Source organism: Procambarus clarkii, chromosome 73, assembly GCF_040958095.1.
Source record: "Procambarus clarkii isolate CNS0578487 chromosome 73, FALCON_Pclarkii_2.0, whole genome shotgun sequence".
In the NCBI taxonomy this organism is placed as follows: domain Eukaryota; kingdom Metazoa; phylum Arthropoda; class Malacostraca; order Decapoda; family Cambaridae; genus Procambarus; species Procambarus clarkii.
Window position 1 is genome coordinate 7,982,890 of NC_091222.1, and position 72,089 is coordinate 8,054,978.

At 40.8% G+C, this 72,089-nt stretch overlaps 1 protein-coding gene across 1 annotated transcript; it reads right to left on the reverse strand.

Annotated features, from left to right (window-relative positions):
• Positions 1-9,027: 9,027 nt before the first annotated feature.
• Positions 9,028-57,040, reverse strand: LOC138356555 (ionotropic receptor 93a-like). Its single transcript, XM_069312754.1, has 6 exons — positions 56,746-57,040; positions 47,610-47,827; positions 27,734-27,914; positions 23,379-23,478; positions 17,281-17,415; positions 9,028-9,568 (listed from the first exon to the last, which is right to left on the reverse strand). The coding sequence occupies exons 1-6, from the start codon at positions 57,014-57,016 to the stop codon at positions 9,028-9,030; spliced, it is 1,446 nt and encodes a 481-aa protein (XP_069168855.1). The 5' UTR covers positions 57,017-57,040.
• Between the last annotated feature and the right edge of the window lie 15,049 nt (positions 57,041-72,089).

Consider the following 72,089-nt stretch of genomic DNA (forward strand, 5'->3'; position numbering starts at 1 on the left):
GATTTGGAGTTAAAAGTTTCTTATGGTAGAAATTGAAAATAATTTCAGAGTTCATAGAAGTTTGTTAAGAAAATCTTATAAAAAGTCAGGGGCAAAGTCTGTTCCTTTTTTACTGAGAATAAACTCTACAGTCATTTTTTTTTAAATCACTCATTTGGAGTTAAAGAGTTCTTATGGAAGAAACTCAGACCAATAATCACTCATACGTTCTTAAAAGGAGTTCTTATGGGAAAAATTAAAAAAAAATTCAGAGTTCAGTTTTATTAAAACATTTCAGAGTTCATATTATCATAGAAGGGAATTTGCGAGTTTATGACCGAAATTTGTAAAAAAGACCATTATCAGAGAATATTGTCTAAGACATTTTGTTAAGAAAAACAGACATCTTAGCCGTGACTTTTAGTTTTTATATCAATTTAGAGCTATTTCACCTGTAAAAGACCGAAAATTATTCAGAGACCATTTACAGACTGATTTTCGTCAGAGTCCATTTAAGACCAAACATATGACAGAGCCCATTTGAAGACCGAAATTTACTGAAATGTGAGAGAGATTATTTTAGACCCAAATATGACTGAGGTCATTTGAGACCAAATAATTTCAAAGACCATATAATACCGAAATGAGACCATTTTAGAGACCAGTAAAAGACCAAAATTATTTAGAGTCCATTAGAAATCCGAAATTAGTCAGAGACCATTTAAAAGACCAAAATTAGTCAGAGACCAGTTTATGCCAAAAATTAGTCGGGGTCCACTTTGATATCAAAATATGACAGAATCCACTAAAAGACCAAAAATTTAACAGAGTCCACTTATAAAGCAAAATTCGTCAGAGTCCAGTTTGAGGCCAAAATTAGTCAGAGTCCAATTAAGGGCCAAAATTAGTCAGAGACCACTTCATATCTTCGTTAATACCTAAGCAATCCCCATGAAATTTTAAGTAGTCATATTTCAAACGTAGTAAATCAAATCAAGTCAGTATGCAAGTTCTAGCTCCTGTTCCCGCCTTACTATATCCTCTATCTTCTATACTAACAGTCCAATCCCCCTGAAATTTTCAACAGTTATATTTCAGACGTAATAAATCAAATCAGGGCAGCTACCAAACTCTTGCTCCTGTCCCCACCTTAACCCCTCTTTTGTATCTTCGTTAATATTTAAACAATTTCCCTAAAATTTTAAACAGTCATATTTCAAACATAATAAAATAGATCTGAACAATTACCTACCTCCAGCTCCTGTTCCTCACCTTAGTTCCGTCTCGTATCTTCTTTAGTATCTAATCAAATCCCTTAAAATTTAAAACATAGCTATTGCAGATGTAGTAAATAAGGCCAGTGCAGTTACCGAGTTTCAGCTCTCTTCCCTGCTTAGCACATTTTTACATGTTCTTTATTATATGACCAAATCCCCTGAGATTTAAGCTCACTATATTTCTAACATAGTAAAATAAATTAGGACATTAATCGAGCTTTAACTCCCATCCTCTATCTTTGATCATCAAACATAAATATTTCAGATCATGGCCCTCTCCAGCCTAGACCTAACTCTTATGAAGAGTTAGTCTCTTAGACCTAAGAGCCTAACTCTTTATCAGAGTAAAACACGGGAATCTAACCGCGCATGTGTAATTATCCTTATCTCCCCTTCAGGCCTGCCTCCTTATCTTTCCCTCAGGCCTTCCTCCTTACCTTCCCCCCCCTAACCCCTATGCCCTGCATCTCACCTCCTTTCCCATCTCATCCAAGCCTCAAGAAATTTAAATATAGATATTATTTTGTGTTCTCTCCCCATTCATAGCATATTCTCTGTAAGTTCAGATCAGTACTTAGACTTAGATATTCTCTAGTTCTTTCCATTTTACATATGACTTAAACAACTATTACCGTGTATCCTATCATATTTTAGCATGACTCATATGTAAATATACACAACTCCTCCTTCCTACCATACATTGCAATTCCCCGCATGCTCGCTGCGCATTTCACTACCTGTTCTTGTAGTGTTTTACAAGTCCTGGCATATGTTCCTCGCATCTTAGTACGAACGCTTACAATCTCTCTCTCAATCATTTACATGTTCCCCACATGTACTCCGCCTAACTCGCTACCTTTTCTTACAATTTTTCTCAGTCCATCCCTCAGCTACATGTTCTTACCCGTTCACTACATTCCCTTACACGTTCTCCTACCTTGAGGTTACCTTGAGGTGCTTCCGGGGCTTAGCGTCCCCGCGGCCCGGTCGTCGACCAGGCCTCCTGGTTGCCGGACTGATCAACCAGGCTGTTGGACGCGGCTGCTCGCAGCCTGACGTACGAGTCACAGCCTGGTTGATCAGGTATCCTTTGGAGGTGCTTATCCAGTTCTCTCTTGAACACTGTGAGGGGTCGGCCAGTTATGCCCCTTATGTGTAGTGGAAGCGTGTTGAACAGTCTCGGACCTCTGATGTTGATAGAGTTCTCTCTCAGAGTACCAGTTGCACCTCTGTTTTTCAACGGGGGTATTCTGCACATCCTGCCATGTCTTCTGGTCTCATGTGATGTTATTTCTGTGTGCAGGTTTGGGACCAGCCCCTCTAATATTTTCCACGTGTAAATTATTATGTACCTCTCCCGCCTGCGCTCAAGGGAGTACAGTTTTAGGCTCTTTAGTCGGTCCCAATAGTTTAGATGCTTTACTGAGTGGATTCTAGCAGTAAAGGATCTCTGCACGCTCTCCAGGTCAGTAATTTCTCCAGCTTTGAAAGGTGCTGTCATTGTGCAGCAGTACTCCACTCTAGAGAGCACAAGCGTTTTGAAAAGTATCATCATCGGTATAGCATCTCTAGTGTGAAAAGTTCTTGTTATCCAACCTGTCATTTTTCTTGCAGTTGTGACGGCTACTTTATTGTGTTCTTTAAAGGTAAGGTCTTCCGACATGAGTACACCCAGATCCTTTACATTGTCCTTTTCGTTCTATGTTATGATTTGCCTGAGTTTTGTACGTGGTTTCCGTTTTTATATTTTCATTTTTTCCATAGCGCATGAGCTGGAACTTATCTTCGTTAAACACCATATTATTTTCTGTAGCCCATAGAAAGACCTGATCTACATCTGACTGGAGGTTCGCCGTGTCCTCTATGTTGCCTACTCTCAGGAAGATCCTAGTGTCATCTGCAAAGGATGATACAGTGCTATATGTTGTGTTCTTGTCTATGTCCGAAATGAGGATGAGAAAAAGTACTGGAGCAAGCACAGTACCCTGGGGGACTGAGCTCTTCACGGTTGATGGGCTGGATTTTATTTTGTTGACTATTACACATTGGGTTCTGTTGGTCAGGAAATTGTAGATCCATCTGCCTATTTTTCCGGTAATTCCTTTTGAACGCATTTTATGTGCAATAACACCATGGTCACATTTATCAAAAGCTTTTGCGAAATCTGTGTAAATTACATCCGCGTTATGTTTGTCTTCCATAGCATCTAATGCCATATCATAGTGGTCCAGCAACTGCGACAGGCAAGAGCGCCCTGTTCTGAAACCATGTTGTCCGGGGTTATGGAGTTGCTGTGATTCCATGTATTTTGTGATTTTACTTCTTAGCACTCTCTCAAAATTTTTTATGATGTGCGATGTTAGCGCTATCGGTCTGTAATTTTTTGCCTCTGCCTTATTTCCTCCTTTATGAAGTGGTGCTATCTCTGCTGTTTTTAGTATATCAGGAATAACGCCAGTATCTAGGCTTTGTCTCCACAGAATGTGGAGGGCTTGCGATAGTGGTTTTTTACAGTTCTTTATGAATATGGAGTTCCAAGAATCTGGGCCTGGTGCAGAGTGCATAGGCATACTGTTTATGGCTTCTTCAAAATCCAGTGGGGATAGGGTGACGTCTGATATATGATTTGATGTTGGTATCGTATCCATGAAAAATTCATTTGGGTTATCAATCTTTAGTGTGTTTAATGGCTCGCTGAAAACAGAGTCGTACTGCATCCTCAGTAGCTCGCTCATTTCTTTGTTGTCATCGGTGAAAGTTCCATCTCCCTTTCGCAGGGGCCCGATACTAGATGTGGTTTTTGATCTTGATTTTGCATAGGAGAAAAAATATTTCGGATTTCTTTCTATTTCACTGATGGCCTTTTGCTCTCTTTGCCTCTCCTGGGTTCTGTATGATTCTTGTAGCTTCCGTTCAATTGTTTCTATTTCTCTACCTAACCTTCTTCGCCGTTCTTGAGATAGGGTGCGACTCTCAAGTTGTTCCGCGATTCGTTTTCTTCGCCTATATAGGGAACGACGTTCCCGTTCCAATCTGCATCTCTTCCTCTTTTTTCTTAGAGGTATGCGGTTTGAACATATTTCTAGTGCTACTGAGCTTATTTTTTCCAGGCACTGGTTCAGGTTTGCATTTCCTAGCTGTTCTTCCCAGTTTATTTCTGTGAAGTCCTGGTTTATTCGCTCCCAGGTTATCTGTTTAATATTGAAGTTGAATTTGCTGAAATCTCCTCCACCGGGAATCTGGACTGGTTTTGAAGGTCTACTCCCCATGGTTGTCATAACTTCAATTAAGTTGTGATCTGAGTAACAGGTATTTGTAATCATTATTTTCCTGATCAATTCATCATTATTAGTGAAAATGAGGTCCAGCATGTTCTCCTTCCTAGTTGGTTCTACTATTTGCTGGTTTAAGGCAAACCTGTCGCACATCCGTAGCAGGTCATTTGCATGTGCCTGTTCATTTAGGCTACTTCCTGGTATTCTTTCTGATATTACTGTATTAGCCAGGTGCTTCCATTTCAGGTGCCGTAGGTTGAAGTCCCCAAGCAGGATGATGTTCGGAGCTGGATTTGTGAGGTTTTCCAAGCAGTGTTCTATTTTCATTAGTTGGTCTTTAAACTGCTGAGGGTTTGCCTCCGGTGACTTATATACAAGGACAATAACTACATTTAGAATCTCTATTTTGATTATCAGCACTTCCACCATATCATTTGAGGTGTTTAGCCGCTCAGTACAGATGAGTGTGTCTTTGATGTAGAGGCTGACCCCACCCTGAAGCCGGTGTTTCCTATCACATCTGAAAAGATTGTACTCTGAGATCCATATTTCACCATCATGGTAGTCCTTTGTGTGGGTTTCTGTTAGGGCTGCAAACACTGCATTTGCCTCATGAAGGAGACCATCTATAAATTTAACTTTGTTGGTTTTGCGTGTTTTTATACCCTGGATGTTGGCAAATATAAATGATGTTATCGTGTTAGTGAAAGTGCTGGAAGCCTTACTTGGTGTTAATATCTGAGGCTCTGATAAGGAGGCCACTGTGTTTGCGTCCAGGGTGTGTTGTTTTGGAAGTGATTCGTCCAGTTTTGGTAGTAGGACGGGTGTTGTCTGGTGTAGCACCTGTGTGCTTGTTGATAATTTGAATCCCAGTCTTGTGGGTATCTCCGTTCCCCTCTGTAATCCTGTAGTGGTTCCATCTGACTGTTCCTCTCTCTTATATTTACTACTCTGTTTCTGCCTTCCTCTAAAAAATTTCCAGTAGTGTCATATTGATCTTCCCGTCTATAACGCTCTGTACCTCTCACATGGTTTCACATTCATCTTTTTCACTAATTCTTAAACCAATTGTTTCTGTCATTTAGTAAGTAGGTCATCCTTATTTATTTATTAACAACAGTAACATTACTATTTCTCAACGACTTACTACAAAGTATTTATTTAGTAGCTATTCTTCATCTTTATTTTCAAAACTACGTCTATATAATTCATTCCAAGACATCTTCGTGCAATTAAAGATACATTCCAGTGCTCTAAGTCATTACTTACAGCATCTTAAGGCACTCTTTTCATAACTCAACTTAATTAAAATGATATACATCTTCAGTAGTCAAAGGTAACTTTTCAAGTCATATTTTAATCAATATTTCTCTTAAACTTATTAAGACTTTTCATTATTCAGTGGCAATTAACTTTTTTTAAGTAATCATATTTGTTTATTGTCCCCCAATGTAATAAACAATTTATTCTGTTAAGGATAAAGAAATCTTATTTATAAAAGACATCAAGTTTATTACAACATTAAACATATACAGTTATTCATAATGCTTATGCAATTATTCAAGAACTCGTAAACATATTCTTACTGCAGTCTTATATAGAAGTAAACATTAGAATTTAGAAAATAATTAAGAGTTTAACATGTATTTGATTTCACACAATGAAACTCTTTAGCCAGAAAGTTAAAAAAAATCACAAGCACAGTATCCCCCCCTCCCCTTCTCCGAAATAGATTAGTTTTTGTCCCTTAAATTCTTTTAAAACATAGAATGCATCACTATAAACATCATCATCGCAAATCAATTCAGGCCAGGACATTAGAAGTACTTGTTTGTCATTGCAATAAGTCCTAACTGCTTCTACTACATCCATTTGTTCAACAGGCATCTACTTATTCTCACCCATATTTGAGTAATTATCTGTAGCTCTTACGTTATTATTACTTCTTATCCTAATAAGGTTTTCAATAAAGGCCACAGCAGAGAAAACACCGAGTACAAGATCCTGTCCTATAAATCTCATCACTGCCTCTATTTCAATCTTTTTCGGGGTGTGATATCCTATTTCTGGTCTCATGTTTATTAAATTTAAAGGAAATGAAGGAAAGTTCTCCTCCATATGACCAATTAAACTCCAAAGTTCATCTTATTCAGTTTTAGGGTGAATAATACTGAGCTCTTTCTCAGTCTTACTATTTACCTGCTGTTGCTAGTTCATCCTGGCTTATTATAGTATACATGTCTCGTTCTTCAGAATTCAGCGTATTAATAAACCAGTTCGCTGCGTTTGGAGATCCAATTTCATCCACAAAATTTTCTTATAAAAAAATTATCCTTTAAGTTACAACCTATAGGCGCTTCTTCAAATTCTGGAAATATGTATTTAAAAGTTGGTCTAGGTCTAAAAGTACAAATTATTTTATTGGCTTTAGATAATGAAGAAATTTTCCTTATCTCAGCCTTACTAGGAATTTTGTCAGCAACTACACATGATAATTCTCGTGCTTCTTCAGTACATTTGTAATACTATCTTTCAAACTAAATAAGACTATTTATTATGTGTTCATTTATCAGTATGGGATAAATACTATCACCTCAGAGATAGTTACGCTCCGCCCCCCTCTTAGTGGTACAGTTACCAAATTAACTATATGTATTATTTTTAGATCTACTAGTTTAACTGCGACGTTCTCTTCCTTTTATTAGATCTGCCGTTTACTTGTTTCTTCTCTCGCCCAGACCCAGTAACATCTTCTCCAGGAGGTATACGAACCATTAATAATTCTTTTTTATTTTTATTCAAAACATAAGCTAAATGGGCTAGTCCCGGAAAATAGTGTGTCTCCTATTCTTTTTCTATTTTTTTTACTCCATCCTATTCTGTCATTAAACTCAATACCATATGGGATAATTATACACTGGATTAAATTATTATTTCTAGCTTGACGACAAATTTTTCTTATTGCCGATTTAAAACTCCAACCTTTAATAATGTCTTTTCATATTCCTGAATCTTCATTAGAGTTACTGTACTGAAGTCTTATAATATGAGGCATTATTTCTGGTTCTGGAGATAAACCAAGTATTATACCACCTGGTGTTATATTATTATTATACCACCTTACACTGAGAAACTTTACTGTAGGGATATTTTTCCCATAACAGTTGTGCAAATCCACCAGATAAATTATGAGGATCGTAGACAAGACAGTGTCCAGGTTTTAGAATTTCATCACTATTAAAGTGTTCATCTATAATACACTTATTTAAATGCTTAAGCTTTGTTAGCATGTACTTAGAACAATCCATCATGAAGTAGGCAAAAAAGTTTCATACCTCATCCTATATACCCAGAAATGTAGAGTTGATATTTAGACATTTAAAGAGGGAGAAAATAAACACAAGTTTATATTTTGTTATTTAATTTGTAAAATTGTACAACATGTATAAGCTATTCTACAGACTTTATTATTATTCCCAATCCATTTACTCTTCTAAATTTGTAAAACTACAAACAAGCATTACAAGATTAGTATTAAAAGGCATAGTAACATTAACAGGTGTTGACTTATCTGCATCAGCTGACTTAGTGTTGATAAAAGGTGATGTAGCATCAGTGGTAGCAGGCGTAGCATCATCAGCAGGAGTCGTAGCAGCATTAGTTGTGGACCCATTTTGAAGAACAACAATGTATATGATCATATTTTCAAAGATTCCGTGGGTCGAAGACTGAGGAGAAGCAAAGATTTTTGGACATATTATTAGAGTAAAATTCATCGTTTTCGTAGTTTTTGTCCTATTTTCTCAAGTATAAGCAAATATTTACTTTCCCATACTGTGCAGTTGTCCAAATAACTTGACAAGCCAAAACCATATGGAATAATATTTCTCTTAACACGTCTTTTAAGAATGTAAACAAGGGCCTCCTTCAGAGCTTTTTCAAACCAGCGCCATATCTGATATTCTGTCTTTTTCTAGTCCCTCGTAAAAATGTTCATCAAATCTTCGTACTTCTCATGGAGGATTTTCGTATGTTGGTAAAGTTGTTGGTCTACTAGCAAACTGAGTCACTAATCCAATAATAAGGGGTAAATGGGGATCTTTATCCATCCTGCTGTTGAATTCAGGCGGTTCTCCAATATGTATACTGCCGGGGTTACTGCGATAAGATACAACAGCACGATTTTTGTAAGGAAAGTTTTCACGATGTAAACATGCATAAGGGTAATGATCCGACAATCCATGCACTATTTTACACATTTGTACATTTGTCACATCAAGATCATACAATAAACAGTCTTGATTATTGTAGACAGGTAAAGAGGCAAAGTCTCCAACAATAGTCTTGATCTCCATAGTGTCGATTGTCAGAGCTTGAAGAAGATTATGTTATCCAAGAAGAGGAGGAAGCCGTCAGAGGACAACTCCGGGGCAGCATATATATACATCTTTTAGGATGCGCAAGGGAATACTGCGCACACATAGGGTTGCAGAGTGTTATTTGCTCTTCTTCTGCATAATTTCCTCGTTAAACAGTAATTTAATTTCCACTCCATAGGGTTTTAAATGTTTATACATATCTTGAATAACAGGAAGATAAGTGTTTTCCCGAACTTCATCTCTTTGAACACAGGTACGCTCAATTCCTGTTGGTATTATAACTCTCATAATTTGAGGAGAGTCCTTGTTAAAGTTAAATAAATCTTTCATACCATTATTGAAGTAGACAAGCCGATTAATGGATGTATCTTCTTTAATTCCAACGAGCATGTTTCTGTCTTTTGATTTTTCTATAATTCCCTGAGCAATGTTATTACTTTCTATAGGTAATCCAATACCATATTGAGTGGCTATAGCAACAATATATGGAAGATTTTCTCCTTTAGAGATATGAATTGTTCCTGGTACTGGACGATCTTCAGGGATACATCTCTTAAGACTGTACAAGGGTCGGCGAACATTATAAGCGTTGGAGTGAGGATATTTCTTGGCTAAGTCTAGGGCCATTCCTCGGGGAACACAGGATATACAGTTCACTCTGTACACAATGCAGATTTCATTATCACAAAAAGATTCGTCGGTTAAATAACCCTGACAAGTTTTCAGAACAGTTTCCATGGTGATTTTTCTTCCTTGTAAGGTAGTAGATATGGTCCAGTTAGTCGTAATAATAGCTCTAATGTGAGGTCCGCGCTCTTAAACTGGAAAATGTGAAAGTTGCCACCTAATTTGATATTATTAATAAAGATTTTTTGATACCCTTGAATGTATTATATATGGTATTATAACTAACAGCATATTTCAGTTAAGATGTAGATGCTTTAAGTATATTTAAAAATTTGATTAAATAGTTTTTTACTAAATTATATATATATCTATCATTTATGTATGGCAGCTATGAATAATGACATAATTGTTTACAAATACTTTCAGTGAGACTGCCAAAAGTGATGTAATTTTTTTCTAATTTTGTTAAGAAATGATAAAGGAAGTTTATTAAGTGTTTAAACTTTCTTTATTTAAAAGAGCTTTATTTAATTATGAAACTTTATAGATTTTTCATTTGAGAAGTACTCAGAAGCTATAGCTGTCAATTACAAACGGGGAACTGTTACACATTTGTTGATGTACGATACTTTTTTTAGGGGATATATATACTTGCTTTTCTTACTCCATTGGTTAGTGATGTCCTTATGTGATGGATCCTTTGTGTACAAAGAAGTTTTATAGTATAGAGAGCCTTAAATATGCAGGAGTTAGACTTCAAACATTTGTGGACTGGTCTGTTAAGTGGTTAAACGCTATAGACTTAGTTGAAGATGGATTCTATTATCTCCATACTACTGATTATTGTTTGTATCCATTTTGTAATTGTATAGTAGGTGCTTGGATTGTTGGTGATACCCCATGCAGACGTCATTAGATGATTAATCAAGACTGCACCTTTATTAGAGGCAAGAGGAGTGATAATGTTTCTTTAGAGATGTCGGAGATAGCGTTCCAATATGGATGGGAATTTGTTTCCCCTAAAATTGAAATGGAAAAGAAGGGACTCAGTGATAGTAATAAGTATATATTCTTATGATGGCCTCATATACACTGTACAAACTTGCTTTAGTAGGTTATTCTTCTAAAGAATATTTACATGAACTACATTATATTTTAGCTGGTGCACCTGGCAAGAAAGATCTCAGATTGATAAAATTTAGGAATTCGCTAAGTCCGGGAATGGTAACTTATAAATGTCGCCAAGAGTCATTTGATATGACATGTCCTGGAAGCGTCAAGCAAACTTCTCACGAGCTGGCTGAAGCCATTTTTTTATTGTGGTATGTAGTGTTTTAATTATTTTAAAATTAATAGAGATGTAAGTAAAGGAATAATGAATATTAGTTCAGAAGATAATAATGAGATGATGCTGGATTAATAGTGACATGGGTTTTTCAGGAATAAGTGATCACGTCTGCTGCCTTTTTTGCGGCTGTGGACTACGAAACTGGTGACCGGAGGATAATCCTTGCACATTACATGTGAGATGTAATCCTGAATGTGCCTACGTTATTCTTGCAAGAGGCGAGGAATTTGTTAAGAATGCTGGATTGGCATTACCATTACCTATAAAACCTATAGACGATGCTTTAATTAATATCCTAATGGAGGGTATTGATAAGTTTAAAAATCTGATTCATAAAAAATTAATACTTGTGGAAAATGTAAGACATGCTTTACGGCAATACCTTAAGGGATCAAGGGATTTATTACCTTTATTATACAAAGTCTAGAAATAGATTTGAGGTATATGCAAGAGGGGTACAGATATTAGTTTACAGGTATGGGAAATAATTAATGAAGCTGTGGGTAATAAAGAGGATGAAGAAGTTACACCTGAAGATCTGGGATTGCAAACTTCACCTGAGAGTTGTACTAACACTGCTGAAAACGAGGATTGTAAAGAGGCGTCTTGGGAAAAGGATATTTTACGCAGAGTTTGTATGGATAAAAATATAAATATTGTAATACTGCCATGTAAACATATGGTGACATGCAGCGGATGTCTTTTATCTCTGAAAAGCTGTCCAATTTGTAGAGGAAATATTTCATATTTAATAAATCATATTGCTTGTTGAATAGCTTAAAATGCTTATTTCAATATAAGACTGTATAGGAATATGTTTACGAGTTCTTGAATAATTGTATAAGTATTATGAATAACTGTATATGTTTAATATTTGAATAAACTTTATGTCTTTTCTAAATAAGATTTCTTTATCCTTTAATAGAATAAGTTGCTTATTACTTTGGGGGCAATAAAAAAGTATGATTACTTAAAAAAAGTAGATTGCCACTAAATAATGAAAACGCTTAGTAAATTTAAGGGAAATATTGATTTAAATATGACTTGAAAAGTTACCTTTGACTACTGAAGATGTATTTTTTTTAATTAGGTTGAGTTATGAAAAAAGTGCCTTAAGATGCTGTAAGTAATGACTTAGTGTACTGGTATGTATCTTTAATTGCACGAAGATGTTTTAGAATGAATTATATTGACGTAGTTTTGAAAATACAGATGAAGAATAACTACTAAATAAATACGTTGTAGTAAGTCGTTGAGAATTAGTAATGTTACTGTTGTTAATAAATATATAAGGATGGACTACTTACTAAATGACAGAAATAATTGGTTTAAGAATTAGTAAAAAAGATGAACGGAGAACGTGTAAGGGAATGTAATGAACGGGTAAGAACATGTAGCGGAGGGATAGATGGAGGAAAATTGCAAGAAAAGGTAGCGAGTTAGGTGGAGAACATGTGGAGACATGTAAAGGAGTGAGAGAGAGATTGTAGTCTGGCTAAGATGTCTGTTTTCCATAACGAAACATCTAAGACAATATTCTCTGATTTTTTTTTTTAATTTCGGTCATAAACTTGTAAATACACTTCTATGATAATGTGACCTCTGAAATATTTAAAAAAACTGTACTCAGATTTTTTTAATTTCTCCCATAAGAACTCTTTTAAGAACGTATGAGTGATTATTGGTCTGAATTTCCACCATAAGAACTCTTTAACTCCAAATGAGTGATTTTCTAAAAAAAACATATATGGCCGTAGAGTTTATTCTCAGTAAAAAGGGAGCAGACTTTGTCCCTGACTGTTTTTTAAGATTTTCTTAACAAACTTCTGTGAATTCTGGAAATATTTTCAATTTCTACCATAAGAAACTTTCAACTCCAAATCGGAAAACTGGGAAATTTATTGGGAAACCCGACAGTTTAAACGGGATATTTGACCTGGAACCCCCTGCAGTCCAAATGCGAATTTTAAAAAATCATGTTTAGACTACACTCCCTACTACTGTTGGTGATCCCTGATGCTGCCTGTATGATGGCTGCCTGCATATCTGAGCTGGTTGGTGGTCCCTGGTGCAGCATGTATGGTGGCTGCCTGCATACTTGAGCTGGTTGGTGGTCCCTGGTGCTGCCTGTATTGAAATTGAAATTGAAATAAGTTTATTGAGGTAAAATACGCACAAAGGTATGAGGTAGCTCAAGCTATTCTCACCCTGTTCAGTACATCGTGTTAATACATACATATACACACATCACAAACAATAAACATATTGCCAAACATTCTGAGAGATAAACATCTACATTTCCTCCTTTACACAAGTAGTATGGTGTTACAGCCCTATTGGGTCGCAACCGGGTTCTTCTCTGATGTTATTAGAGTTTGGGTATCCGGCCCCAAGCTAGTAGTGGCTTTCAAGGGGTGTGTTCCGTAACGCAAGTTAAATTAAAGGGGAAGGGATACAAATGCACTGCGTTATATATATATTTCTACCACCACCATAAATAAATATCTCACAGTCACACATGGGGGCTATAACTACACTTATGTACAATAACTTGTCTTCCTCTGAAGACTCAGGATGTTCCACGGTGCTCACGATGAGTAGCCCTGGTTCTCTTCTTTGTGGCCCACGATGAATCCTCTGCTTCTCGGCGAATCTACCCTGGCCACAGGCCAGCCAAATCACAGTCCAACTGGGTGCACCGTCGTAGAGGCCTTCGACCACAAATCCAGCCTGTAGCTGGCAGATTCCAATCAGCTCTGCTGTGTGGGCCACTCCACGACCGATACTAGGGTTGCGAGCCCTAGGCAGGAGCCTCGTGTGATTCCACAGATCACTCTCCTCTCTTCGCACCACAGTGGCTAGTCTCTTCCACCAGCCAGCCCCAGATAAGACAATTCCTGGTACTGCCACGTCACAGGCAGGCAAACACACTCAACAGTGTTCGTCCAGGGGTGACTCACAGCTTCTGCAGCAAACACGTGGAGAGACTTTGGCTGCCTTGGGTAGACTGCCCCATTGTCCAATACAGCAGTCCCAGGTCGACTCTGTAATCAGACACGTCATTAATACTGGGACTAGGGAACCTCACTTACAGGCTTAGACACAAACGTCCACCTATCAACTCCATAGATGGCATTGCTGTCTAAGCGCCACCTCACCAGAGGTCAGCAGCGGCTATGTTACGAGCTGATTAAGACGGGAATCCAGCACCTGTGGCCGGTATATCCCGTCCTCACTAGATAGCGTCGTCCATTTGGAGGGGGTTTCGGGAGCTGACTCACAGATGGCGTTGTCGTCACTGCTCCGTGCTATGACGCTGGACTCGGGTCCGTAACATATGGTACCAGACGTACACAAATACTTTTATGACCTACGTATACTATATAGACAATTAGCAAGAGACATGTAGATAATTAAAAAAAAAATTACAGTCTTGGTGCAAAATTCTTATATCTCTCAAGAATATCATCAACCTTTCCGTTGTGACACATCCAGGCTATTTGTTCAGGAACAGTCCTTATCTCAGTGTTTCTATATACATTAATCAACGGACAATCAAGAACATAATGGGCAAGGGTGTGAGACCTTAACAAACCACATAGTTTACACTTCGTGTCATTATCATGAACATCTATCCCATATTCCCAGTAATATTTGTTCCCAAGCCTGAGCCGCGTGTACACAGAGTCACTCCAAGCATTTCTCCTTTTACCATAAGTGAAATGGGTGTTTTGACTCACATACATGTAGTGTTGCATGGTTTGACTTCTCTCATAGATTATACTTCTCTCCACTTTTGCCTGTGCCTGAATATTTCTGATTTTGCTTCTTATTTGTCTCATTGTGAATTCACATTCAATGTCAACTTGTGGTTTTGATGTGGCACGTTTAGCCAAGTCATCTGCCACTTTGTTGAGCACTATTCCAACATGAGATGGAGTCCACATGAATTTCACACTATGACCTTCCAGCTGTATCTCAGTTATACTTTTCTTACAATCCTCAACTATGGACATGAAGACTGGGTTTCGACTGTTTAAGGAATCAAGTGCTCCTCGGCTATCGACAAATACAAAAACATTTTTGTCGTCATGACGCACTTCCTCCAAACACGCCAGAATGGCCTGCAGTTCAGCTTGTGTGGATGATATATAATTACTAAGTCGGAGTTCAATTATCCTGTCAACAGTCCCAAACTCAGTATATTCCCTTATTAGGACACCACACCCTGCCCTGCCATCCTCCGCCACCGACCCGTCACAATATACATGTAAACTGTTGCTTCTTGGTAACCGAGATATCATGCTTCCATACAAACACCGTAATTGTCCCGGTTCATGATGAATCTTTTTCACCTTGAGGGGTACAATTTCGACCTCTATTTTCTGTACTTTCCAGGGAGCAGACTTATTACATTGGTGAGAGGGTTTACAGCAGTCAAGTACATCGTATTCCCTGAGGTCATGAGCTAATCCCCGCGCGTAGCGTGTCTCCCTCAGTTTCCTGGAAGTGTGTACCTGTATGGTGGCTGCCTGCATACCTGAGCTGGTTGGTGGTTCCTGGTGCTGCCTGTATGGTGGCTGCCTGCATACCTGAGTTGGTTGGTGGTCCCTGGTGCTGCCTGTGTGATGGCTGGTTGGTGGTCCCTTGCGCTGCCTGTATGGTGGCTGGTTGGTAGTCCCTAGTGCTGCCTGTATGGTGACTGCCTGCATATCTGAGCAGGTTGGTGGTCCCTTGTGCTGCCTGTATGGTGGCTGGTTGGTAGTCCCTAGTGCTGCCTGTATGGTGACTGCCTGCATATCTGAGCAGGTTGGTGGTCCCTTGTGCTGCCTGTATGGTGGCTGGTTGGTGGTCCCTGGTGCTGCCTGTATGGTGGCTGCCTGCATACCTACATCCTGCAATAATTTATTGACTTCTGGCATGAACTTTTTTGTCCTCAAATGTGAGCTACACACCTATAGAGGATCCCTCACTGAACTCACCTGGAGAGGATCCCTTACTGAACTCACCTGGAGAGGATCCCTCACTGAACAATCTCGTTTGTTCCATTTAGGAAATGTGTTGATTATTATTTTAGGATCCTTAAATTCCTAGACCAACCTCAGCTGAGTCTCAAAATTGTCTCTGAAGGTGAAGGAAGAGTGAGGTCAGAGGCGTGACAAGTGTAAACACTGAGTTTACATATTTTAGGTGTTTTGTTTTTCAAGGTAAAATGGTAACACCTTAAGGTAATAGAAAACCTTAGGATGTGGCTTTTGTTCTAATTCTATAAAAAGAGTATATCTCTTATCTCGTAATTTGTAACGTCTAAAACTAGTGCTTTCCTACAGTTTCTTGTCGTGTTAGATTTTAAGTGAAGCATTAAAACTATTTTCCTTAGTGAGATTTATATTTAAATAAAGTTTTATACAATTTATATGGAAGCAAAGAAAACTATTCAATAACTGTTACACAGAAACCCAAGAACTGTTTGTTCTATGTAAATGAAATCTAAGTTGACGATGTGTTAACTTATTCTTTGAGGATAAAACATTGACATTAAGTATTTAAGCATTGACTAGTGATCGCAAAGACAAAGTATTGATTGGTGCCTTCAAGTTACAGCATTTTCTGATGGCCTCTAGAAACAGTGCTGACTGGTGACTTCTGGAAACATAGTTAACTAGTGACTTCTAGGACCAGTGTTGACTGGTGACCTCTAGGACCAGTGTTGACTGGTGACCTCTAGAACCAGTGGTGACTGGTGACCTCTAGAACCAATGGTGACTGGTGACTTCTATGACCAGTGGTGACTGGTGACCTCTAGAACCAGTGGTGACTGGTGACCTCTAGAACCAGTGGTGACTGGTGACCTCTAGGACCAGTGGTGACTGGTGACCTCTAGCACCAGTGTTGACTGGTGACCTCTAGCACCAGTGTTGACTGGTGACCTCAAGCACCAGTGCTGACTGGTGACCTCTAGGACCAGTGTTGACTGGTGACCTCTAGGACCAGTGTTGACTGATGACCTCTAGGACCAGTGTTGACTGGTGACCTCTAGGACCAGTGTTGACTGGTGACCTCGAGGACCAGTGTTGACTGGTGACCTCGAGGACCAGTGTTGACTGGTGACCTCTAGGACCAGTGTTGACTGGTGATACCTAGGACCAGTGTTGACTGGTGACCTCTAGCACCAGTGTTGACTGGTGACCTCAAGCACCAGGAGGAACACAGCCAGAACATGGCCACCAATAAGAACCACAAACATTCCCTGTAATGTAAAAATGGTTTGATTATTTAGGCCGTCGATCTTCAAATAGTCCTTATAAACATAAGTAAGCATATTTACTATTCATTTTAAAAATGCAGAAATACAAATTTATAAACAAAGTCCGAGAGTATGTATGTGTGTATACTTGACCCAGAGGTTGGCGAGGGAGAGGGAGGTGCTGACGGCGATCTTGCTGGGAGGATGAACACATGAAGTAGCATTTGGAACAGTGTCCTTGAACCACTGTTCGTACAGTCCCGCCTCAGAGAACGACATGATCCTAGAAGAGAGAATAACTATGTTATACGAGAGATGAACATGTTATCCTTCTTGTTACGATATCAACACCGTTGCTTGAGTGAGGAGTGGCGATTTCGGCGCCATCTACGGACCTGAACTCTAATTCAAAGGCATTAAGTGAGCCAAAGACAATGCCATCTGTTGGCGGTGGTGTGGCGTCTGTGAAAAGCTCCGGTTTCATATCTCAGTCAGGAGGTGAGGTCGATGATGATGACTTCTGAGGCTAGATTCACGAAGCAGTTACGCAAGCACTTACGAGCATGTACATCTTTTCTCAAAATTTGGCGGCTTTGTTTACAATTATTAAACAGTTAATGAGCTCCGAAACACCGGGAGGCTGTTTATAACAATAACAACAGTTGATTGGGAAGTTTTCATACATGTAAACTGTTTTATAAATGTAACTAAAGCCATCAAAGATTGAGGAAAGATGTACACATTTGTAAGCACTTGCGTAACTGCTTCGTGAATCTGGCCCCTGGTGATGACGTAACGGTATCAACGCCATCTAGATCGTGCATCCGATTATATTTCAGAGTTCCCCGGTGACCAGATTGTCATACAATGTTCTCCTTGTATACTTTCTCCCTGCTAATGACTTTTATGTTTACAGATGTGACGTAGAAGGTCTATTGAGCTATGTAAATCAGTTCTCCTCGAGCAGTCCAGAACTCCTGATTTGTTTCCTGTGTGGACAAGTGGCCGCCGTCGGTAGTAAGTAGTGTGTTCCCTGTTGTACTTAGGCAGTGTTGTGTGATTGATTTAATTGTTGCCGCGGGAGACGACTAGTTTACTGTGTACCCCAGCCTCATCCTGTGAGCGGTAGCGCAAAAGGCATTACAGGGGGCACAAAAGGTCTTTGTCAGACCTCATCTTAGATTATAACGTAAACAGTTTCATCCATCCTTCACACCTTTTAATTGCATAAGAACATAAGAACAAAGGTAACTGCAAAAGGCCTATTGGCCCATACAAGGCAGCTCTTATTTATAACCACCCAATCCCACTCATATACATGTACAACCCACATTTAAAACAATCGAGGGACCCCACCTCCCCCACGTTACGCGGTAATTGCATCCACAAATCAACAACCCTGTTACCGAACAGGGTTGTTGAGGAAAGGTGTGAAAGATTACATGTCAGCTAGTTACAGAGTGTTCCATTTCAAGAGCTATATATTTACAGTAGGTTGTTATAAATTAATTGTAGGTCCTAGGGAGCCGGTCGGCCGAGCGGGCAGCACGCTGGACTTGTGATCCTGTGGTCCTGAGTTCGATCCCAGGCGCCGGCGAGAAACAATGGGCAGAGTTTCTTTCACCCTATGCCCCTGTTACCTAGCAGTAAAATAGGTACCTGGGTGTTAGTTAGCTGTCACGGGCTGCTTCCTGGGGGTGGAGGCCTGGTCGAGGACCGGGCCGCGGGGACAATAAAAAGCCCCGAAATCATCATCATCTCAAGATAGCCTATTGCTAATACATAATAGTTCGACCAATGGAGATATTACAGTCATAGGGGAGCTGCTTTTTATTATTAGTCTTCACAACACACTACTTGCTTCCCAATCTCATATGTCGTTTATCTACTGGAAGCGAAATATAGATACAGTGCAAGGATTTCAGGTAATTTATCCATGGTAATAAGATTGGTTGCCATATCATACAGCGTGAGCTTAGATTTATCTCTAAATGGCTCAATTTTAATACAATCCAAGATATAGTGTTCGAGTGTGTCCCTGTCTTTGTCCACACACATTACACTTTACTTCATATAGATCCCTATACAAGCCGAACTGCCAGAGATACTTGTAGCCAAGTCTTATTCGAGCTTTAACAACATCTGTTAGTTTACTGACTTTGTTACTTACCCCGTACACATGTTTTACTTCACACATTTCATTGTGATGAACAATGGACCTGCTAGTTCCAGTTTGCACAGTTCTACTTTCTTCAAATCCATCCAGGAGTTCTCGTCTAATGACACTTTTAAGGGACCTATTTGCTAACTCAAGATTCCGTTCAATACTGTCTTTATTTACTGCAGCCTTAGCAAGGGCGTCAACTTTGTCTTGTTCCTGCAGTCCAATGTGAGAAGGGATCCACAACATTTTCATATTTACCCTCTTGCTGAGTATGTTTATATATCTATGTCTAACTTCAGAGACAAGCACGTTATTATTGATTGCAAACTGTTTATTATTAGTAGTGAGGAAAGGGAGTCGGAAATAATTAAGCTGTCTACTTCAGTGTTGTCAATAATTTAGTGCTATCAGTATTGCTACCAACTCGGCCTGCATTGTGGATGCCCAGTTACTAATTCTTATGTTCCTTTGAATTGTGCTGCCATCGGGCTGATGAGCAATAACAGAACTTCTTGCCCTCCCTGTAGCTGTATTGAGTGATCAGCCAGTGTATATGATCTGTGTTATATTGTTTCAGCTTGTATATTGTGAATGTGTTCTATGGTGCTTAATTTAGCAGCAATCTGAGCATGAGGGTTGTTTGTGATTAGTTTCTTGGTGGGGTATGCAGGGGTCAGGATGTCAAAAGTTACTATCTGCCAGAGTGGAAGGAAGTGTTGTACTCTTTCATCTGTATATACATCGTACAGTCCCGAGATTTGGCCAAGAGGAGTTACAAGACGACAGTAGTGGCCGTCTGCTGGGAAGTGCTGCTAGTGTGTTGCTAGAGATTTATGCCAGGTTATCTTGAGATGATTTCGGGGCTTAGCGTCCCCGCGGCCCAGTCCTCTACCAGGCTTCCTTTTTGTTACACATCTGGAGAAATTGCTGACCTGGAGAGCGTGTAGAGATCCTTTACTGCTAGAATCCACTCAGTAAAACATCTAAATTACTGGGATCGACTAAAGAGCCTAAATCTGTACTCCCTTGAGCGCAGGAGGGAGAGATACATAATAATTTACACGTGGAAAATAATTGAGGGGCTGGTCCCAAACCTGCACACAGAAATAACATCACATGAGACCAGGAGGCATGGCAGGATGTGCAGAATACCCCCGTTGAAAAGCAGAGGTGCAACAGGTACTCTGAGAGAGAACTCTATCAACATCAGAGGCCCGAGACTGTTCAACACGCTTCCGCTACACATAAGGGGCATAACTGGCCGACCCCTCACAGTGTTCAAGAGAGAACTGGATAAGCACCTCCAAAGGATACCTGATCAACCAGGCTGTGACTCATACGTCAGGCTGCGAGCAGCCGCGTCCAACAGCCTGGTTGATCAGTCCAGCAACCAGGAGGCCTGGTCGACGACCGGGCCGCGGGGACACTAAGCCCCGGAAGCACCTCAAGGTAACCTCCCCAGGAAGCAGCCCGTAGCAGCTGTCTAACTCCCAGGTACCTATTTACTGCTAGGTAAACAAACACATCAGGGTGAAAGAAACTCTGCCCATTTGTTTCCGCCTCCGCCGGAGATTGAACCTGAAACCTCAGGACTACGAATCCGAAGCGCTGTCCACTCAGCTGTCAGGCCCCTACAGGGTGTTAAAGACCCCTGGAAATGATAATATATCACCTCTGTCAGTGTGTTGCTGAAGCTCTCTGCCATTGTTTCTGGAGAGCAGATGTGGGGTATTGGGACATCGTGACGATACAGTGTATGGACTGCCCCATGTTTAGGACGGTAAACTCGCTGGTGAGTACCATTGAGCGTGGACGACGTATACTTCAGAATGGACTCGCCGGTATTTGAAGACCACTGCAGATATATTGAGTGTCCTGGGTGAAAACGAAACTGTGTACACAAGTGTAGTTACACTTCGATAGATAATATATTGAAGGTGTTACTACATCTTGATTACCCCCCCTCCCCTTTATTCCTTGCACTATTACTTGCTACCACCAGTTCTTGAGAACTTACCACTGACTTGGGGATGGGATCATAGAAGAGGATCTAAGGCACATTACGTAAAAAGAACCCTGTTACTCGTTCAAACCGGCCATAACACTTTTTGAACATGTCAGGTCAGTAACCAGGTTACACGAGATATGAAAATGGTGTAAAAGGGGAGTACAACCGACTCCCTCAATGCCCGTTGCAACATTGAAAATATTCCAACGGGTATGATCGTGCAAGGGGGCAATGTTGAGTAGAAGAAAGTGAGCTTCAAGGCAATGTACAGTAACAATGATGGGATTATAAATAAAACAAGTGAACTTGAAGAATGGGCACTAAAAGAAAACCCAGACATAATAGCACTCACAGAAACATAGCTAACGAAAATCAAAACAAATTCAGTGTTTCCACAGGGCTAATATGTAGTGAGGAAAGAGAGAGGGGAGGTGGTGTAGCTCTGCTGATGAGAAAAGGCTGCAGTTTTGAAGAGATGGTTATTTAGGGCTATGATGAGTTCAGTGAATACATAACAGGTACCATAATAATTGTTACTTCTCCTCCCTTCTCCCAGTGTCGTCCGCGCATGTGCAAGGGCAAAGCGTTGTTATGGAGAGTTATTTTTCTAATAATTTCTCAACCTTGTGAGATATTAAGACTAGGGTTTATTATCAGGAAGGTAATATTTATGGTATTCTCGTCCTATAATTGCTAACATGAAACTGTTTTCATATGGACGAAAAATAGATGAAATTGGATGGAGAATTTCGTTACTCCATGTTAACTCTTTGATAACAGATTACTATTATCAAGTCGTGATCTTCAGCTAATAACGCAAAATGACGTAATCCCTGGTTTATGTAGAATCAGTCGAAAATTCTTAACAAGAATACTGATATGTAGTGAGAATAGAATTGAATTCTCTGGTATGTACATATTATCTCTCTCTATGCTAAGTGATTGGACGTACCCACGCCATAGAGTACAAATATTCGATAAAATAATTGGCGCAGTAGGAAAGTATTAATATGATTAATTTACAAGTTAGTAATATAAGTAAATTACTATTGTTAGTACAAGAGTTCTTCTTGAAGTACTAAAAGGGATGAAAGTTGTTGGATATTTCCAACACCTGGCAGCATTGCATACAACAACTGCAACAGTATCATTTTGCAGTAGCATGACTTTTGCAACATTTGCAATGTTGCAATGGCATGGAGGGGTTGGCCGTAGTCTCCTTTTTTACTACTGATGAATTCATGTTACCCTTGTCATAGAACATGTGAGGAGACAGTAACCAGGTTACACGAGAGATGAACATGTTACCCTTGTCCTTGAACATGTGAGGAGACAGTAACCAGGTTACTCAAGTGATGAACATGTTACCCTTATCCTTGAACATGTGAGGAGACAGTAACCAGGTTACACGAGAGATGAACATGTTACCCTTATCCTTGAACATGTGAGGAGACAGTAACCAGGTTACTCAAGTGATGAACATGTTACCCTTATCCTTGAACATGTGAGGAGACAGTAACCAGGTTACTCAAGTGATGAACATGTTACCCTTGTCCACGAACATTTCAGGACTAAAGTACACTCCCACACCGGGAAACACGGTTCACATCACAATGGTCTTGTGGCTGGTGTAAACTAGGCAATGGTTCAGATGGTTTCCCTTGTCTGCTGGTGAGAAGTGAATTACACTCCAGTGGCACAAGGGTTAATGATGCCCCTTTGGCTAGTGACCTTGTGTTAGTAATGCCCTGCCTGATCTATCATGTATTTTGATAACTTGTGTTGATAGTATGTCTTTGAAAGTGTATTGTGTTATATTCATCATTGTATGATTGTTGATATACTAATCATGGGTATACTTTGTTATGGTAACGATTGCTATGTTTTCACATGTAGGTATGAGTTCTGAGTGTCTAGCATGCTTTATGCTCCTCATTTCCATAGTTCGTCTTGAGGATAATCAGGTCCCCCAGAACACGACCTACCAATTGGTTAAGTAACAGCTCCTGAGTGACGTTATCATGACTGTCTCTGATAAGTCTTGTAGTTAAAGTAAGTAGTCTTCAGTACCCACCTCTTGCTAAGGGCAGGAACGAGGGGACTGTCTCTCTGGCCGATCATAGACAACACCATGGGCAGGAACCTCTCCCTCGAGGAGTAGAAGTCGCACCGTCCTGTTGGGGGTTGAGGTGTTACTTCCCACTGTGTCCTAACATGATTACTGTGATCTGGCACCTATTATAATGTGTACATTAGTCAGGTTCAATATATTTCATGCCACTTCAATGCACCAGTTCACCAGCGTGACATTATGTGAGCGGTAAATCAGTAAATGATCAGACAAAAGTAATGTTTTAGTGAACATATCTGATAACAACTCAGTGGAGTTCGTCAGAGAGAGGGATGAATGGTGTTAGTGTTCATTTATTTAGACAGAGGCGCAATATATGACTGTGTATGGTGTTAGAGCAAGTCTTGAAAACACAACAGAGGTACTCTTTAGTACGAAGAGCTGTTTTAGCTTTCGTAAATATATATCATCCAACTATGAACAGCCAGTTTTCTGTGAGTTACAGCATATCAGCCTCTGGAGTCTAGACCAGTAACAACTTCCTCCTACAGAGGGAAGACAAAGAGAGCAAAAGGCCATCAGTGAAATATCGAGACAACTAAATATTTTCTCTCCTATGCAAATTCCAGAGCAAGAACTACATCCAGTATCAAGCCCCTGCGAAAGAAAGATGAAACTTTCACAGATGACAACAAAGAAATGAGCGAAATACTGAGGAATCAGTAAGACTGTTTTCAGTGAGCCACTGAACACACTGATGATATTGATAATCTAAATGAATTCTTCATGGATGTGATACCAACTTCAAATCATATATCAGATGTCACCCTATCCCTAAAGGATTTTGAACAAACTAAAGACAGTGTGCCTTTGCACTCTGCACCAGGCCCTGATTCTTGGAACTCTATATTCTTCAAACAGTAAAAAAAAACTATCACATGCAATTCGCCTTGTTTGGAGACAGAGCCTGGATACTGGCATTATCCCTGATACACTGAAAACAGCAAAGATAACACCACTCAATAAAGGAGAGAATAAGGCAGAAGTAAAAAATTACAGACCGATACCATTAACACCACATATCATAAGTCTTTGAAAGAGAGCTACGAAGTAGGATCACAAAATACATGGAATCCCAGCATCTCCATAACCCCGGACAACATGGTTTTAGAAAAGGGCGCTCTTACCTATTTCGGTTCCTGGACAACTATGATATGGCCTTAAATGACATGGAAGACAAACGAAATGCTGAGGTTATTACACAGTTTTCACAAAAGTCTTCGTCAAATGTGACCATGGTGTTATTGCACACAAAATGCGTTCAGAAGAAATTATCGGAAAAATAGGCAGATGAATTTACAATTTCCTGACTAACAGAACCCAATGAGAAATAGTCAACAAAATAAAATCGGGACCATCAACCGTGAAGAACTCAGTTCCTCTGGGTACTGTGCTTGCTCCAGTGTTTTTTCTCACTCATATCAAACATAGACAAGGACAGAAACTATAGTTCTGTATTATCATTTGCAGATGACTCTAGTATTTTTATGAGAGTAGACAACATAAAGGATATTGCAAACCCCCAATCAGATGCAAATCAGGCCTTTCAATGGGCTACCGAAAAAATATGGTATTTAATGAAGATAAGTTCCAGCTCCTGCGCTATAGAAGAAATGAAAGTATTTAAACGAAAACCACTTAGGAAACGCAGTCAAATCATACCGTACACCATAAAAGCAATGTAATGAATTTGGGTGTACTCACGTTGGAAGACTTTTCATTTAAAGAACACAATATAGTAGCCTTCACTACTGCGAAAAAACGACAGGTTGGATAACAAGAACCTTTCAAACAAGAGATGCTATACCAATGATGATACTTTTCAAGACGCTAGTTCTTTCTAGAGTGGAGTACTGCTGCACAATGACAGTCCCTTTCAAAGCTGGAGATATTGCTGACCTGGAGAGTGTGCATAGATCCTTTACTGCTAGAATCCACTCAATGATCAGTAATAATCAATTTATAAGTTATCAAGTAATAATTAACATCAGAGGCTCTAGACTGTTAAATACACTTCCACTACACATATGTGCCATAACTGACCGACCCCCTCGAAGTGTTCAAAAGAGAACTTGACAAACCTGTTCAAAGGATACCTATTCAACCAGGCTGTGATTCATATGCCAGGTTGCGAGCAGCTGGCGCCCAACAGCCTGGTTGACTAAGTCAGCAACAAGAAGGCTGAGCGGGGACCGGACCGCGGGGACGTTGAGCTCCGAAGTCATCACAAGGTAACCGCAAGGTGCCCCACACCTAATGCCACTCCAGCCAACATCACTATGGAATTCTTCAATTCACTTCATCCATCTTGGAGTGTATAATTTACTCCAGGCCCTTCTATCTGTGTCATAATTGATTAAAAGAGCTTCAATGAAACGTATCTTTCAGCTTCATATTAAACTGTAAAACCTACTTTGACAGATATTTTTCCAACTTTCCTCATAGATGAAGGACATGACAAATATAGAGAATTCGTGCTAGAATCCTTGATCATATGCTGTTGGTCAAAATCAATAACTATGTCCTTGTCTGCCTCTGTCTTTGTCTTTGAAAATGTAAGGAGTGCCTTGAAAAATGCATCCCTAGGCGTCTGACCATAATAGAGTAAGAAAATGAACCTTGGAGAGTAAATTTTTTATCTTCCCTCGACAGTGCAGTAAAACATAAGAAATATTGAGAAGATTTGTGTTAGAATCATTAATCTTACCCTTTCGGTCATATTTAACAACATATGTCTTCAAGAAAGACTGCTACCAATATATATATATATATATATATATATATATATATATATATATATATATATATATATATATATATATATAAATATATATATATATTTATATATATATATATATATATATATATATATATATATATATATATATATATATATATATATATATATTGTGACGATAATCTCTTTCAAGAGAGATTGAGCCTGCTCTTCCCTACCAAAAGTTACGTCCAATTCTACAAGTATAAGATGCTACATTCAAGATACGTCACCAGTAGCACGAAACGTTTTGACCAGGAGACAAAACGTACCCAAGCACCCCCCAACTCCACACACCCTCCACGCCGGCTCGTCGTAAACCAGCAAACTACCCATCCCAGCCTGCCTGCTCCTCATTGGTGACTCGCCGACCGCGCACCTGCACCCTGCACCTCAGCGCCATCTACCTGAGTCGACGTCTGAGCCTGACCAGCCATCAACTTCAGAATATTCTTTGTGCTCTTAGAGTTGACATCTCTCTTTGGCATACTAAGCTCTCTGGCTTTCATATACTAAGGGAGGTCTCAGCTAAAGCCAATATTCTCAGCACCATTTCACCATTATATTACTTAATCTATTGTGTTTTTGCATTTATCTTTGTCATTTTATTGCACTAGTCATTTACCCGAGATTTGTCTTTATTTTCATTTACGTTTAAAGTATATATATTAAAGTTTCATTGTTCATACTTTGTGTTTTACGTGTTCCTCCCTCTAACTTACCACAGACAACAGGCAAGCAGTCTATCTTTTTTTTTGTAAGTGTGACCAGGCATTGACACCTGCCATTGGAGGACTGCCGAACATCTACACTCCAACACTTTCCCGTCACAATATATATATATATATATATATATATATATATATATATATATATATATATATATATATATATATATATATATATATATAATGTTTGATAGATGTATAAAGTTTTGTATTTATGCTGCAAAGACAACCTAAACTAACCTAACTTAACCTTCCTAGCCCTATTGCCCGCTCTTGATACCTAATATAGTACATATGTGTGCTAAACTAGACCTTGGAATATTTAACTTGGTTTTTCTTATTTTTGGGGGGACTCTATCAAGTGAATAGTATCAAATTCTATAGTATACTATACTATAGTAAATAGTATGTTCTGGAGGACACAAATCAGGACCCAAAAGGGGTTTTCTAGCCAACCCAACCATACTAGGCTTAAGGTACCCTGTTGTGTAAGTGAGCACCCATCGTCAGATCCCCTGTGTGAGTGAGTACCCAACGTCAGATCACCTGTGTGAGTGAGTACCCAACGTCAGATCACCTGTGTGAGTGAGTACCCAACGTCAGATCACCTGTGTGAGTGAGCACCCAACGTCAGATCACCTGTGTGAGTGAGCACCCAACGTCAGATCACCTGTGTGAGTGAACACCCATCGTCAGCTCACCTGTGTGAGTGAGCACCCAACGTCAGATCACCTGTGTGAGTGAGCACCCATTGTCAGCTCACCTGTGTGAGTGAGCACCCATTGTCAGATCACCTGTGTGGGTGAAGTACTGCCCGATGATCATAGTTATGACGATCTCCAGGTCAATGAGGACGTGGTCGCCCCGCCTCACCAGGGTGTTGATGGCCTGAGGGAACTCCGACAGCAACTTGTACTTGACGCGGCTCTTGGTCTCCGCCTCCGCTACCTCACGGAATATCCCGGACTCCACAGCCTGCATGGAAAATATACACGATGAGTGAGATGCTGTTAATGAAATTGGTCACGATGTACTTGTTGATGCAATACTGAGTGATAAAGGAATTGACACAGATTCAATAACTACCTATTGGGAGTGTTTTTCCATACCATTATTGAACCTTACAGGGGCATATTGTTTTACATACCATTTTTGGGGAAGTTATTTAAAGATCAACCATTTTAAGTGTTTGAATCAATGAGTGTATTTATGCATTTGTGGGTGTGCATGTTCATGTGTGTGTTACCTATTTTTATGATGTGAAGTGAAATGCCACTCCTTGGCCCATTGTCTTAGCTATCAGATGTCATGATTCCAGGAAGCCTAGTTTTAATTTAACCTAACTGTTATGGTTTTGGTCAGACAAACAATCTTCGTCCACATGGTTTTTATTCTCCGCCAGTAACAACAACAAAAACATTATCAGGTAGATGAAATATTATTAACAAGATCATAAACAAAAGAGCATCTGCTCCAAACATGCTACCTCCAACATCTGTAGTACTCAATCCCAACATTCCTCCCCTTTTAAATAAACTATATCCCTACAGGTTAAGTCTATCAGGCGGTCGTATGACTCTTCCTGATTTTCTCAACTGGGAGTCCTGACCTGTTACTTCTGGGAAACATTCTTCTGAATTACTCCTTGTAGAGTCCATAGGGTTAACGGTATCCCCATTACCCTCTACTGCCCCTTGCTCTGCCTTCTGGTCTCCTGCAGGTGCTGCTATCCCTTCATTATAAGGATGGATATCACTAGTTGCCCCCCCCCCCACTTGAAGGGTCTTCAAAATTCCCTGTGAACCTTGGCATGAGCTGATCGGCATGCCTTTTCCAATTAATGTTCCCAAAACTCTGCACTTGCACAGTGAAATTCCTGCGGCCCAGGACCTCCCTAATTTTCCCTTCCACCCAGGGCTTTCCACTTCCAAAATTCCTTGCATATACTGCATCCCCTTCATTAAACAACAATTCCTCTCCCTGAGCCAACTGACTGGCCAAGCTAGTTATCGATTTCTCTTTATTGGGATCTGTCTTTACTGCTTCCATGTGCACTTTAAAGTGTCTATTAAACAGTAATTCAGAAGGAGATTTACCAGTAGTAGAATGAACAGTTTTCCTTTGATTATATAAAAATCTACAAAGCCTTGTATTAATAGTACCTTCCGTAAACCGCTTTAACCCTTCTTTCAAGGATCTCACTGCTCTCTCTGCTAGACCATTTGAAGAAGGATTATAGGGGGCAGGTGTTACCACCACTAGGTAATATTTATTATCCATAGGTCCCGCATAATCTACATGAAGTCTAGACCAGGGTTTTCCAGTGCATGGCCAAGAAAGTACTGGGGCCTGGGGTTTCTGATAATTCGTAAAGCAAATATGACAATTTTTTGTTACCTCAGCAATATCCTGGTCTATTTTTGGCCACCAAACCCAACTTCTAGCTTCTGCTTTCATAGCATTTATGCCATTATGGCCTACATGCAGCTGTTCCAAAATCTTACATCTCAGTTCCCCAGGCACCACCACTCTATTCCTATACAAGAGTACATCCTGGTGAATACTAAGGTCAGCCTTCACTGCAGCATACTCTGACAATAACAAATTATCATTCCAACCATATTTGACATTTTTCAACAACAGACTTAATTTAGGATCTCTACCAGTTGCCTTCCTAATAGTCTGGAATGAAATATCCTCAAAAGACATAGATTCCACCAGGTTAACATACTCCACTGGAATACTGGAATTTAATTCTTCTGTCACAGGCAATCTACTTAATGCATCAGCTACTACATTATCCTTGCCTGGCTTAAACTCTAAATCATACTCAAACTGAGAGAGTAGTAATGCCAATCTTTGAGTTCTAGCATTGGCATTAACTGGAATCTGCTTACCTCTGCCAAACAATCCTAGCAGGGGGTTTATGATCTGTTCTAGCAAAAAATTTCCTGCCCAGCAGAAAATACCTCAGTTTTTTTTACAGCATATACCAAAGCTAAGGCTTCTTTATCTAACTGAGAATAATTCTGTTCTGCAGGAGATAATTTCTTGCTAGCAAAATATACTACTTTATCCTGACCATCTACTTTCTGTAATAATACACACCCCACTCCTACTGGGGAAGCATCTACCTCCAGTTTTAACGGGAGTCTACATGTAAAATTAGTGAGCACTGGAGAATTGATCAATTCCTGCTTAATATTCCTGAATGCATTTTCCTCTCTTGCTGCCCACTTAAATCTAGCCCCTTTTTTCAACAATTCATACAAGGGTGCTAATTTTGTTGAAAAGTTCTTCACGAACTTACAAAAATATGTAACCATCCCAACAAAAGACTGTACTTCCCCAACTGATGTTGGGGCTGGGGCATCTATTATAGCAGCTACATTTTTGTGAGAAGGAGTAAAGCCCTTACCTGAAATATGGTACCCCGGATATTCAATGGCCTTGGTCTTCAACGTTGTTTTTCCCTTATTAATCTTCACATTGTGCTTTTGCAAAAGATTCAAAACTTGTTCTAATCTAGCATCATGCACTTCCTCATTCTCCCCACATACAATAATGTCATCTAAAAAACTAGCCACACCTTCAATGTTAACTAACAACTGGGACATGAATCTCTGAAAAATTGCTGGAGACGAGGAGAGTCCAAAAGGAAGTCTTTTATACTTAAATAACCCCTTGTGGGTATTAATCACTAACAATTTCTGGCTCTCCTCCTCTACAGGAATCTGCAAGTAGGCATCTTTCAGGTCAATCTTAGAAAAAATTGCTCCCTTGCAGACCACTGACAACAACTCATCTATCTTAGGTAAAGGGTACTTCTCACAGTGTATGCGATTGTTCAGTTCCTTGAAGTCTGCACAGATTCTCAAGGATTTCCGATCTGCCTTCAACACTGGTACAATTGGGGCTGCCCACTCACTATGTGTAATTGGCTCTAAGATGCCTTCTGCCACATGCTTTTCCAGGGCTGATTCTACCAATTGCTTGTAATGAAACGGCACTGTTCTTGCCTTGAAAAATTTAGGTGAAGCCCCACTTTTCAGGTGAATTTTTGCCACCATGCTATTAATTGGCTTATCTACCTCCACTGAATATTTGTCTAACATTTCTTCGGCACTCTTAATTGTTTTAACTATCGACAATTCATCTAGGCCCGCCAAGACAATTCCCACTTTTTCCATGAGATCCTTACCACACAGGCTAGGATTATGTGAATCCACTACAAAAAATCCTGGACAATTTCTTTTCCATTATAACCTACTTTTGCCGACACCTTGCCATAGACCTTAATCGGTACATTATCATAAGCACTTAAAGATTTTTTACCTTATTCGTTTGCCTTGTTCAGGTAGAAGGTAGACACAGTAGTCGCTTCTGTATATATTTATTGACCGAGACAGCAAGGTATATATCTGCCTAGCCGAGGTCCTTCTACTCTGAGTCTGTGTGGAGAACTGAGGCTGCTGGGAGCATGGCTTGATGCTCCTCTGTCTGGCATGACGTCAGAGGCCTACTAGCCTGTGATTGGTTACATTTCAACTGACAGAATTTGAGTATAACACCGCTCGGACATGCTATCAAGTCGACGTCTCTTGTCGACAAGCTCTGGCTAGCTATATAGTTACAATGATACTGAAAGGACCTCGGTGGCATTCAATAATGGCTTACATGTGAAATTTGCATAATAAAACATTGAAAGAAGATCAGGTGTGCGTAATACTAACAACTCGGCATATATGCACCAAAAAAAAAAAAAAATCATCATAATAGGTGAAAATCGTGGTAACAATGCTTTGATTAAACCAGAGTATTAAGAACATGTGGATGTCTACTGATCAGATATGAACAATACAACTCAAGGTATTGCCTAAACGAAATTATTAACATGTGTCAATGGCGTGTGCTTGAAAACCATACAAAATTAAACAATTATTACATTAATAGAACAAAGTTCTGACCTAACAACCACAATTGAATTTCAAGATAGATAATGATTTTCTTTTTTTCTCATTTTTTTTTCTCTGAAATATACAATATATTTACAAGACCAATGTACAATATATTTAATGTGCCATATATTTACAAGCTATATACAAGACCTGGAACAAGAAGACTAACATCTGCGTGACAGCAGTCAGGATTCACTGGCCACAATGTGGTTGCTAGAACAATAATAACTCTTATGACAAGCACTGTAAAAATACAAATGGTAGTAGACTTAACAATAGCATCTACTTTATAACAAAATAAAGTTGAGAAGGACTATACATTATATATAATGGTAATAATAAGACACATGTGGTAGAAATACAGAAAATCATTTATTTTTTTTTTTCAAAACAAACAGAATAACTGCAGAATGCATTCAATTATAAATTCTGCGGATATCTACACCTAGCTCATCCAGAGCACTATACAACTCTGGCTCTGACTGAAGGTCCGGAACAGATGAAACTTCATGCGACAAACTATCATCTTAAGAGATATCCTCGTTAAAATCTAGCCAATGGACATGTGGTGAGTGCACGGTTGAAACGAGAGGTCTAGATCTAAGATTATAATTGCTAGTATGGGGTTGCTGAACATCCAGTGGTCTGTCAACCACAGAAGGTGGTGTCAGAGTAGGAGTATCTGTCTGGGTAAGTTCATTGTCATCTTCCTCATCAGTCTCGTCAACAGTCATTTTAGCTAACTTCATATGGTCTAAATGTTCATTTATATACTCTCCTGTTAACAAGTTCTTAAGTCTGTATTTGTTACCTTTAATAAGCTCGATTACCTTATATGGACCCAAAAATTTCTTAGTTAACTTGTACATAGGACCAGACCTGTGTTGGTTAAGTATCATTACTACAGATCCAATAGTTATTTTACTGGGTTTAGCTCGTGCATTCCTTGCTAGAGTGAACTCGGCTGTTGCTTTGGACAGTTGTTCTCGTATTTTCTTGAATACTAGTTGCATTTGTCTACGCTTCACTTGAACAAAATCATCTACGTTATATAAGGGAGTAGGAGGTACGTTAATCAATTCATTAGGGAGGATCTTATCTGTACCATAAAGAATAGCGTGAGGTGTGTCACCAGTAGAAACATTAATTGAAGAATTTATAGCACACTGAATTAAGGGTATAAAATCATTCCAATTGTTGTTATCAAAATTCAACGTGACTCTCAAGGCATCTAACACTTTCCTGTTAGTACGTTCAGCTAGTCCATTACTTGCCGGATGATAAGGCATGATGCTACATTTTTTGATGTTATATAAATCACACATGCTAGTTAAAATACTATTACTGAATTCTGGACCATTATCTGAAAGGATTACTTTAGGCATACTATATCTACAAATTATTTGGTCATGGAATGCGCTGGCTATGGTTTCTGCTGTTTTGTTCGGGATAGGAACTAGTTCGCAAAACCGTGAAAAATTATCGACCATTACAAGCAAATGTTTGTTCCCTTTCTCTGTTTCCACAAAATTTGTCAATAAATCCATCGATATTCGTTCCCAAGGAGCTTTAGTTGCTGGGTACACCTGAATTGGATTAGGTCCTGAAACATGTCCCTTGTGCTGCAAACAAGTTAAACATCTGTCAACATAATGAGCAATCTCCTTAGCCATTTTTGGCCAAAAATATTTCAATCGACCTTGTTGGAGTGTACGATCCTTTCCTGGATGTGCACTTGCAGGAGCATCATGGATAATTTTTAACACAGTTGGTACCAAGACAGCTGGAACAACTAACTGACAACATTTCCTCGGGGTTGTCCCTAGCTTTACTACTCTACACAGTAAATTGTCCAACATAACTAGTTCTTTCAATGGTACTAACGGTTTATGAATCGGGCGAGTGTCTTGCTTAGTCAAAAATTTAATGACAGGTGCCCATATGGGGTCTTGTCTTTGTTCCGTTTCTACTACTGTAGCATCTAATGCTGGGTAATTTAACTGAATCGCAGCTACGTGTCGAGAAAACGCATCGGCTACAACATTTTGCTTTCCTGGAATATATCCAAATGTGGGATTGAATTCTTGAATTGTGAGCAAATATCTAGCAAACTTTCCAACTGGATTCTTATTTTTGAACAAGGGAATTAATGGTTGGTGATCTGTAAGAACATGAACTGGGTAATTATAAATTGTATCCTTGAAATGTTTAAGTGCCCAGACAACTGCCAAGGCTTCTCGTTCTGTTGCACTATAATTTTTCTCTTCTTTGGATAATGTGCGGCTAGCATAAGCTATTGCGTGATCTCTGTGACCTTCTGTTTGAAGTAATGCAGCACCTAGACCTATGTCACTAGCATCTGTAACCAACGTAAAAGGTTTAGAAAAATCTGGGTACCTAAGGACAGGTGACGAAATCAAGGCTGCTTTGAGTTTTTTGAATGACTGATCCTGGGCCTCTCCCCAAACAAAGGGTTCATCTTTTCTTTGCAACTTGTAAAGCGGAGCGGCTATAATAGAGAATCCAGCAATAAATGAACGATAAAATCCTACAAGACCTGTGAACTGTCTTACGGCTTCTGCGGTACGAGGTGTTGGAAAATCACGGGCAGCAATAATTTTTGATTCATTCAATGTAATACCTGAAGGTGTAACTGTATGACCTAGGAAATTAATCTTTTGCTTTAAAAATGAACATTTTGCAAGCTTTCTTTTTAAATTAGCTTCAGCGAGCTTTGCAAGTACTTTTTCAAGGTTCTGGAAATGAGTCTGAACATCTTGCGACATGATTATGAGATCATCAAGGTAAACTAGAAGCGTACTTCCTATCAATCTATGAAATAGATTTGTCATGAGCCGTGAAAAGGTTATTGGACTACTACGCAAACCAAACGGCATTCTTTTGAAATGAAAATGACCATTGGGAGTACTAAAGGCTGTCAATTGTTTACTTTCCTCATCAAGGGGGATTTGCCAGAATCCCTGCAACAAATCTAACGTTGAGAATACTTTGTTTCGACCAATACTTTGCAACAAATCATTTAGAACTGGAAGTGGGAAACGATCAGGTATTGTTACTCTGTTAAGCTTGTGATAATCGATTACAGGTTTCCAAGTCCCATCTCGCTTTGGTACAAGAATCAATGGAGCGTTCCATGGTGAATTACTCAATTCAATTACATCACTCTGTAACATTTCCTCTACAAGTCTATCTGCTTCTGTTCTCTGAGAATGGGGAAGACGGTAAGCTGGTACATAAATAGGCGTAGTTCCTTGTTCAAGGGGAATTTTATGTGTAATGAGAGGAGTGAGACCTAATTTTTCTCCTGGTAGAGCAACAACAGCTCTATTCCTGTTCAAAATTTCCAAAAGCTGAGCCACAGAGTCAGGAAAATCAGTAGGACTGAGGTGTTGCACTTGCACCTCTGGCTGAGATCCCTGTTCTCCTGGTGTGAGTGTACAAACAGTATGATCCATGGAGACATCATCCACAACTCGCACCGGTAACGAGTAATGGGCAAAATCTACAACATAGGTACCAGACTGGAGATTGATATCGGCATTACTTGTGTTTGCGATAAATAATGTGACAGTACCATCCTGCACTGTGTGCCAGGAGGGTTCAACAAATGTACCATTCACTTTACATGTTTCACTTTCCGCAATCACATCCGACAACTCAGGCACTCCCTGAACCTTAACTCTTATTCTGGTGAGAGAATGAGGGTGTAGCACAGTGTCAGTAGCCATGGAACCACTGACTTCAGAGATGGAAGCTGCCAGGCGAGCGAGACAACGAGAATCCGTTAGGGCGTCCCCTTCCAGAAGGTCCCGATACTCATTCTCCTTAACAACTGCACAACTACTATGCTTCAATCGAGTGCCTGTTTTCTCGGGTATGCTACCACGACAATGATCTGACAAACCTACGCTAGCAAGGCGGGTGTCAACAAAATTAACGTAATCTGATTGAAGGTTGAACTCGTGGCCCTGTCGATACATGCTACACAAGGGTATGACATGGTCTTTGATACTTATGTTCCAACGATGGGGAAACAATGCAATATTTTCATCAATCATGGTGTACAGACCTAAGAGAATGTCTCCAGGAAAATGAATAATGTCAACAACTAAACATGTTATAGACAATGTGACATCATTGAACTTGAGTGGGAGGTCAATTTCACCCTGAACTTTTACTTTATTTCCTGAAATACCACTTAGAAAAGGTATGTGTGACTGTTTTAAAATAGTAGGGTGCTTACTCTCAATGTCTCTAAGAGCCGAGGGCTTGACAATATTAATTTTTGCACCTGAGTCAAGTAAAACTTTTAAAACTCTACCATGTACAATGGCTGAGACAAGGGGACCATCACTTGAGACTGGACAAGTTACTACTTTTGACTTATGTTGTCTGGGATATCTGCGTCTTGTTTGTGTCAAATTTACTGTGGATCCGTCAACATCTAGAACTGGTCTAGAGTCAGTGTCCTCCTCTGTCAAGTGTCCAAATCTATTTTGGGTAGCTACTGAATACACAGGGAGGGCACTAGGATTGGCTAGCTTGAATTGGTTAGCGGATGGCCTTGGGGGTTTCCCGACGACATGGAGTGAACATTCTGAGCTCCAGTATTCTGTGACTGAGCATTATAATTTGAAGTTGCATTATAGCTGGGCTGGGAGTTGTAATTACGAGAGTTCTGATAATGTCTTGGACGCTGTGAGCCTCGCCAAGACTGACCATGGGAGTTACGAGGTGGAGATGTCCTTTGCCTAGCTCTACAATCCGCAGTGTGGTGACCAACTTGTTTATGGTACGTGCAATATGGAAGCCTAGAATGATTAGATTGACGAGGGGGCCGAGAGAATTGTCTAGGAGGTGATGATCTAGGGGCGGACCAACAGTCCCTTGCAAGGTGGTTACTCTTACCACAATGCCAACATGAGGGAGTGGATGGTTGTGGACTACGGCGTTTCGGCAATTTATGAGGCGGCGAATTTGACTGGGGGCTACGAGCATGGGTACGCTTCTGCGACCAAGAGTTTTGAGAGTTTGCGGGAGGATGCTGAGAGCTTGTTACTACATTTACAGCATCAGAGTGTGGCAACAGTTGAGCACTTCGGGGAGCTAGTTTATCTGCGGCATTGTTAATAGCCTCAAACACTTCACCAATTTCATGTTTAACACCAAAATTTTGTTGCTCAACGATTGGTTTTGTATGCTCGGGGGCAAAATGCATTAAAGTACCAAATGCTATCATTTTGGCCATAGCCTCAGGGGACAGATTATTGTCTTTATCTAACCAAGTTGAATTATTCATAGCAGAAACTAAGGCATACAGATACTGATCGATACGGCTAGTAAACGCATTAAACGATTCACCAGGCTGCATGGTGGTATTGGCAATTTTCTTGACTAACCTATATGGGTCAAGGTCTCCTTTATTAACAAAGCGACGGCGAAAGAAATCCTTAAATTCAGGCCAAGACTGGAGGCTAACAATGGCTTTCTCATCAACAACAAAACGTGCATCACCTTTGGTTGTGTCCATGGCTGACCGTGCAATTGCTAAGTATTCGGCATCAGTAGGCTTAGAAAAACGTGCAACTGTTTTCGCTTCAACCTTACTAAACCATGATTCTAATAAACGCGATTCCCCAGCAAAAAGAGGAATAGCCATTTCCTGAGCTGATCTCTGGCCATTGGGACGAGCAACTGTTCCCATTGATTCTGAAGGGGTTTGAACAGTGGTAGGCATTGTCACAGCCGTGGAAGTAATATTTGAACGCAGATTATAATTAAGTGCACCTGGCATTAGAAATAGTATACACAAAAATAAACACACAAAAAAATATCAACTTGGCTAAAGTAAAAAAAAAATGGCAGAAATAAAATTATTAAATTGGGCTAGGCAAGAAAATAATTAAGAACAAGCAATTGTAAACTAAATTTAGCAATCTTTCATTTAAAAATGACTGGAATTAGATGTATGTAAATTAATTAAACCAGACTGGAAGTGCTGGAACTGGAAGTGCAATTGCAAAATTTCATTAAAAAGATTCAACACAACAAGTGGCAATGCAAGAAATATGTATGTAGCACATAAACTGGACACAGGAATGTATATAACTATGGTAAAAAAAATTATAATATGCAATGTTGAAGGAATAAATTTAAATTTTAGGCCTGGAGGAATTAAAAAAAAATTATATTGTACAAATCCTTAACTGCTACTAAAACAAGGATTTCTTACTTCACTGGAATTTAAATTTACCAATAACACTCTAGGAGAACAATTAAAATTCAATGAAATTACTGTAAGAAGCAGGAATGTTGAAATCACACAAGGAAATTGTGGGGAGTTGAGTACTGAGGCGGCTCCAATATTTAACAAGTCACTGAATGGGTAATTCACAGGACATTCTGGATATATTTACGTTAAACCTCATTAAAACATAGCACACGATATCTTAGCTCACAATTACTTAACTCAGGGCTGCACGATTTGCAGTATAACAGCGGCTAACACAAAAACGGTGGCAGGGCTTGTGAAGTGGCACATGTGAGGGTTTGTTTACAATCTGGTTCGATAGCAGCGCTCCTGGCGGCGGTGGCGTGAAACTCAGGGACCCCACACTGTTGATCTTGGAAGCGCGAAGATAAATTCTGACGACTACAATATTGCGACGATGTCGGTGGAGAAACACGATTGGGAGGCAGGAGTTCACACAAAATGATGTAGCAGGGGCTGGTGGCGAGGTGTGAGCTTGAGAGGGAGGCGAGGTGTGTGAGCCTGGGGAGGCGACACTAGTCAAACAATTGCAGTCCACCAAATATTCTCAAGGAACAATACAGCACATACGATGATCAGGTGATGCTTGCAACGATGACCGACCACGATTTCAGTAGCTTGAACACTCACAAAGCTTAGATACTGTCAGCTTGGGTGGTGGTGGTGGGTGCAGGTGGTTCCCACGTGGTGGCGCAAGGTTCAAAAATGGCTGGCGCGGGAAGCTTCCTTCCTCCTCACTGATGAATGAGCGTTCTCACAGGAAAATATTGACCCTTACTTCTGAAACGTTGGCCTGGAGTAGTGGTTGATGGCAGGACCCCGGTCTGGCACAATATTTGGTGCGTGGGTGGCAGGATGGCGGCTTATGGCGGTGGCGGTGGCGGCTGGAACAAGAGGCGATGCTGGGTACTTGAACTTTTGTTTCCAGAAAAAAAATTCTGGGTCCCACTGCTGCTACCAGTATTCGTTTGCCTTGTTCGGGTAGAAGGTAGACACAGTAGTTGCTTCTGTATATATTTATTGACCGAGACAGCAAGGTATATATCTGCCTAGCCGAGGTCCTTCTACTCTGAGTCTGTGTGGAGAACTGAGGCTGCTGGGAGCATGGCTTGATGCTCCTCTGTCTGGCATGACGTCAGAGACCTACTAGCCTGTGATTGGTTACATTTCAACTGACAGACATTTGAGTATAACAACCTGGTTTTACATTCAATTGCAAGGTATCTGCCCAATCTCTAGACAACGTTGACACTGCAGCACCAGTGTCCAGTTCCAAGGGAACTAACTTCCCATTAATTACAAAATTCACCACTTGTGACTTCACTGAACATACCTTTTCTTTCACCGAATATAGTCGGTTTTCCTCACCTGCAGCTTCTTCAGACGGGTTACCTTCCTCTACTGCCTTGACCACAGTACCACTACCTCTTCTTCCTGCATTCCCTGGTCGTCTCCTCTCCCAGGCCTTGTTGTTCCTGTTCAGATATTCCCTACACACTCTCTGCAAGTGTCCCTCCTTGTTACAAAAGTTGCATATATGTGCACGAAACTTGCACTTGCTACTTATGTGTTTGTATCCACAGTGTGTACATCTGGTCTGGCTCTGTACGACCATAATTTTCTGAGTAGAAGTCTTACTTCCAAAAGCCCTTTCCAGGTTCAATATCTTCTCGAGCACCGTCCATGAAGTCATCGATTGTAGATCCAAATTTTCTGCCACCAGGTTAGGGAAATAATTCTCCTTTTCCACTGCCATGAACGACTGGTCCCTAACCCTGTCGTCCAACTGTGCTCCGAAGTTGCAGTGGTTAGCCAAAGCCTTCAATTCCGCAAATAAACCCTGTACGGATTCCTGCTGCTTTTTCGTCCTCTTCTGGAAATCCATCAAACTCCTGTGATATGATGGTTTCACCACATACTGACGTTTAAGCAAAGTAATCAAGTCTACATAGGTCTTCGTGTGCGGTAGCTCAGGTGCACACAGATTTCCGAGAACACTATATGCTTCAGAACCCAGTGAAACTAAGAGTACCGCTTTCTTGGTGGCGTCCTCCTTAATCTCCCGGTACTGAAAGTTTGCTTCCAGAAGGCTGAGCCGCAGGTCCAACGAGATCTTGGCGGTGTTTAACGGCTCGATTGACATGGTAGCCATGGCAACTGTGTAACACAATCCACTGTTATATGCGAAGCGTCCACACGACGTACCCTGCACTGTCTTGATCCTCACACCACGTCTCGTACCCAGGCTCTCTGCCAGCGATGTTTAATTCTCGTCGCCACTGTTATGGTTTTGGTCAGACAAACAATCTTCGTCCACATGGTTTTTATTCTCCGCCAGTAACAACAACAAAACATTATCAGGTACATGAAATATTATTCACAAGATTATAAACAAAAGAGCATCTGCTCCAAACATGCTACGTCCAACATCTGTAGTACTCAATCCCAACACTAACCTAAACTTCCTAGGCTTAATACACACTGAGGCCTAATATAGCACATATATGTGCTATACTAGGCCTAGGAATATTTAAGTTTAGTTCAGCTATATTTTTTTCGGACTATTATATAGTACCAAATTCTTGACCAAACACTATCGATTTGAGAATGGTCCAGAACGGACCGAAACGTCATCGTCCCTATATTTTCTAGTGTGTGGTTTGGTCAATTATTTGAATAGTACCAAATCGGAATTTAGATAGTACCAAATTCTATTATCTAATTGCCTTTTACATCAATGGTGATACTATTATCCACATCACCCTCTATGGGTGGAACTTATCCCTTTCCTTACTCCCATCACTAATGCCGTACAACGTGCGCTATTTAGTCACCTGGGTAGCTGATGCAACCCCCTTGCATCACCTGCCCAGGTGGTGCACGTGGTGTACGGTGTAAATCTCCCTACTGTTGCTGCCTACCGCACATGACACCTGTTGCTGCCTACCACACATGACATATGTCGCTGCCTACCACTCATGACACTTGTCGCTACCTACCACTCATGACACTTGTCGCTACCTACCACTCATGACACTTGTCGCTACCTACCACTCATGACACTTGTCGCTACCTACCACACATGACACATGACGCTGCCTACCACACATGACGCTGCCTACCACACATGACACATGACGTTGCCTACCACACATGACACATGACGCTGCCTACCACACATGACACATGACGCTGCCTACCACACATGACACATATCGCTGCCTACCACACACGACACATGTCGCTGCCTACCACTCATGACACTTGTCGCTGCCTACCACTCATGACACTTGTCGCTGCCTACCACTCATGACACTTGTCGCTGCCTACCACACATGACACATGACGCTGCCTACCACACATGACACATGACGCTGCCTACCACACATGACACATGACACATGACGCTGCCTACTACACATGACACATATCGCTGCCTACCACACACGACACATGTCGCTGCCTACCACTCATGACACTTGTCGCTGCCTACCACTCATGACACTTGTCGCTGCCTACCACTCATGACACTTGTCGCTGCCTACCACACATGACACATGACGCTGCCTACCACACATGACACATGACGCTGCCTACCACACATGACACATGACGCTGCCTACCACACATGACACATGACGCTGCCTACTACACATGATACATATCGCTGCCTACCACACACGACACATGTCGCTGCCTACTATACATGACACCTGTCACTGCATACCACACATGACACCTGTCACTGCTCACCACTTATGACACATATCGCTGCCTATCACTCATTACCAGTTTTAAGTCTTCTGCTCGAATGGCAAAGAGTGTGACGTCAGGAGATGCTTCCAACAGATGGAGGGGTCATCGCGCCCCACTGGGCAGTTACCGCCCGCCTCCAGCTGGGCAAACTCCAGCCAATAAGGTGTTGTCTCGCAACGATCCCATTATCCTTACTGGGTGCATGGGGTTTAGCCCAATCTAGAAGAAGACCGCCATCCTGAAATCCGCCACAGGATTGATGATTGAGGACTAGACACTGAAGCTGAAGCACTGGGTCGAACACTATTCCGAGCTATACGCCAAAATGTGGTCACTGAAGACGCCCTGAGCGCCATTGAGTGTCTGCCTGTCTTAATGGAGCTCGACAGCGAACCGGCCCTCGAAGAACTCAGCGAGGCCCTAGATTCCTTTGCTTCTGGCAAAGCTCTTGGAAACAACGGCATTCTTGCCGAGGCTTTGAAGTGCTGTAAAGGTAACTCACTCATGGAGCTGCATGAAATCCTCTGCCTCTGCTGGGAAGAAGGAGAGGTGCCACAGGACATGAAGGACGCCAACATTGTCACGCTGTATAAGAATAAAGGTGACGGGCGACTGCAACAATTACCACGGCGTCTCCCTCCTCAGTAATGTCGGAAAGCTGTTTGCTCGAGTCACATTGAAGAGGCTCCAAATACTTGCAGAGAGATTCTATTCAGAATCATAATGCGGATTCCGAACGAACAGGTCCATCGACATATTTTTTTCCGACTGCAGGAGAAATACAGGGAACAGAAGCAGCAACTCTTCATAACCTTCATAGATCTGACGGAGAGCTTCGACCTCGTCAGCAGGGATGGCTTGTTAAGTTCCTCCCCAAGATCGGATGTCCATCCAGGCTCCTCAGCATCATCAGATCTTTCTACGAGAACATGAAGGGCACCATGGTCTTTGATGGCTCAACATCAGACGCCTTCGACATCCGAAGAAGAGTAAAGCAGGGCTTGACGCCTTCGGATCTGCCACAGAGGGCATCTACCTCTGGACCAGGTCGGACGGAAAGCTCTTCAATCTCGCCGGGCTGAGAGCCAAGACAAACGTTCCACTGAGGTGCATTCGCAACTTCCTTTTTTGCTGACGACGCAGCAGTCACGGCCCACTCAGGTGAAGACCTCCAATGGCTCAAGAGCCGCTTCAGCGAAGCCTGTCAGGTTTTCAGACTCACCATCAGCCTAAAGAAAACACAGGTCATGGGACAACGACTGGACTCCCCACCTGACACTGGTATCTCTGATTACAAACTGGATGCCGTTCATGACTTCGTGTAACTGGACTCCACAATCTCTGACTCCCTCTCTCTCAATACGGACCTAAACAAACGCATCGGTAAGGCATCAACAACCATGGCGAGACTGACAAAGAGAGTGTAGGCTAACAATAAACTGAGTATACAAAGATCCAGGTTTACAGAGCCTGTGTCCTGAGCACTCTCCTATATGGCAGTGAGTCTTGGACACTCTGTGCTCATCAGGAAAAAAAAGCTGAACAACTACAACATGCGCGGCCTCCGACACATCTTGGACATCACCTGGCAGGACAAAATAACAAACAATAGCATCCTGGGGAAAGCTAGAATCACCAACATGTACACAATGCTGAAGCAGAAACGAATGCGCTGGCTCGGGCACGTGGTGCGAATGGGCGACGGCAGGATCCCCAAAGATCTCCTGTATGGAGAGCTGACGCAGGGAAAACGTCCAACAGGCAAACCCCAGCTACGGTATAAAGACATATGCAAGAGGGACCTAAAAGCCATGGACGCCGATCTTGTCATGTGGGAAACATTCGGGTGTCCTTCAGGCTGATCGGCCGCAGACCGATCAGCCTGGAGGCAGTCTGTTCAGAAAGGTCTCTCCAAGTTCGTGGAGTCACTTGCTAAACAATCGAAGGCAAAGAGACAGAAGGAAAGCCGGTAGCCAGGAAGGCAGACCAGAATCAGACTTCGTTTGTGCTCTGTGTGGGATGGACTGCCACTCTCGGATTGGCCTCATCATTCACACCAGACGCTGCACCAGGATTGACAAGCAGAGCACAACTCCATAGTCTCCCGTGACTGATGGATGCCTACTAGGGATCATATCACCTCTTTTTCTTCTATCTTCCAGTTTTGGCATGTTTAACGCCTCTAGTCTCTTCTCGTAACTCTCGTTTTTCAGTTCCGGAAGCAATTTTGTAGCATGCCGTTGCACCTTTTAAATTATATTTATGTGCTTCTTGAGATTTGGGCACCATACAACAGTTGCATATTCCAATTTTAGTCTGAAGTTCCAAAGGCATGAACAGATTCTTTAGTATTTCACCTTCCATATAATTAAAAGCTAGTCTGTAGTTGGAAAGCGATGCATACACTTCTCTGACAATGTTCTTTATGAGTTCCTCTGGCGAGAGCTTACTATCCAAAACCACCCCTAGGTTCCGTTCTTAATTAGATTTCTGTAATTTCTTTCCACATAATTTGTAAGTTGTGTGTGGTCTATTTTCTACAATTCCACATTCCATAACATGGCATTTATTCACATTGAATTCCATTTGCCACATAATGCTCCAAGCACCTAATTTTATCTACATCAAATTGAAGGGCATTACAATCGTCTGCGTCTCCTATCTTCCGCGTATCTTAGCATCATCCATAAACATGTACATATAATTCTGTATTCTTTCTGGTAGATCGTTTATGTAGACGATGAACATTACTGGGGCAAGAACTGAACCCTGTGGTACTCCACTAGGAACACTCCTCCAGTCAGATAGATTGTCTCTGATTACTACACTTATCTGTCTGTCAGAAATTTTTGCGTCCATGTCAGTAGTCTCTCTGGCACCCCTCCAGCATGTTCCAGTTTCCAGAACAGCCTCTTGTGAGGGACTATCAGAAGCAGTTTTTAGGTCCAAATAGGCACAGTCAACCCAACCACCTCTTTCCTGTAGTATCACTGTGGCTCTAACATAAAAATTAAGTAGATTTGTTACACAGGATCTTCCTGTTCGAAAACCATACTGTCTATCCGTTATCATATCATTACTCTCAAGGTGTTCAACCCATTTGGCTTTAACTATTTTTTTCTAGTTTGTTAACTACCACGCTTGGTAATGATACGGATCAATTATTTAGAGGATTCTCTCGACTACTATTTTTATAGATTGGTACTATGTTTGCCTTTTTCCATATATCTGCTAAGATTCCTGTGCACAAGTATATCTGGAATATTAATTGGAGTGGAATGCTCAGCTCAGTTGCATATTCTTGCAGCACTCAAACATGAAACTCCATCAGGTCCTAACGCTTTATTTCTTCCGAGCCACTTGAGTAATTTATCCACTTCTTCTTGAGATACCACTATGTATTTATTCTATGGCATACTCCTACCCGGCTTCAGTCCAAGTCCATTCTGTCCAGCTGTCGACCCCAAAGATGCATTCATCAATTTTTTACATTCTGTTCATTCCAAATAGAACTTTTCTCAAATATAAATTACTGTTATATATTAGCATATTGTGCATATTTAGGCCCTGGTTAGGTTAAGTTATGTGTTTAGGTTATGTTTGCGATTATTTGATGTTGTTGTACGTGGGTGAAGCACTTACAATGCTGTAGTTCAAATTAAAGTCGTCAGCGAAGAACTTGTTCCGGAAGTGTTCGGACGTCATCGACTGTGAGTTGTCTGTAAACCGTTTTTCATTCATAAGCAGGGGGTTTGGCGGTTGCATGGAATGGACTTCGGGTCTTTGTTTAGAGGACGGGCTGAGTACTCTTGAATTGGTATTTGGTCCGACTTTTGAATACCTTATTTTGTTCAAACACACTTTGCAATTGTTCATTTAGTATTTCACACATTTCTCTTTCATTCTCAGTAGTCCTGTTCCCCATTATCAATCGCTAGACTTCACCCATTATATTCAGCATGCTTTTAATGAATTTATAGAAAAGTCCTGGATCAGTTTTACATTTGTCCATTATACCTTTCTCAAAGTTCCTTTCTGCCTCTCTCCTCACTGTTGTGCAATTGTTTCTTGCTTGCTTGTAGCGTTGGTATCTTTGCGGGTTAGGCCTTCTTCCGATACTGAACCATTTTCTTGCCATTTTCTCGCTGGCCCTCTCATAATCTCTGTTGAACAATCCTGTTTTTCTGGTCCTGCATCTCTATATTGTATGAATGTGTGGTGGGCCTTCAACATATAATTCGTAAAATTTGGCATACATCTCATTTATTTACTGGCCTAGCACAAAGTCTGTCCAATTAAACTCATTAAAGAATTTTCTAAGTTCACATAGTGTCCTCTCTTGAAATAGAGTTTATCAACTGTTTCAATGTCCCAATTCTCTTCTAGATTATATCGCAAAGCATATTTAATTTCCAACAGGACATGATCACACTTTCCCCAAAAAGGAAGGTACTGGATGTCAAATATCTCTTCTTCTTTCCTGGTGTACTCACCTAGTTGTGCTTGCAGGGGTTGAGCTCTGGCTCTTTGGTCTTGCCTCTTAACTGTCAATCAACAGGTGTACAGATGCCTCAGCCTACTGGGCTCTATCATATCTACATTTGCAACTGTGTATGGAATCTGCCTCCTGCACATCACTTTTATACATACCATCTGTTAACTACTCTGGCACTGAAAAAGTTCTTTCTAACGTGCATGGGGCTCATTTGGGTACTCAGTTTCCACCTGTGTCAGCTTTTTCACGTACCACTCATGTTAACCTTCCATGGTGTACACACAGAAATCACAATAGCATGATATATATCTTATGAACAAATCCACAAGGGCCGTGAGGAGGGTTCGAACTTGTACGCAGGTTGTTCCCAGATGCGCCTTAGTCAACTGTACCATAACGTGGTCAAAAGAATTGCTACCTGGAGTTCTACTGCCCTCACGAGAATCCCAGAGCTTTGGGATTTGGGATTTCACCCAATCTGGAATTGTGTGAAACCCCGTCTGTGCTTTGGAGAAGCTTCGAGATCCTTGTGAGGGCAGTAGCACTCCAGGATGCATTTTTTTGACCATGTCGTGGTACAGTTGATTAAGGTGCATCTGGGAACATCCCATGCATAGGTTCGAACCCTCATCACGGACCTTGCTGATTTGTTCACCTTTGGTGTATTTATGTGGGTGTGTATGTTCAAATATGCAAAAAAGTATGTGTACATGCATGTGTGTGTACTCACCTAGTTGAACTCACCTAGTTGTGCTTGTGGGGACTGAGAGTTGGGTTTATGGTTCCCCTCTCAATCTTCAGTGGTGTAGTTTCTGAGCCTATTGGGCAATATGACATATGCATTTAAAACACACTAAAAATATTCTTTCTAATAACTCTGTGGTTCATAATGGTCCTAAGTTTTCACCTGTGACCCCTTCTTTGGGTGCCACCGTATTAAATGGTCTGTCGTTATCTACCCAGTCAGTTCCTCTGGGGATTTGGTATGGGTAATCATGTCTCCCCTAACTCTACTGTACGGTAGCCTCACCTGGTAGCTTTTACCCCTCAGTTCCGGGACTAGTTAGGCGACATATCTCTGAACTTTCTCTTACATTCATTTGTAAGTATGAGTGCATAGGGATTTTCACATGTGAAAATATATAGTGAGTGTAAAAAGTCGAACCTACACGAAAGTACTGAACGTTGGTTGAGTTGGTCTGCCACAGCATTGTTATGGTGGGATGGTCGAGGACGTCACGTATGGTCTGGAAGGGTTGACGGATGTGCCTCACGGCCAGCCCTGACATAAGGTCTCCCTGGTAGCTCCTGCTCACCACCAGACCCAATACCATCCACGCTACCAACACAAGCCGCCTCCACCCCACGATGGCTGAAGCTCTGTAGTCTTTGCCACCAGGAAGAAGAAAACTGTTTACCAGAGTTGTTCGAGTGTTCGTCTCTACATCAATATTTATTGTTTTTGTCAACGTTGTTTTTACTTTTGTTACTGTATTATTACTCACATTGTTACTGTATTATTACTCACATTGTTACTGTATTATTACTCACATTGTTACTGTATTATTACTCACATTGTTACTGTATTATTACTCACATTGTTACTGTATTATTACTCACATTGTTACTGTATTATTACTCACATTGTTACTGTATTATTACTCACATTGTTACTGTATTATTACTCATATTGTTACTTTTGTTACTGTATTATTACTCACATTGTTACTGTATTATTACTCACATTGTTACTGTATTATTACTCATATTGTTACTTTTGTTACTGTATTATTACTCATATTGTTACTTTGGTTACTGTATTATTACTCACATTGTTACATTTGTTACTGTATTATTACTCACATTGTTACTGTATTATTACTCACATTGTTACTGTATTATTACTCACATTGTTACTGTATTATTACTCACATTGTTACTGTATTATTACTCATATTGTTACTTTTGTTACTGTATTATTACTCACATTGTTACTGTATTATTACTCATATTGTTACTTTTGTTACTGTATTATTACTCATATTGTTACTTTGGTTACTGTATTATTACTCACATTGTTACATTTGTTACTGTATTATTACTCACATTGTTACTTTTGTTACTGTATTATTACTCATATTGTTACTTTTGTTACTGTATTATTATTCATATTGCTACTTTTGTTACTGTATTATTACTCACATTGTTACTGTATTATTACTCATATTGCTACTTTTGTTACTGTATTATTACTCATATTGTTACTTTTGTTACTGCATTATTACTCATATTGTTACTTTTGTTACTGTATTATTACTCACATTGTTACTTTTGTTACTGTATTATTACTCACATTGTTACTTTTGTTACTGTATTATTACTCAAATTGTTACTTTTGTTACTGTATTATTACTCACATTGTTACTGTATTATTACTCAAATTGTTACTTTTGTTACTGTATTATTACTCACATTGTTACTTTTGTTACTGTATTATTATTCACATTGTTACTTTTGTTACTGTATTATTATTCACATTGTTACTTTTGTTACTGTATTATTACTCACATTGTAAGAAACGTATCTGTAGCAGTGTGTTATTTATGACAGTTTGAAATATTATATAAAATGAATATAAATTAAATGATCTGAAGTACAATGAATGTAAACAGAATGGGACTCAGTAACGAGGATGTTAATGAGGCTACACTCCGCAGTCACACCATTGGTGACATTTAAAAGTTTGAGTTGATTTTAAAATATTAAGTTTATTTCAATCAAGATTTTTAGATATATAGTTGGTGTGGTACCCGACGGTGCCCGGGTCCGCTATACATCATTACACCCAAACAAATAAATACAAAATATGAGAAACAACGATTTATAAATGCAAGCATGTACGGCAGCTCAATATATGCCAACACCTCTTCTCTCTCTCTCTCTCTCTCGTTGTACATTTTTTTACAAGCCTAAAGTTCAATAGGAATGCCACTGATGAACCATGGAGGATATACAACCTGCAATCATTGCTAAATGCAAAACAATACTAATGTATAAATAATTAAATTAAATATTAAAAAAAAAATATATATATATATTGGCGACATTAGCTGTCTTCCAACTTTCCGGTAGATCTCCTGTTGCCATTGTGCATTTGAAACCTCTTAGAATTCACGGTGAGATTCTGTCAGGCCGAACAGCCTTTGTCAAATTCATACCCAACAGATGTTTCTCTCTCTCTCTCTCTCTCTCTCTCTCTCTCTCTCTCTCTCTCTCTCTCTCTCTCTCTCTCTCTCTCTCTCTCTCTCTCTCTCTCTCTCTCTCTCTCTCTCTCTCTCTCTCTCTCTCTCTCTCTCTCTCTCTCTCTCTCTCTCTCTCTCTCTCTCTCTCTCTCTCTCTCTCTCTCTCTCTCTCTCTCTCTCTCTCTCTCTCTCTCTCTCTCTCTCTCTCTCTCTCTCTCTCTCTCTCTCTCTCTCTCTCTCTCTCTCTCTCTCTCTCTCTCTCTCTCTCTCTCTCTCTCTCTCTCTCTCTCTCTCTCTCTCTCTCTCTCTCTCTCTCTCTCTCTCTCTCTCTCTCTCTCTCTCTCTCTCTCTCTCTCTCTCTCTCTCTCTCTCTCTCTCTCTCTCTCTCTCTCTCTCTCTCTCTCTCTCTCTCTCTCTCTCTCTCTCTCTCTCTCTCTCTCTCTCTCTCTCTCTCTCTCTCTCTCTCTCTCTCTCTCTCTCTCTCTCTCTCTCTCTCTCTCTCTCTCTCTCTCTCTCTCTCTCTCTCTCTCTCTCTCTCTCTCTCTCTCTCTCTCTCTCTCTCTCTCTCTCTCTCTCTCTCTCTCTCTCTCTCTCTCTCTCTCTCTCTCTCTCTCTCTCTCTCTCTCTCTCTCTCTCTCTCTCTCTCTCTCTCTCTCTCCCTCCCTCCCTCCCTCCCTCCCTCCCTCCCTCCCTCTCTCTCTCCCTCTCTCTCTCTCTCCCTCCCTCCCTCCCTCCCTCCCTCCCTCTCTCTCTCTCTCTCTCTCTCTCTCTCTCTCTCTCTCTCTCTCTCTCTCTCTCTCTCTCTCTCTCTCTCTCTCTCTCTCTCTCTCTCTCTCTCTCTCTCTCTCTCTCCCTCCCTCCCTCCCTCCCTCCCTCCCTCCCTCCCTCTCTCCCTCCCTCTCTCTCTCCCTCTCTCTCTCTCTCTCTCTCTCTCCCTCCCTCCCTCCCTCCCTCCCTCCCTCCCTCCCTCTCTCTCTCTCTCTCTCTCTCTCTCTCTCTCTCTCTCTCTCTCTCTCTCTCTCTCTCTCTCTCTCTCTCTCTCTCTCTCTCTCTCTCTCTCTCTCTCTCTCTCTCTCTCTCTCTCTCTCTCTCTCTCTCTCTCTCTCTCTCTCTCTCTCTCTCTCTCTCTCTCTCTCTCTCTCTCTCTCTCTCTCTCTCTCTCTCTCTCTCTCTCTCTCTCTCTCTCTCTCTCTGTGGTGTGAAAAAACTTAAAAAAATAATAGTAGTAGGCATCCAACAGTCTCAGGAGACTATGGAGTTGCGCTCTGGTTGTTGGTCTGGAGTGGCCTCTCCAGGGCACAAAGCCAGGGTAGGTTGATATGGGGGAGAAGCCGTTACCCATGCAGCAGGTACCCCTCTCTCTCCATGGCGCCGAAAGTTTCCAATGGAAAGGCAGACGCCAATATGATTAGTTTCGGCGCAGTCGCAGGAACTGTCAGAACGAGGTTGAAGGCAACAACAAACTGCCCTAGGTGCTCCAGCTCCGGAATTTATCTCGAGGTTAGTGAAAGAAGGCAAAGTGACTCCAAACCTGACCGCCATGGGCGGCGGTCACTAAAAGTCTCTAAAGGTATACAAAGAATACTTAACCCTTATTATGGGTAATAACATTTTCGGGCAGATGGGACTCGTCAGCCTGGGAAGGCAGCTCATCGAGAGGAAGGATAACCCCGAATTCATACCTCTGCTGTCTTGTGGCTAAACCCACTCATGGGGAAAGGCTTTGGGAGTCAACCCCCAAGGAAAAATCCGGAGCCGGAGTCCCTAAGGCAGTTTGCAGCTGTTTACAGATTAATTCTGGCAACTCCTGCGACGACACTGGAGCCAACCATATCGGTGCTTGCCCTTCCCTTGGATCACATCGGTGGAGTGGAGAGGGTGGATCTGCTGCATGGGCCACAGCCGGTTCTCCATAATTACTGCCCAGGCCTGTACCCAGGAGAAGACACTCCAGCATCCCCTTGGCGATGTCTCAACACGGGAAGCGACAATTACCGGTGGTAAGCATACCGCTCAATTGGCAGAGTGAGGCGCCAGGGGTTGCCTCTGTTGGTGGGAGAAATTTTCTAATTTCATAGGACAGCTACCGCCCGCCTCAAACTGGCAGCCCGCAGCCAATAAGGTGCTGTCACGCCACGGTCCGCCTGCTCGCTCCACTGGGTGCGTCGGGCTTAGGCCACGATCCAACAGGCGGGTCGTCAACCGGGTAAAAATAAAACAAACACAGAGCCGCCCAGCTCTCAAACTAGGCTCGTGGAATGTAAGGACCATGTCATCGGGTCTTTCGGAAGATCTACTGAAAGTGAACGCCACCCGTAAGACAACTGTGATCAACAATGAACTATGGACAGATGGACATAGTCGCCCTGCAGGAGACACGTCTGCCCGCGACAGGCAGCATGCGGGAGAAGGATTTTACCTTTTTCTGGCAGGGCAAACCACCAGAAGATGTAAGGGAGCATGGTGTTGGCTTTGCCATCAGGAACAGGTTGTTAGGATCTACAGTACCGCCCACGGATGGGTCTCCCAGGATCATAAAACTTCAGCTTAATTTAGCAGAACGAATGGTCAGCCTGATCAATGCGTACGCACCAACACTGACCTCTTCTATCGAAACGAAGGACGAGATCTATGATGACCTCGGCCTAGCTCTCAGAGACATACCTCAACAAGAGCCAGTCTTCCTCCTGGGAGACTTTAATGCAATAACTGGTTCTGATCACAGCTCTTGGCCTCCCTGCCTGGGCCAGTTTGGATTTGTGACGATTGATGAATGGGAGTGGGCAGCGCATCCTGAAGTTCTGCTGCCGTCATGATCTCTGCATCACGAATTCCTTTTCGACACCAAGTCCCAGCACAAGGTTTCCTGGAGACATCCCAGGTCTAAGCATTGGCACCAACTCGACCTGGTGCTTACGGGGCGTAACAATCTGAGAAGTGTCAAACTGACCCGCAGCTTCCAGAGTGTAGATTGTGACACCGACCACTCTCTCGTTGTTTGCAAAGGAAAGTTCCAGCCCCGGAAAATCCACAGAGCAAAGAAGGAGGGAAGACCACGCATTAACGTAAACAAGACCCGTGACCTTCACAAGGTGGAGGAATTCACTTGCTGAACTGTTAAATGCCCTTCCTGTACCACCCTGTGATAGCGCAAGTGAGAGGTGGTCACATCGCAGGGCATTTTCAAACACTGGACTAAACTGGAAAAGGTTCAAAGGTTTGCCACCAGACTAGTACCCGAGCTGAGAGGTATGAGCTACGAGGAGAGACTACGGGAATTAAACCTCACTTCGCTGGAAGACAGAAGAGTTAGGGGGGGGGGACATGATCACCACATTCAAGATTCTGAAGGGAATTGATAGGGTAGATAAAGACAGGCTATTTAACACGAGGCACACGCACAAGGAGACACAGGTGGAAACTGAGTGCCCAAATGAGCCACAGAGACATTAGAAAGAACTTTTTTTAGTGTCAGAGTGGTTGACAAATGGAACGCATTAGGCAGTGATGTGGTGGAGGCTGACTCCATACACAGTTTCAAGTGTAGATATGATAGAGCCCAATAGGCTCAGGAATCTGTACACTTGTTGATTGACGGTTGAGAGGCGGGGCCAAAGAGCCAGAGCTCAACCCCCGCAAACACATCTAGGTGAGTACAACTAGGTGAGTACTGGAATGTCCATCTTCGGTAAGAGGCAGAACAGGTCAGCAGATTGGTTCGAGGCCAGTCAGAGAAACTTGTACCCATCGTAGAGGAAAAGAGACGAGTGCTCTCATCCTACAAGAGACTACCCTCAGAAAGGAACCTATAGGTCTTCCGTACTGCCCGCAGTAGAGTTCAACAAACTGTGAGGCGCTGTGCTAACGATTACTGCCTCCGACGTAAGAGTCAACATAAGAGCCATGTACGAAGGGATCAAACAGGCAACAGGCCCTACACAAAACAGGACGACTCCTCAGAAAGTCAGCCACTGGAGAGATCATTAAAGACCATGATCAACAGATGAATCTCTGGGTGGAACATTACTCTGAACTCTACTCCAAAGAGAACTTAGTCAGCGTAGAGGCCTTGGATGCAATTGAATGCCTGCCCATCATGGAAGAACTTGACCTTGAACCAACTGTGTAAGAAGTTGAGAAAGCACTGGATTCACTTTCCTCAGGGAAGGCCGCAGGAGACGACGGGATTTCGCTCGTGGAACACCTAAAACTTAGCTTCATGAATCTGTGCCCGTGCTGGAGGGAGGGCTCGGTGCCACAAGACTTGAGAGATGCAAACATCATCACTCTACAAAAATAAAGGTGACAGAAGCGATGTCAACAACTATCGCGGCATCTCCCTCCTCAGAGTCGTCGACAAACTCTTCGTCAGGGTCTTCTTGGTCAGGCTTCAGATTCTCGCTGAAAGAGTGTACCCTGACTCACAGTGCGGTTTCCGAGCAGAGAGGTCGACCACTGACAGGGTGTTCTCCCTGAGACAGCTTCAAGAAAAAGTGCAGGGAGCAGAGAAAAGCCTTGTACATCGCTTTCATTGACCTTACAAAGGCCTTCGACCTCGTGAGTAGGGACGGACTCTTGAAGATCTTGGCCAAAATTGCCTGCCCTCCCTCCCTACTCAGCATGATACAATCGTTCCACAAGGACATGAAGCTAACAGTCGTGTACGACGGCCCAACTTCTAAACCATTCAACATCAACAGAGGTGTATTCTTGCTCCAACCCTGTTCGGCATCTTCTTCACGATCCTTGTCAAGCATGCCTTTGGAACAACCACAGAGAGCATCTATCTCCGTACAAGATCTGATGGAAAGCTCTATAATCTATCCAGACTCAGAGCAAAGACGAAAGTACAAATACGAATCCTCAGGGAGTTCCTCTTCGCCGATGATGCAGCGATCACCACACACACACAGCAGAAGGCCTGCAGCAGCTACTCTACCGCTTTACCACAGCCTGTTCCGCATTCGGCCTGACAATCAGCCTGAAGAAGACACAGGTGATGGGACAAGATATCAATGAGCTACGCTGTATAAACATCACAGACTATGTGCTGGAGGCGGTCCACGAGTTTGTGTACATTCACATTCTCAGACACCCGTTTCCTGGACACTGAGCTCAACAGGCGTATCGGGAAGGCCGCAACAACACTGGCCAGGCTCACAAAGCGTGTTTGGGAAAATGTCAAACTGACAGTGCACACCAAGCCACAAGTCTACCTGGCATGTGTGGTGAGTACACTTCTCTACAGCTCGGAATCCTGGACCCTGCGCCTCGCCAGAAGAGACGGATCAATACCTTTCACATGCGGAACCAGAGACGCATCCTTGACATCACATGGAAAGACCACGTCATCAACAACACAGTACTCGAGAGAACATGAATCCCTTCAATGTTCACTCTCCTGAAGCAGAGATGCATGTGATGGCTGGGACATGTCACACACATGGTAGATGGCCGCATACCGAAGGACCTCTTATATGGAGAACTGGCATCAGGAAAGAGACCCACCGGAAGACTCCAGCTGCGTTTCAAAGACGCCTGCAAACGTGACCTCAAGCAGATGAACATTGATATCAACACTTTGGAGGCAGCAGGTGCGGACAGATCTGCCTGGAGATGCAAAGTGCAGAAGGGACTCCAGCAATTCGAAGGTGAACTGAAAAGGCAGATGGAGGATAATAAACTTCAGAGGAGGTCTCGACCACTGTCAGACGCACCCGCTTCGGCGTTTATCTGTGCTCGCTGCAGTCGGGACTGTCATTCTCGGGCTGGCCTTCATAGCCACAGCAGGCATTGCATCCAACTAGACTAAAATAACTAGACACCCAGGGCAAAACTCCATAACCCTACGGGATTGACGGATACCTACATGATTATGGGTAATAATAATTATGGACAGCAGAAAAAAATATGTTAATTTTCCACAGATCATTTGAACAATGTTGTGCCATAAGTTTATTTTTAAAATATTTACCAGTGAAGTTGTCCAGCAGTGCCAACAATTGTCGTGGGGGTTCTAATAGGACCCTACCACACTGTTCTCGTTTGAATTCTGGCGACCCCGACTAGCCTTTGTTCATCTAGTACCCCAGACCATTCCCTCTGCCAATTTTGTAAAAAATAGCCCCAAGCATTTGGCCTCCAACTTTGGACAGACAGACAGAGTCATTCTCAAGCATAGTACAGATAAATCAACAAATTACTTTGAGAAGTCTAAAATTTGTGGATACACAATTGAGCTGAGACAGAGTTATTCAACTCATGTTTCATTTTTCACAATACATATAGATTCGAAGCTGCTGCGATCAAATCTATGGGAATTGGAAGTAAAAACAAGTTCGCTGTAATTTAGGAGGATTGATTGATTTTTCATAGTTATCTCAAACAGCAGATGGTGCAACATGCCTAAACCTCAACCCTCTGTGGTAAGAGATGTGCTCGCAGACACGCCAGGTCTGCGAGCACATGGGGCATCTCTAACAACAGAGGCTTGTGGTAAGAGTTTGAACATTTAAAAGGCAAAAGTCACCATATCATAGATCAAAGGGTAAAGGATCTCGTTGTTTTAAATACCTTCCAATATTATGATTATTGGTCAACATAAACTGAAAGTTAATTTGTGCAAAGTAATGTATAAAAAATTACAAAGGTCTTTCTAATATAATAAGTACCAAACCCAAATAAGAAAATTTCACAATAATGCCTCCGAGTCATTTTTTTGCATGGAAGGACGCTACGATCCCATTCAGCTGTGAAAGGTTTTCTTGGGATTATCATGCCACCAGGACAATGTTACATTATTTGTCAAGAAGTCATATTTCTCTCTCAGTGTTTTACTTATCTGTTTTAGGACATTGTCATGTTAAATGAAAACTGATTGGAAAATGTACTCAGAATGTTAATATTACAAAAACCTATAGTTTCTGTTTAAAACTATTTAATTTGGTTGAAAAAGTTGACTCAATATAATGAAAACGAATTAAATATCAAATACATTTGATCACATATAACCTTTAACTAATGTAAAAACCTCACACAGACTAAGAAACAGTACTTAACTAACCTTGTTGTAACAATATTCGAGTCAGGTCAAAAATGTCCTTCCCCCAGGTGTACTGTTTAGGAGTTGTGACTGAGGAGCATGAAGCCAGGAGCACCATCACGACAGGCAGCACCAGCAGCGCCGTCAGGATGGCCGCCCACACCAGGGGCTCCAAGGGCAGCACGAAGCCCCAAGGGTCCACAACTGGACGCCCTCGAGCGCCCATGATCATTGAGTACTGGATGGTGAATGGCCAGGTGAAGTCTATAACCTCAGTGCGACTCTCAGTCATACCAAACGGGCCAATGGAGAAGTCTGCCTCCTGTGTTGATCAGTCGACAAAATTGTATGAATGTAGTGATCATCTGCACTCTGTGCAGATGATCATGAAAACACTCCTACCAACATGTTGACCAGACCACAGTAGATGGTGAAGGGACGACGACGTTTCGGTTCGTCCTGGACCATTCTCCAGGACGGAATGGAGATTCTCATGTCACAAACGACTTGAGAATGGTCCAGGACGGACCGAAACGTCGTCGTCCCTTCACCTTCTAGTGTGTGGTCTGGTCAACATACTTTAGCCACGTTATTGTGACTCATCGCCTGCATATCCTACCAATATAATTAATAACAACCGCTCTACAGGGAAGCCAGCAGTTACTGTGCTGGGAAGCTAGCGGTTACGGTGCAGGGAAGCCAGCAGTTACTGTGCAGAGAGTCCCTGATCAACACCAGTATTGAAACATCACTTTAGTGAGATGTCTGCGAACAGGCCACAAGTCAGGTTCTCGGGGACTGAACAAGAACAGCGCCCCAGGAGACTACTGGAGACTTTCTCAGCAGGTTCAAGTTGGAGGCTTCTAAAGCAGGTTCCTGTAGGACACTCCATCAGTAGGTCCCTGTAGGACACTCCATCAGTAGGGGCCTGTAGGACACTCCATCAGTAGGTCCCTGTTGGACACTCCTGCAGTTGGTCCCTGTAGGAGACCTGAAGATGCACTAGCAACGGGGCTTTATTGAAGATAAAATAAGTTTTACACACCACCAGACCAGGACCTAGATTCAGGAAGCTCTGTGTATTTCTTCGTAAGTGGGTTTGCTACGAAGGTTCCTAAGTGCGCCCTAAGAAGATGCTTAGGTGCGATTCAATAAGGTATACTTAGGAAGAAAATTGTTGGTTCACCTGCGTGCCGATAGAGGTCACTACTGTGTTTCGTTTGGCCAATCAGAGAGCAGCAACATTCTTCATATTGAAGATTTAGCGCTGACTTATCGGAGCTCTACTGCCTCCTATTTACGTCGAATTTTCTTATAAAATTAGTATATTTCGAAGTAAAACAATGTTTTTTTAACTTCTACAGCCAGCACCGACATTGTAGTAAACAAATATGTTACATTTGTTGTTTACCTACGTAATTCTAAGAGATACTGTGTAGCTGTCCTTGTTGCTCGGAAGATGCGCTGACAATTATTGTATATATTTACTGAATTTACCCAAGGGCCACTAACTATCTAGTGACCTCGAAGAGGACAGAAAGCCGGCGGCTTGTTAAAGGGCCCGCCAATTGTCTTAATTATATTTTTTTAGCTGGAATTTGGCATTTACGGCTTCAGCGGGTAGGCGGTTCCATGGGTTTATAGCCCTCTTGGTGGAAAAAAAAACATCTGTTTTCAGTCCTACTTGAGAGAACATACTCTCCAACACTATATCTGTGATTGTCCTGTTATCAGTGACTTCATACCAAATGGTATGAGGTATTTTGAGCTCTGTAATTACTTCATACACTCGGGAATATTGGAAGATATTCTTGTGCTGCACCCAGATTTTGCCAGTGGAGGCTAATAGATCAGCATTAAGTATTTTGTTCTCTCCTAATTCCATGTATGACTGACCATCCTGTGAGGTGAGGATGTTGGGTGAGCTTGTAGCTGGTTTTTGATCTACACTGTGTGGTCCTTTATACAGAATAGGGAAGCAGCACATTGCTGTGTATACCTAAACATGTTTAAAAATACATTGTTTGAGAGGAGTTTTGTAGAAACTGGTAAGAGTAATTATAATATAATGTTTCCATGATTCAGTGCTTACCTCTTGTGAAAATTGCTTAGAGTTGTTTAGTCAGAGTTGATTTGTTTTTTGTATTGAGGCTGGTATTTTCTAAATTAATTCCATGTACAGTATGTCTAACCATCCTGTGAGATGGGAGTATTAGATAAACTTATAGCTAGTTTTTTATCTACACTGTGTAATATTCCATATACAATAGGGTAGCAGCACATTGCTGTGTATACCTAATCTTCTTAATAAAAAAAATCAGTAATAAAGATTTTAAATTATAGTTTGTATTATTACAAATACAGTACTGTATTATCCTTATTAAATCATGTTGACCATGGATCATTAAGATCTCATGTTGATATGTAATACAAGTCATATTTCTTTTGAACTGCTAATCCATGCTAATCATTCATTAAATTGTGCATTATGTCTCAATTTTTCACTTCCTTGGATATACTGTACAGTACAAAAAGATAGGATAAAAATAAACCAGTAATATTTCTTTCATTATATTTTTCATTTAAATAACTGCATCAATATTTTTACAGCTGACAGGATTTGTTTTCTCATACAGGTGCATTATTTGTTAAAAAAAATTTGGTTTATTGTTACACACAATGGTGCTACATAGCCTTCCCAGCTTGGTGCCTTCTTTTAATACTTACTGATTAAAAAATAACTAATAAATACATTTTATTCAGGAAAAGTACATACAGTTGATTTACAAACATAATGTTGGATTTATAGTCAGAGCTAGTACATACAATACCTAAAGCCACTAATACTCATAGCATTTCGGGCAAGGTGTGGGGGGAAAAAAACACAGACTAAAACTTAATAGTAATTGGGATTAGGTATAAATTGTGTTGAAAGAAGGAATAAAAAATACAAAAAGGTGGTTAACATAGCATAAATCAGCAATTGCACATGTTGGTGAACAGCGTTGTTTAAAAAATAGCAAGACATGGGTTGACATTTAGGAGGTAAGTTAGGTTACATGGAGTTAATTAGGCAGTACTTGGTTTAACTCTTAAACTGGTTGAGAGAGGTACAGCCTTTGACATGATTCGGGAGGTCATTCCACATTCTGGGTCCCTTGATTTGTTGAGCACTTCTAGTTTGGTTACACACAGCCAAATTGAGTAACAGGAAGAGGTCTTGGACACAAATTTATTCCATGCTAAATGTAGAGGAATCAGCTGAGTATTCCTCAAATAAAATAAGTTGCCTCAGCTTATAAGGTAAATAAAATAAGCATTTCTCAAATAAGTAGCTGCCTCACCTCACTGCCTTACTGCTACATAGCCTTCCCGGCATGGTGCCTTCTTTTGATAATTACTTGTTCCACACCCAAATTGTATAACACGAAGAGGTCTTGGACCCCTACTTCCCTCTCTCTTTTTTAATAATCTATATAGTCATAATTATAGCTTTAAGTATTCAATGAATAAAGTTTTTGACATTTTTACCCTTTTCCTTACCTAACATCATTTGTGCAGCATATTTTTATTTTATGTCTCACCCAGATTTAATTTCAAAATAAAACCAAACTAAATAAATTAGAAATGGGTATGTATAGCTAAGGTACACCCTTACTACTAGGTGAACAGGGGCATTTGGTGATAGTAAATGATCCCATCAGGCAGGGCTCATCACCTTCTCTCATATTTCATGTTCACCAGTGTTTATTTACTTAATAACTACTGGTATAATATCTTGCTATTATAAAACTAATTCTACTATCATCAAACACATATTTACTTCAAGTTTCAAGCAGAGAATGCATATATAACTAACACGAAGGATTCCTCTTCACTAGATTCACCAGCTATAATATTTTGGTCATGTTCCAATATCATAAATCGATCCCAGTGTTATGTAGTAGAGAAAAAATGACTTATATCCAGTTTACGTAAAGCTACGAGTGGTCGAAACCACACTTAAATCCCGGAATGAACTTACGAAGGTTTTTCCACTTAGGGTAGTTAATTGAATACGGACGTAGCCGCCACGAAGGCGCTAAGACGGAAAACGTTCTTAGCTAAGAGGAAAAACCTTCGTAAGTACCTTCCTGAATCCGACCCCAGACCACCAGATCTAACATATGTAACGTAATTGTACTTTACGGCTCGTTGTACTAACAGAGACAAGAAATTAACGGTCTAGGGACATAATAAGACTCTGTATCTAACCGCGTGCAACCAGTGTAAACCCGTAGTTACGTACATACAAAATAATTAGAATCAAAATCACCAGGGAGAAAAATATTACACCTGTATATATAAAAAGATTTATATTAAATAAAAATGTATAATAATCCAGGTAATTATTCCTTCAGGTATAATAGTAAATCAGATGACTTACATTCTATAATCAAATAATATAAATTCTCATCAGACTAATTGTACTACTAAAACAACACAGAAATAAAACACAGAACAGACACTTATCCATAATCAGAGCAGTTGACCCAACGCTCGTCTCCCAGTTACTGACTCTCGCGCCGTCTCTACCCATAATTCTCTCCCCCTCCGCCTCATCCAGGATGAGTGATGGAAAATAAGGACTTTTTAATATTTACAACTAATTGAATAACCACTTGTTCTGAAAATACATAAGAATGCAAATAAAATATAATAGTTACTTTCAAAATATATAAGTTACAACGCCACCTGTTTAATTACAGTAAATTAACAAATATATGAATATTAAAATGTGACATTTGGAACTCCCATAACTGTACAGGTCCAGCAATTCTAATTTCCCGAATCTAACAGGTATTAGACGTGTGACGAGCAACCCCGCTCCTGTCTCACTGATATTGCCACACCACACGATAATTTACAAATATATATATATATATATATATATATATATATATATATATATATATATATATATATATATATATATATATATATATAAATATATATATATATATATATATATATATATATATATATATATATATATATAAATATATATATATATATATATAAATATATATATATATATATATATATATATATATATATATATATATATATATATAAATATATATATATATATATAAATATATATATATATATATATATATATATATATATATATATATATATATATATATATATATATATATATATATATATATATATATATATATATATATATATATATGTCGTACCTAGTAGCCAGAACGCACTTCTCAGCCTACTATGCAAGGCCCGATTTGCCTAATAAGCCAAGTTTTCCTAAATTAATATATTTTATAAAAAAATTTTCTTACGAAATGATAAAGCTACCCATTTCATAATGTATGAGGTAAATTTTTTTTAATTGGAGTTAAAATTAACGTAGATATATGACCGAACCTAACCAACCCTACCAAACCTAACCTAACCTAACTTTATAGGTTAGGTTAGGTTAGGTAGCCGAAAAAGTTAGGTTAGGTTAGGTTAGGTAGGTTAGGTAGTCGAAAAATAATAAATTCATGAAAACTTGGCTTATTAGGCAAATCGGGCCTTACATAGTAGGCAGAGAAGTGCGTTCTGGCTACTAGGTACGACATATATATATATATATATATATATATATATATATATATATATATATATATATATAATTTATATATATATATATATATATATATATAATATATATATATATATATATATATATATATATATATATATAATATATATATATATATATATATATATATATATATATATATATATATATATATATATATATATATATATATATATATATATATATATATATATATATATATATATATATATATATATATATATTATTAAATATGACCGAAAAAGTAAGATTAATAATTATAACACGAATTTTCTCAATCTTTCGTACATTACGCTTCACTGTTGGAGGTAAATCAAAAATCACTTCTCCAAAATTCATTTTTATTTCTAGTCTGACGCGACACAGGCGCGTTTCGTAAAACTTATTACATTTTCAAAGACTTCACAAATACACAATTGATTAGAACTTACGTCTCTCTGATATTATATCTACATTTGAGTGAGGTGGGAAGGATGATGTGGCATTAACACAAGACAGAACAGGGGATATTAATAGGGTATTAAAAGTATCAACACAAGACAGAACAGAAACAATGGGTATTGAATAGAAGTGTTTGTAGAAAGCCTATTGGTCCATATTTCTTGATGCTTCTATATTGGAGCGGAGTCTTGAGGTGGGTAGAATATAGTTGTGCAATAATTGGCTGTTGATTGCTGGTGTTGACTTCTTGATGTGTAGTGCCTCGCAAACGTCAAGCCGCCTGCTATCGCTGTATCTATCGATGATTTCTGTGTTGTTTACTAGGATTTCTCTGGCGATGGTTTGGTTATGGGAAGAGATTATATGTTCCTTAATGGAGCCCTGTTGCTTATGCATCGTTAAACGCCTAGAAAGAGATGTTGTTGTCTTGCCTATATACTGGGTTTTTTGGAGCTTACAGTCCCCAAGTGGGCATTTGAAGGCATAGACGACGTTAGTCTCTTTTAAAGCGTTCTGTTTTGTGTCTGGAGAGTTTCTCATGAGTAGGCTGGCCGTTTTTCTGGTTTTATAGTAAATCGTCAGTTGTATCCTCTGATTTTTGTCTGTAGGGATAACGTTTCTATTAACAATATCTTTCAGGACCCTTTCCTCCGTTTTATGAGCTGTGGAAAAGAAGTTCCTGTAAAATAGTCTAATAGGGGGTATAGGTGTTGTGTTAGTTGTCTCTTCAGAGGTTGCATGGCTTTTCACTTTCCTTCTTATGATGTCTTCGATGAAACCATTGGAGAAGCCGTTATTGACTAGAACCTGCCTTACCCTACAGAGTTCTTCGTCGACTTGCTTCCATTCTGAGCTGTGGCTGAGAGCACGGTCGACGTATGCGTTAACAACACTCCTCTTGTACCTGTCGGGGCAGTCGCTGTTGGCATTTAGGCACATTCCTATGTTTGTTTCCTTAGTGTAGACTGCAGTGTGGAAACCTCCGCCCTTTTCCATGACTGTTACATCTAGAAAAGGCAGCTTCCCATCCTTTTCCGTCTCGTAAGTGAAACGCAGCACGGAACTCTGCTCAAATGCCTCCTTCAGCTCCTGCAGATGTCTGACATCAGGTACCTGTGTAAAAATGTCGTCAACATACCTGCAGTATATGGCCGGTTTCAAGTTCATGTCGACTAAGACTTTTTGCTCGATGGTACCCATGTAGAAGTTTGCAAACAGGACACCTAGGGGAGAACCCATGGCGACCCCATCTACTTGCTTATACATGTGCCCATCCGGGCTCAAGAAGGGTGCCTCTTTAGTACAAGCTTGGAGTAGTTTCCTCAGAATACTTTCTGGCATGTCAAGAGGAGTACAGGCTGGATCACGATACACTCTGTCGGCTATCATTCCGATTGTCTCGTCCACAGGTACGTTGGTAAACAGCGATTCTACGTCCAACGAGGCTCTTATCCCTGTGGCCCGTGTGCCCCGCAGTAAGTCCACAAATTCCTTTGGAGACTTCAGGCTGAAGGCGCAAGGAACATAAGGAGTCAGCAGGCCGTTGAGTCGCTTCGCCAGTCTGTACGTGGGTGTGGGTATCTGGCTAATGATTGGCCGAAGTGGGTTTCCAGGCTTGTGCGTCTTGACATTTCCATACGCATATCCAGGTTTATATTCCCCAATGATCTTTGGCAGGTGGAGTCCGGATTTCTTGGCGTTCACAGTTTCGATCAGTTTGTTGACCTTTGCTTTTAATTCGGCTGTAGTGTCCTTCGTTACCCTTTGGAACTTAGTTTGGTCAGAGAGTATGATGTTCATTTTCGCCAGATATTCGTCTTTTTTAAGAATGACATATATTGGCGACTTGTCACCTCTCCTGACAACTATCTCCTTGTTCTCACGAAGGCTTTTAGCTGCCGCTTTAAGCTCGGGGAACAGTATGGTGCTTCTGTAGTTGCCTCGATTCTTTCCTCCTTCTGCAATAAGTTCTGCTTGTAAGGTATCTTTGGTAGTGACCTTCTTTTGTGTCTCGAGGTCGAATATGTCGTCCAACAGAATTTCCAACTCTACTTTCCGGGCCATTTCACTCGGTCTGGACATAACATGACAGTTTATGCCCAGATTTAGGAGAGTGACTTGGTCCTCAGTGAGGTTAATTCCTGCAAGGTTCAGGTTATTTGACGCGACACGGGCGCGTTTCGTAAAACTTATTACATTTTCAAAGACTTCACAAATACACAATTGATTAGAACTTACGTCTCTCTGATATTATATCTACATTTGAGTGAGGTGGGAAGGATGATGTGGCATTAACACAAGACAGAACAGGGGATATTAATAGGGTATTAAAAGTATCAACACAAGACAGAACAGAAACAATGGGTATTGAATAGAAGTGTTTGTAGAAAGCCTATTGGTCCATATTTCTTGATGCTTCTATATTGGAGCGGAGTCTTGAGGTGGGTAGAATATAGTTGTGCAATAATTGGCTGTTGATTGCTGGTGTTGACTTCTTGATGTGTAGTGCCTCGCAAACGTCAAGCCGCCTGCTATCGCTGTATCTATCGATGATTTCTGTGTTGTTTACTAGGATTTCTCTGGCGATGGTTTGGTTATGGGAAGAGATTATATGTTCCTTAATGGAGCCCTGTTGCTTATGCATCGTTAAACGCCTAGAAAGAGATGTTGTTGTCTTGCCTATATACTGGGTTTTTTGGAGCTTACAGTCCCCAAGTGGGCATTTGAAGGCATAGACGACGTTAGTCTCTTTTAAAGCGTTCTGTTTTGTGTCTGGAGAGTTTCTCATGAGTAGGCTGGCCGTTTTTTTGGTTTTATAGTAAATCGTCAGTTGTATCCTCTGATTTTTGTCTGTAGGGATAACGTTTCTATTAACAATATCTTTCAGGACCCTTTCCTCCGTTTTATGAGCTGTGGAAAAGAAGTTCCTGTAAAATAGTCTAATAGGGGGTATAGGTGTTGTGTTAGTTGTCTCTTCAGAGGTTGCATGGCTTTTCACTTTCCTTCTTATGATGTCTTCGATGAAACCATTGGAGAAGCCGTTATTGACTAGAACCTGCCTTACCCTACAGAGTTCTTCGTCGACTTGCTTCCATTCTGAGCTGTGGCTGAGAGCACGGTCGACGTATGCGTTAACAACACTCCTCTTGTACCTGTCGGGGCAGTCTCTGTTGGCATTTAGGCACATTCCTATGTTTGTTTCCTTAGAGTAGACTGCAGTGTGGAAACCTCCGCCCTTTTCCATGACTGTTACATCTAGAAAAGGCAGCTTCCCATCCTTTTCCGTCTCGTAAGTGAAACGCAGCACGGATTAATTCCTGAACCTTGCAGGAATTAACCTCACTGAGGACCAAGTCACTCTCCTAAATCTGGGCATAAACTGTCATGTTATGTCCAGACCGAGTGAAATGGCCCGGAAAGTAGAGTTGGAAATTCTGTTGGACGACATATTCGACCTCGAGACACAAAAGAAGGTCACTACCAAAGATACCTTACAAGCAGAACTTATTGCAGAAGGAGGAAAGAATCGAGGCAACTACAGAAGCACCATACTGTCCCCCGAGCTTAAAGCGGCAGCTAAAAGCCTTCGTGAGAACAAGGAGATAGTTGTCAGGAGAGGTGACAAGTCGCCAATATATGTCATTCTTAAAAAAGACGAATATCTGGCGAAAATGAACATCATACTCTCTGACCAAACTAAGTTCCAAAGGGTAACGAAGGACACTACAGCCGAATTAAAAGCAAAGGTCAACAAACTGATCGAAACTGTGAACGCCAAGAAATCCGGACTCCACCTGCCAAAGATCATTGGGGAATATAAACCTGGATATGCGTATGGAAATGTCAAGACGCACAAGCCTGGAAACCCACTTCGGCCAATCATTAGCCAGATACCCACACCCACGTACAGACTGGCGAAGCGACTCAACGGCCTGCTGACTCCTTATGTTCCTTGCGCCTTCAGCCTGAAGTCTCCAAAGGAATTTGTGGACTTACTGCGGGGCACACGGGCCACAGGGATAAGAGCCTCGTTGGACGTAGAATCGCTGTTTACCAACGTACCTATGGACGAGACAATCGGAATGATAGCCGACAGAGTGTATCGTGATCCAGCCTGTACTCCTCTTGACATGCCAGAAAGTATTCTGAGGAAACTACTCCAAGCTTGTACTAAAGAGGCACCCTTCTTGAGCCCGGATGGGCACATGTATAAGCAAGTAGATGGGGTCGCCATGGGTTCTCCCCTAGGTGTCCTGTTTGCAAACTTCTAGATGGGTACCATCGAGCAAAAAGTCTTAGTCGACATGAACTTGAAACCGGCCATATACTGCAGGTATGTTGACGACATTTTTACACAGGTACCTGATGTCAGACATCTGCAGGAGCTGAAGGAGGCATTTGAGCAGAGTTCCGTGCTGCGTTTCACTTACGAGACGGAAAAGGATGGGAAGCTGCCTTTTCTAGATGTAACAGTCATGGAAAAGGGCGGAGGTTTCCACACTGCAGTCTACACTAAGGAAACAAACATAGGAATGTGCCTAAATGCCAACAGCGACTGCCCCGACAGGTACAAGAGGAGTGTTGTTAACGCATACGTCGACCGTGCTCTCAGCCACAGCTCAGAATGGAAGCAAGTCGACGAAGAACTCTGTAGGGTAAGGCAGGTTCTAGTCAATAACGGCTTCTCCAATGGTTTCATCGAAGACATCATAAGAAGGAAAGTGAAAAGCCATGCAACCTCTGAAGAGACAACTAACACAACACCTATACCCCCTATTAGACTATTTTACAGGAACTTCTTTTCCACAGCACATAAAACGGAGGAAAGGGTCCTGAAAGATATTGTTAATAGAAACGTTATCCCTACAGACAAAAATCAGAGGATACAACTGACGATTTACTATAAAACCAGAAAAACGGCCAGCCTACTCATGAGAAACTCTCCAGACACAAAACAGAACGCTTTAAAAGAGACTAACGTCGTCTATGCCTTCAAATGCCCACTTGGGGACTGTAAGCTCCAAAAAACCCAGTATATAGGCAAGACAACAACATCTCTTTCTAGGCGTTTAACGATGCATAAGCAACAGGGCTCCATTAAGGAACATATAATCTCTTCCCATAACCAAACCATCGCCAGAGAAATCCTAGTAAACAACACAGAAATCATCGATAGATACAGCGATAGCAGGCGGCTTGACGTTTGCGAGGCACTACACATCAAGAAGTCAACACCAGCAATCAACAGCCAATTATTGCACAACTATATTCTACCCACCTCAAGACTCCGCTCCAATATAGAAGCATCAAGAAATATGGACCAATAGGCTTTCTACAAACACTTCTATTCAATACCCATTGTTTCTGTTCTGTCTTGTGTTGATACTTTTAATACCCTATTAATATTCCCTGTTCTGTCTTGTGTTAATGCCACATCATCCTTCCCACCTCACTCAAATGTAGATATAATATCAGAGAGACGTAAGTTCTAATCAATTGTGTATTTGTGAAGTCTTTGAAAATGTAATAAGTTTTACGAAACGCGCCCGTGTCGCGTCAGACTAGAAATAAAAATGAATTTTGGAGAAGTGATTTTTGATTTACCTCCAACAGTGAAGCGTAATGTACGAAAGATTGAGAAAATTCGTGTTAGAATTATTAATCTTACTTTTTCGGTCATATTTAATAATATATGTCTACAGGAAAGACTGCTACCAAAATATACTAATATATATATATATATATATATGTCGTACATATATATATATATATATATATATATATATATATATATATATATATATATATATATATATATATATATATATATATATATATGTATATATATATATATATATATATATATATATATATATATATATATATATATATATGTCGTACCTAGTAGCCAGAACGCACTTCTCAGCCTACTATGCAAGGCCCAATTTGCCTAATAAGCCAACTTTTCATGAATTAATTGTTTTTCGACTACCTAACCTACCTAACCTAACCTAACCTAACTTTTTCGGCTACCTAACCTGACCTAACCTATAAAGATAGGTTAGGTTAGGTTAGGTAGGGTTGGTTAGGTTCGGTCATATATCTACGTTAATTTTAACTCCAATAAAAAAAAATTGACCTCATACATTATGAAATGGGTGGCTTTATCATTTCATAAGAGAAAAATTAGAGAAAAATTATTAATTCAGGAAAACTTGGCTTATTAGGCAAATCGGGCCTTGCAAAGTAGGCCAAAAAGTGCGTTCTGGCTACTAGGTACGACATATATATATATATATATATATATATATATATATATATATATATATATATATATATATATATATATATATATATATATATATATGTCGTACCTAGTAGCCAGAACGCACTTCTCGGCCTACTATGCAAGGCCCGATTTGCCTAATAAGCCAAGTTTTCCGGAATTAATATATTTTCTCTAATTTTTTTCTTAAGAAATGATAAAGCAACCCATTTCATTATGTATGAGGTCAATTTTTTTTTTATTGGAGATAAAATTAACATAGATATATGACCGAACCTAACCAACCCCACCTAACCTAACCTAACCTATCTTTATAGGTTAGGTTAGGTTAGGTAGCCGAAAAAGTTAGGTTAGGTTAGGTTAGGTAGCCGAAAAAGTTAGGTTAGGTTAGGTAGGTTAGGTAGTCGAAAAGCAATTAATTCATGAAAACTTGTCTTATTAGGCAAATCGGGCCTTGCATAGTAGGCAGAGAAGTGCGTTCTGGCTACTAGGTACGACATATATATATATATATATATATATATATATATATATATATATATATATATATATATATATATATATATATATATATATATATATATATATGTCGTACCTAGTAGCCAGAACTCACTTCTATGCCTACTATGCAAGGCCAGATTTGCCTAATAAGCCAAGTTTTCATGAATTAATTGTTTTTCGTCTACCTAACCTACCTAACCTAACCTAACCTAACTTTTTCGGCTACCTAACCAAACCTAACCTATAAAGATAGGTTAGGTTAGGTTAGGTAGGGTTGGTTAGGTTCGGTCATATATCTACGTTAATTTTAACTCCAATAAAAAAAAATTGACCTCATTCGTAATGTAATGGGTAGCTTTATCATTTCATAAGAAAAAAGTTAGAGAAAATATATTAATTCAGGAAAACTTGGCTTATTAGGCAAATCGGGCCTTGCATAGTAGGCCGAGAAGTGCGTTCTGGCTATTAGGTACGACATTATATATATATATATATATATATATATATATATATATATATATATATATATATACATACATATACAGGTAATGATGAAATGGAACAAATTAAGTTTATTTAAATTTATATACGTATCCAGCTAGGAGTACGTAACAACATACACACCACCAGACCAAACCACAAGACCTAACACACACTCCACCAAACCAGACCACTGGACCTAACATACACACTACCAGACCACAAGACTTATGTTACATAAAGGTGTTCGTCGTGTTAGATCGTCGCATCGCGATAAGAGTTGTAATATTAAAGAGCAATATTCCCACTTAAAATGTTGCAGGGAGAATGAGGGTAACGACCATGAAGGTTGTTTAACCAGCGCATCACGGCTCGTCCGGTGGTGGGAATTCAGATGGCCAATCAGAGCCGCCGGACTGGGCAATGAGCCCCCGCCGAAACGGGAGCAAAGCAATACTCTTCTCCCATCCCGTCGACATAACGTCGTCGTTTGTGTGGCCAGCCTTACCCGTACTTTGTGACAGTCTGCTCCACTCTCTCCATCAATACGGACATTAGGATCTTGCTGAAGGTCAACACCGTATGTAGTCTCAGAAATTTTCCGACTCAATGACATAGTGAGAATATTTGGCCGCCTTAGGAGTTAGGTAATTTCTCCTGACGATTAAGTGTGCAGTATATTAAACGTCGTTGAGGTTTAGTTGTCAGAGATAGTTACGAGAGCTCTCTGCTTTGGAGTATTGGAACCAGTCAGAGAAGTTAATGGTTCTGAAGTGAGATGAAATGACTAACGAGCAACGGCCATCTCATATCATTGTGTCTTAACGTGTGTATATATATATAACTGTAAATATAATGTACCTACGTGTTTGCAATATAGATGAATATAGCCGTGATACATTCTTTACCTAAATTATTATTTCACGACCACTTCCACCAATCTAAGACAGATGGAAAGGCCTGCTTCTGGGCAACAACCCTGGCCCACCACTCACGAAACTGAGCATACACCTAAGACAACACAGCAACTCACAATTCAACTTCCACCAACTCTGACCCTCCCACACCTGATTATGAACAGCAACACATTCCACCATCAGACAATGATCATGATCGGAAAATGCAACTTGAACCATACGAAATGCGAAGACAGACCGTCCTGCCCGTGAACATAAAAACTATCAATCTGGGAACACACCCCACGTCCAGCATAAGTAAAATCCACAGCATCCCCATTCATGACAGCAGCATCCCGGAAACCGCAACTGTGCAGAGTCGAGACCAAAACACCTGAAACATTCTTGGGATAAGAACTATTGTTATACCACATATTGGTGGTACAGTTGAAATCATCACCAAACACCATATCATGTATGTCATGGCACAATAATTGTAATAACGCACCCCCGAAAAACTCCTCCCTCTCCCGGTGCCGTGCAGCCCCAGAAGGAGCGTAGACAGTCGGTTAGGGAATCACCACCTCCCAAATTAGCCACATGAACAAACAACACTTGCCCATCTTAATCCATCTCTGTGTGAAGCATGGAAATGGGCGCCCGTCAAGAAGAAAGCATCTATGTTCCCCCATGGGATGACCTTGGCGGATTCAGCATCACACGGAAATCCGCAGTTAAACCATCCAGAACAGCCACATCCCGAACATTATGCTCTTGAATAAAAGCCATGTCCACTCGCTGCTCGCAAAGCACAGACACCAGACCCATTTGCACAGCCAACTCACGCAAACGACGCACAGGTCAAGGAGGGCGCCATCAGAGGGAGATATCAACATCCACCTAACCTCTCAGGTCCCGGCCGAGACAGACAAGTACTCTCCAGAGGCAAGGCCGCATCATCCACAAGCCCCAAAGAGGATAGCCTTTCAGGCACGGGGGAGGGGGGGTGCCGGATGTTTTCTGGATCACCAGAAGAGAAATTCCACCACCACGGGCACCATCTGCCCCACTAGACACCTCCCACTGAGCATCCACCACCCCAACCAGC

Coding starts and splice junctions, on each gene's coding strand:
- LOC138356555 (XM_069312754.1), bottom strand. CDS start 57,016: ATGACTGAGAGTCGCACTGAGGTTATAGACTTCACCTGGCCATTCACC. Junction 27,915..47,609: donor CCAACGTTCAGTACTTTCGT/GTAGGTTCGACT, acceptor TTTTCCATGCAG/GCTGTGGAGTCCGGGATATT. Junction 17,416..23,378: donor GTTCCTGCCCTTAGCAAGAG/GTGGGTACTGAA, acceptor TCTCTCTTCTAG/GATCATGTCGTTCTCTGAGG.